This window comes from Anopheles coustani, chromosome 2, assembly GCF_943734705.1.
Source record: "Anopheles coustani chromosome 2, idAnoCousDA_361_x.2, whole genome shotgun sequence".
Lineage (NCBI taxonomy): Eukaryota > Metazoa > Arthropoda > Insecta > Diptera > Culicidae > Anopheles > Anopheles coustani.
Genome location: NC_071289.1, coordinates 46,365,045 through 46,437,133, shown reverse-complemented (window position 1 = coordinate 46,437,133; position 72,089 = coordinate 46,365,045). Strand labels below are relative to the sequence as shown.

The 72,089-nt window shown below is 39.9% G+C and overlaps 3 protein-coding genes across 5 annotated transcripts in view; all 3 read right to left on the bottom strand.

Moving 5' to 3' along the window:
- LOC131264455 (uncharacterized) overlaps positions 1-2,171 on the bottom strand; it is a 3,931-nt gene extending 1,760 nt beyond the window's left edge. Inside the window, exon 1 of the mRNA XM_058266756.1 lies at positions 254-2,171. Within this exon, the coding sequence (XP_058122739.1) occupies positions 254-2,171 (1,918 nt within the window). The remainder of the gene's footprint in view (positions 1-253) is intronic.
- Positions 2,172-35,370: 33,199 nt separating this feature from the next.
- On the bottom strand, positions 35,371-59,928 carry LOC131262508 (SLIT-ROBO Rho GTPase-activating protein 1-like). Of its 3 annotated transcripts, none has more exons than XM_058264528.1 (14): positions 59,912-59,928; positions 59,194-59,315; positions 44,440-44,623; positions 44,202-44,367; positions 43,786-44,136; positions 43,233-43,721; positions 42,901-43,168; positions 42,618-42,830; positions 42,444-42,549; positions 41,656-41,880; positions 41,396-41,567; positions 41,253-41,332; positions 40,608-41,163; positions 35,371-37,196 (listed from the first exon to the last, which is right to left on the bottom strand). In XM_058264528.1, the coding sequence occupies exons 2-14, from the start codon at positions 59,285-59,287 to the stop codon at positions 35,979-35,981; spliced, it is 4,122 nt and encodes a 1,373-aa protein (XP_058120511.1). In that variant the 5' UTR covers positions 59,288-59,315; positions 59,912-59,928; the 3' UTR covers positions 35,371-35,978. The 3 variants fall into 3 exon arrangements, with proteins under 3 accessions (XP_058120511.1, XP_058120510.1, XP_058120513.1); XM_058264527.1 differs by lacking the exon at positions 59,912-59,928 and adding an exon at positions 59,888-59,910; XM_058264530.1 differs by lacking the exons at positions 59,194-59,315; positions 59,912-59,928 and adding an exon at positions 55,911-56,052.
- A 6,140-nt stretch (positions 59,929-66,068) lies between these two features.
- On the bottom strand, positions 66,069-68,227 carry LOC131264454 (intraflagellar transport protein 74 homolog). The gene is made up of 5 exons (XM_058266755.1): positions 68,103-68,227; positions 67,909-68,023; positions 66,848-67,823; positions 66,239-66,768; positions 66,069-66,176 (listed from the first exon to the last, which is right to left on the bottom strand). The coding sequence occupies exons 1-5, from the start codon at positions 68,225-68,227 to the stop codon at positions 66,069-66,071; spliced, it is 1,854 nt and encodes a 617-aa protein (XP_058122738.1).
- Positions 68,228-72,089: the final 3,862 nt, after the last annotated feature.

Here is a 72,089-nt window from a genome sequence, read left to right as displayed (position 1 = left end):
CACGACGATTTTTCTTCTCGAAGCCATGACGGACCATATTTCCATACTTCGCTATGGACAAATATGTCGGCGGGAATTCCACGGGATATTAAATCGGCAGGGTTTTGCTTTCCGGACACGTGATGCCAGCAGGAAGCGTGGGTTGCACTCTGAATCTCAGGATTTTGTGGTAAACGTTTTTCGAGCGGATGGAAACGCCGAATAATAGTTGGCTTGGATTCACCTAAGAGTTGTTCAGAATGTTTCGGCATACGGATGTATCGACCCGATGGGTCACGGGAGATGGTCTGCTGGTAATACCTTTCGCATTTGTTTTGGATTTCCGTCGGTATGGTGATGTCTTGCAGTTCTTCGATGTCCCAAAATCGTGGTAGCAGCTCATCGACGGTAGGAGCGAAAGCTGCGGTGTGACATCTAACAGTCACCGGTGGATTAATATTCGGCATTGATCCTGTTACAATCCAGCCGAAGACACTTTCCACTAACACATTTCCTACTTCCGGAAGAGGATGGCGTCCTTCCATTAACAGGGAGTAGAAATGCTCCGCGCCAATAATGATGTCGATCTGGCCGGATTTGCTAAACTCTGGGTCCGCGAGAGCATAGCCTGGTGGTATGTGCCAATGGTGAATTGGGATGGTGGTAGTTGGTGTTTCACTGGCTACTTTCCTAAGTACCAGGAAAGTTATACTGCGCTTGTAGTTAGTTGTGCGGGACTGGATTTCAGCAGTAACCAGATGTTTGGCAGTTGTAGTGGTTTTATCAATGCCGGTAATGGCAATATTCGTTTTTTGCCTTGGAAGCCGCAGTAGTTGACACAACCGTTCACTGATGGCATTCGGTTGGGAGCCATTGTCCAACAATGCTCTTGCCATGTGAGGTTGGCCATACGCATCTCGTATTTGAATTACCACTGTAGATAGAAGAATATTTTTGGTAATACTTCCTTGCGCAGCGGTAGCCATCATTGTCGTTGATACACTTTCTGAAGATGGATTTGCTTCACTGTCGGGATGTAGCATAGAGTGATGCCTTTTTCCGCACTGCCGGCAGCTGTACTTCGATGTGCAATCACGGGTATAGTGAGCAGCTCCGAAACAGTTAAAACACAGTTTGTTTTCCTTAATGACTTCGTTCCGGGCGATCGAGTTAAGGTTGGCAAAGCGCGGACAACGAATTAGCTGATGGTGCTGGTTTGTACATACAGGGCATTTTGGTGGTTCCTTTGTAGCAGACACAGCCGGATGTGCACTCATCTTTGGTAGTATGGGTTTTTTACTTGTCTTTGGATCTGAACCTTTGGACATGGCGATCGTTTCTAGCACACGGGCTCGGCGTTGCAGAAAGACAAGCATGCCTGCAAATGTAGGTTCGCGGTCGCCTTGTGCTTCTTCCCATGCGGCTAACGAAGCTTCATCTAGCTTGGATCCTAGGAGCTCAACTAGGAACATGGAGCAGTTCTGTTGCACATTTTCTCCCAATTGTTCAAGAAGTTGGGTGTGACGCTGGAAAGCGTCCACGGTGGTTTGTTTCGCCTCTACACTGCTGTTCGGCATTTTTGGGAAAGTAAGCAGCTCTCTTACGTGCTTCTTTTTCAACAGAGGTTTGTTGGAGTAGCGTCCCAACAAAGTATTCCAGGCTACCTTATAATTGGCTGCGGTAAGCGCTATCGGTTGAATAAGGCTAGCCGGTTCGCCTTTTAAAGATGCCCTCAGGTAGTGGAATTTTTGCACTTCGGAAATATCAGCCGACTGGTGGATCATAGACAAGAAGGTGTCATGGTATGTGATCCAGTCGCTATAGTTTCCGGTGAATTCCGGCAAGGAAATGGTAGGAAGCTTTATACGTGGATTTGAAGTTTCATCCTTGACTTCTTTTTTGGGGGCTATAGGCAACAATAGCTGTAGTTCGGCTATCAGCTGTAGGTATAGCTCCTCAGCTGATCCTCGAAGCTTGCGGTTCTCGGCATCTTGCTCAGGAGTTTCTGATAGCTCCTCCAAGGCATCTTGTGCTGTTTCAAAAACCAGCCAGGTTTTCTCCAAACGGTCTAGTCTCGGTTCGACTAGATGCTGTTGCTCTTCGTTGTAGTTGGTGACGAAGGCACGGGTTCTCTCTATATAGTCGAGGGCATTCTGCCGCTTCAACTCTCGGGCACGCTGGGTTGGTGCCATGCTTTTTACTGCTCTCTGCACCTTTTGGAAGGTTTGCTGGGATGAGTCACTCACTGGACAGGATGTTTCACAGGTGCTATCGTTCCGGTGGTGAGAAGATCACGGTCCGGATCAACTCGGAAACAGGTTCAGGTTGGAACGATAACGGAAGCGGGTCGGCGTGTGAGTGGCTCTGGTTGGTATCGGGTATCCTGGTCACGGCACCAAATGTTCCGTCAGGGTACGGACTCTTGGTGCGCCCCTACGTTGTGTTTTTATTTTTCCTCTTCTTCTTCTTCTTGTTCTTCACTTTTTCTTCACTTCTTCTTCACTTCTCCTTCTTTTTCTTCTTCTGCTTCTTCTGCTACTTCTTCGTGTCGGCCCGTTGTAGGATATAGCTGGTACAGCAGCGCCCTCCGTGGTCGGTTGCGGCACCACAAGATGCTAGGAAGAAGCTCCCTCCAACGTCTTCCTTGGAGCGGTGAAGGACTTTCCCCTCGCTGGTTACGCTTCTCTCTCTCACTCGCTTACTTACGGTGGGTCCCGCTCTGCTCCCGTTGCTGCTTGCAAGGATGCTGCACGTGTCGCAAAAGCCGAATCACAGGTGGCGACGTGATTCGGGTAAACGAATGTTTAGTTCTGAAAAGAACTGTTGCTTAGGGTCTGCTGGTTGCTATGGTCTTCCTTCCTTCTAGGTTCAGGTGGTCTTCCTTCCTTCTAGGTTGGTGGTTCAGGTGCAAGAGAGCGATTTCGCGGAAATCCACTCCTTTTATAGTCGCGGGCGGTGGTTAATTCGCGGGTAATAAAAAGCGCGGTTGATCCGGGTATAAAAAGGCGATTTCATACGTAGTGAGTGTCAGTTGGAGATGGCGATTCAATGAGAACGCACTAATTCGCCCTTTCGACCAAATGATAGTAGTTGGTCGAACAATGTACCCTACACTAACATTTTGTTCTGTTTGTACCCTTACCTATAAAAGTTGAAGTTAATCTTCATGAGTTGGTGAATCACACTGCATGTAGAATAATTGAAAAGCAAAAAGCAGAAATCTTGCGGCACCTTTCATCTTCTTTGTGTGATTCACTAAGCGTCGTATTATTGCGTTCGTGGGGCATTGACGGATCTAATGGACACAGCATTTACAATCAACTGATTCATGGTTCCGGAGAAAATACTGCATCAGACAGTGATTGACTATCATCGGCATTAACTCCGTCTTTCGTTCATTAGTGACAATTCAGATATCATCTGGATCATGTATATATGGTGCAAAACCAACCCCTCACATTTCGTACAGAATTGAATTTAAAAAACGGAAGGTTACTAAAAATTATAAAAACATGTACAATGATCGAAAAAAAAATTGTATTGGGAAAGATGTACAAGGAATTTGGTGTTAAAGTAGATGAACCAAGGTAAATGGGTGGAAATAGTACGACGGGAAATGTTTGTCGTCGGTCTTTTTCAAACATAAAAAATTGAGCGATATTTTGCAAATAGAAACAGAACTTATAGAAAGGTTTCGAAATATTTTTATAGCCATTAACTGTTCACAGCCTTTAAATTTAAAACTACCGTAGAAGCACCATACTTGGCGCGGGTCCAAACTTGGCGCACTTTCTCATATTTTCTTCGATATTAGACTATTTCCAAATCATTTCAGCCTAAAATATGCAGTCAAATATTTGTTTATGTTTGTACAATACATCCGCATCAAAACATGTTATTGGCTTTTAGTTATTGAATGTATATATAATTAAATGAAAAATTCCATCTCACAAGTGCGCCATTTTTTACCCGCGTTAGCAACGCTACTAAGGAATGGGTTCAACTGTTTCCAATAATTAATACGCAAAGGAAAAATTATTAGGGATTTTATTTATCAGAAACTGTTAAAAAGTAAGTATTTTCAATGAAGCATGGTTAGATTCGGCGTTTTTTGAGATTTTTATGCTATTTTTGAAGCGAACAATTTTGCGCCAAGTTTGGCTCACAGTGTTTCTAATTATTCACCGTGGAAAATATGCCTGTTTCGCTGCTAGATATTTTTGAATCATAGAAGGCTTTGATGAATGAGATTATAAAAGTTAGCGATGAGATAGTTTTATTTCCACGAGAGAAGCCAAAGTCCGCAGCAAAAAAAGCTAAATTGTTTTTTGAATTTCTGTTGAAAAGTGATTCTATTGTTTTAAGTTGACATTTGAATATAGCTATTGAATTCAATGAACTACATACATACATGAACTAGGAACACATCGCGCCAAGTAAGGAACATTGCAAAAACCATGCGCCAAGTTAGGAACATAATATGCCACACAAAGAGTTTCTGAAACTTGAAGAAATAACAATTTAAGAGTTTCTCACTTATTTTTCTTATATTCTATGGTAGTTAGGCTAGCACTGTGCAAAAAATGGTATGATTTGACCGAACATTGATTTTGTAATTCAACTTGTTATGCAGAATTTCCTTAACTGCGCCAAATATGGTACATCTACGGTATTAGTCTATATTGCAAAGACACAAACATGTTTTACATACATCATTACAATTGGCACAAAATGCCTTCTACTGTCCATAAAGTCTTGCGCATGTAGGTGAAATCATTGTAAATGCCCCAGCACCATTGGGATCCTTAGGAGAGGAAGCAGCAGAAGGTATAAAAGGAAATAAAATATAAAGAAGGGATAGAAGAGAACACGTCCGCGAAATGTAACGAGAATTCAATATTAAAGACATGTTTATGAGAGCATTACAATCATCCGATCCATACATTTCAACAATATCTCTGGCTAAATTGTTAAAAAATTAAAAACAAATCCCATACCCAGACGCAGTAAAACCCTTTTTCGTACATTACAGCTCCTCAAATAGTAATAGTCCCTTGCCAATTCAAAACCAAGAAGATAATGGTACAAGTTCAGAATATTCAGATATTAGCTCTTCGTTAGGAGACGTTATGTCCGCGTTAGATGCTTTAAATATCAATTATTTTTCTGATGACAATATTTTGAATGAAATTTTGTAGTAAATTTAATTTGTTTTATATCAAACTGAAAAAAAATCTTTAAGTTAATATAAAACAAAGATTGAAAAAATAATGCACCCATAGAAAAATCCAAAATATGTTGTTTTAGCAGCGCCACCTGGCGGGATTGTCCAGAAACACCATAATTTCGTGTTTTATAATAGTATTACACGATATTACAATGAAAAAACTGCAAAACATTTGAATACGATTTTTATCCCGACAATTTGCTCTTATTTGCCATAGTGCAGTGAGGGTATTTTGGGCCATGTATGTAATTTTCGCCCCCTAGAAAGGAGATGAATTATTACACTGATTTCAAATAATGATGCGCCCCAACTTTTTTATAGAGTTAATATCAATTTATTCTACTTGTATACCAAACAAGCTGACCCATCGAACTTTGCCTCGTCCAATAATAATAATACACTAATATTAAAAAAAAAGCATTACAATTCAACGGAAGCCCCATTGATTTGGTGTCTGAAGATATCGACTCATAACAATAACCGATTCACGGCTTCTTTTTCATTTTCAATACGATTAATCAATTTATATGAGCGCAATGGTCCAGCTGGAGTCATTAGCATAGATTTTTTAAGCAGCAAAAATTGTACGTGCACTCAACCAATCTTAGTTTCGATACTATGGGGCATTCACATAAACATATGTGATAAATCATTTTTAGTTGAAGCGAATTGGCAAATAGCGGGTTGCAAGCCCACGATACTATTCACCATGGTCTAATGTAATACTCTGGTCTGATCGTCTAGAGCATTTTGACAAATCGTCGAAAGAAAAATAAAAGAAATTTTTGACAGTCCAGTACTTTTGTTTACTTTTTGAACGGCCGTGTGTTGTGTGGAGTGCTATTCCGGGTGGTAATTGCATCGATTGTATGTTAAGTTTTGAGTAATTTTACAGCAAAAGAGGTGAGTGAATATAATTCCTTGCTTCGTATCAGTGCTAGACAGCATTGTATGTAACATAACGTTAGAACCCTGTGCTCTTGAAACTGATTTAGAATCATGGAAAGAAATATGTGTGCTGCTTCGGGGTGCCGGATTTCGCGAAAGAAGGCGAAAGTTCAAAACCACGGCATCGTATTCCATAGCTTTCCTCCGGATCCTGCATATCGAACTAAATGGGCTAAATTTTGTGACCGAAGTAATTGGTCACCAACTGATAATAGTCGCATTTGTTCGCAACATTTTGCCCCAGATTGCTATCAAATGAAGCATTTGATCAATGATGCGAATCGAAAAGTTTTGAATTCATTAAAAAAGCTTCAAGCTAATGGTAAGTCATACATTACATAGTTTCATTATTGGAAATACTTTAATCAAACATTATTTTTAGCGATTCCTACGATTCGAACACCCGGACATGATAACATTGACGCAGGGAACAACACCTTATCATGTTGTAAGACATTCCTAATTGTCCTTCATTATTATTCCAAATATTTCAATGAAGCCTTCTTTTCCGATTAAGCTATTCCTGCGGTTGAAATCGACGAACCAGCCCCTATTGACGTGAACAATAATAGTCCGATAAGCGGTAAGATATGATTAGATGAGTGGTAAGCTCATTGTCTTATGTGATTCAATTTCCATTTTCACTTTATTAGAGATCGCATCTGAACAGGTAAGTATAAACTTAGTATGTACAAAGTGTGAGTTATTAGTTAAGAAGTGTGCAATGTTAGAGTTTAAGTATAATAAAATATGTAGTCAAAAGCAACAGATCATTAATGTCATCATGTACGGATGGCACATCTTCAATACTCATCATGTACGGATACTTTTTTGTCATCGATTTTGAGCCTTTTTGAGGTTTCGTTAGAGCAAAGTGACCTACAAGTAACTTTTTTGAAATGTTAAGACCTTATTGGATAGAATAGAAGTTTATCTACGAGATGTCGTTTAAATAATTGTCCTAGGTCACGTAGTCGCTGAGATAACTAGGCTTAAAGTTGAAATTGATGACTGTACGGATACTTTCTTGTCAGACTGTATATACGAGGGCTGACAATAAAGTAAGGTCTCCAACTTACTGATGGGCTCTCTCTCTCTCTTCTGCCTTCTATACTATCATGCCTCGAAGCACACAGCGGGATTCGAACCCAACCTCTCCAACTCCGGTCTGTGTACGCTAACCACTAGACCGACGCTCTTGGTTGAGAAAGGCGCGCTAAAGGTATAATATATATCTAGCAGTACACGTTTGTATGGACTACATGAACATGGATCGTTAGCGATCGCTAGCGCAGCAAAACATGCGCTCAACCAAATGCCAAAGCAGGCTTTGCCGCGCAGTCTAATTTTCTAACTGGTGCAGTCTGTGAACTTACAGTTCGGTCGTGCGTTTTAAACATTAAAAATTGTGATTTTGTGTTGGTGGAAAAAACAGAAGTGTTGTTGTTTTACGCCAGAAGCAACTAGCAAAAACACAGCTAAATGTGCATTTTCAAATATGTTTTTGTTATCCGATTGAATAAACGGATAAAAATTCAAAACAAAAAGCATCCTTTTATTTTTTTTTGTCTACTGGCATACCCAAAATAACGAAAGAAACGACCGCACGAAGCGCGAACCGGTAGAAAGAGCGTAAGTAAGCGAGAGAGTATTTCCAGAGTGCACGCTGTAAAAGCTCACTCTAGCCCGAAAAAGTAGTACTTTCGTAAGTTGGAACAGAAAGAGCACTTTCTCTCTCGTTTTTTTGCAAGCCGGGCGAATAATTGTATTAAGCGTATTGCGCACTCTGAGAGTTTCACACCTCCCAGTCTCCCGAACACGTGCTTTTTCGATAATACAATTACAACTAGCAAAAAGATAACAAATTAGAGCAAAACCTAAATGATGGACATCCAGAGGGGCATGAAGAATAGAAAATAACATACGCTTATGGACGCGGTGCGTGGGGACGCAGCGTGTGTGTGTGTGTGTGGCGCGGTGCAAGTTCTACGCGTTGAAACGCACACGCTCTCAGTTCGCCGTGCACCGCACACACTCTCATCGCGTGTTGTCTACCCACGTACGAGTGGAAGCAAGAGCGAATGCGAGATTAGAGCGAGAGATCGGAGCCAGTGGCCGAAAATTTTAGGCTGGGCTGTTTGTATCCACGCAGGCTCTCTTTTCATACAAGTTTCGCTCACTCTTCATAAGGGGTGTGCACACGTCGTCTGCGCGTTCTTCGGGCGCGGCTAACGCGCAGACGAAGTGTGCGGATTAGCTTCGGCAAAATCCGAAAAAACTCCTGCAGCGAGAGTGAGCAGCAATATACTGCTTTCTTTTGCAACCGTACAGGAAGCAAGGTAAATTTGGGATGTTTACGCATACTACCTTACAAGTAACGCACATCCCTAGATGCGCATCTTTGGTTTTTCGGTAAAATAGTAAATGAGGCCCCGGGCTAGATTCTCCTCTTCCTGCTGGTTCACATTTAGCGCCTGAAGCTATGCAAAGCGCGACACATGCATTCGTTTCGAATTTTTGAACGCTAACGGTTCGCTTAAAAGACCATAACGGTTTAAACTAATCACGCAGTGGAGGTTGAATGCGGGTTAATATACTTTTACATGTTAAGCTACTAGTAAGTAAACTATACCTCACATGATGGATAGCATGAAACAATGAGTTTAGCCGAAGAAATGATTTGGAAACGGCGGCGCGCCCGCAGCGAGCGAAGCGAGCGGACTGCGCTAGGTCTACCGAAAAAGAGAGTTTGTTATAGTTTTGAGAAATTAACGGTACACACTACGGTTCAAATACTCGTAGGTTGAATTTAACGAATTAATGTATTACCAATTGCATACATTCAGTTTAAACGTCCACAAGAGGTGTAGCCACGATCAAAAACATGGCGGCCGGGGCCTCATTTACTCTTTTACCGGTTTTTCTATAATTGTTTTACCATGAAGGAAATTTAATCATTTTGGTTGCTGTTTTCTCATGAAAAACTACAATGTCGGACACAAGTTGTACACGACATCCATTGCTCATTTTTGAGCATCTGAATATCCCTTTGAACGGCTACATCGTGCATATCTCATCAAATTTCGTCAAAGCCGCTTAGCTAAAAGTAAAGGTCCTACACCCTAACCCGTGAGGCAGTCCCAGATCACGATATACAAACTGTGCCGACGGATGGGTAGCTCGAATCTTGGATCATATAGCTTGTTCCGGAGCTTCCTCACATATGTCAAACCTTGAGTTCATCACTGAACAGCACATTTCGCCAATGGGCTACACATTAGTGAGCAAATTCAAGCCGAGCCTGGCAATGCTGCACGCTGCTTGATCCGGTAACCTCTGACCGATGTTCTCAGTGACGGACAACTGCAGTTCCATTATGACTCGCGCAGCCGAGGTATATGGTTCCGTTTTATGATCAATGCTGTCTTCTGAGTATTATAAGCGACACTGCGTAGGGGTTCAAGAAATATAAATTTTATGTCATTTTATTATGTTTGTCCAAAACTGTTGCAGACCTTAGAACAGACGTTTTGTAGATAGGACATTTTAAAGAGCTAACGAAAGCAGGCGCTCGTATAAAATCATAGCATCAAAATATAAAAAAATAGCCGCGGTGCTATTACACAGCGGTTCCAACACACCACGTACCAGCTGCAAGGTCGCACTTCGCATTAAGACCCCTTGGTGTACGAAAGGCCGACTACAGTATCTTTCTAAGGATCTAAGGAAGGGATAATCTAGGAGACCCATAATTTAGCGACATATCAGAAGAAACAATTATAATACTCTTTCTTTTCCGGCTCCCCCAACAGTAACAGAAAAACTGCCTGCAGCAAGAATGGGCCCTAGTAGCAATTTTGAGTGGCAAATGTATTTCCGTCTCACTCCAGCTCACGGTCGAGCCTACAGCGCTACCTACTGTCGCTACCGCGACTCGTCTCCCTCGTCCATCAGTTGACCCGAACTCTGAAAAGTTCTTGCCCCTCTACGTTTCCTTCCTATCCCGCGCCTATCAATGAGATTGGCGTCGGCTGTTCGTCGTCGATTCACCTTCGCCCCACCCAATCAACAAAAACCACAAAATCAGCCCTAGTCTGAGAAGTCTGATAGACTTCTCGGATTGTGGAGTTAGGAAGTTATTATCAGAACTTTTCCGAACGCTTTTCGCGCGCTCGCGAGCCTCTCGTGAGCACACCTCGGTTCGCTGCAGCGAAAACAAGAACTAAAAAAGCGGGGACACATTGAAAAAGCAAAGACGCATTAAACCGATTCGCAAAACATTCAAAACAATTCTGTTTTAAACTCCTCTTCCTAATTTGTCCATGCTATTTGTAGTTCCCTCTATCGTCATGTTCATTCCCTCTATTGGGTCTTGCTGTTTTTATTTCACTCTGTCGATATTTCTTTCAACTATTATTTTTCTGGATGTTGGTCTTGTGGTGTCAATCTGTCTTAGTCGTGTGTGTGTATTAATGTGCACTGTTGGAGAATCAATGTTGGATGCGCAGTTGAAGGAAACACACACCAATTGGAGCAGCCTGTGAAAAGTTGAGAAATTGTAAGTTCCGTATATATGTGATAGTGTACATACCTTCTTTGGAGTTGATCAGTGGTTTTCTGCGTTCTTTGTCAGGATGCATCGCGTTGAACCGCGGCGGGTTATAAATAGCACCGTGCAACAGTGCAATATAAACTAGCGGGTTTCTCTTTTTAGGATTCTGAAAAAATGTTTCCTCGGATTCTACCGCAAAGCCCGTGGTTCAAACAAGTGTATCGAAGCGTTGTTTGATTACACATCATAAAACCGTTAAAGTGTCCAAATCAACGCCATCACCGTTAATTTGGCTGGCTCCAAATCCTCCACCACAAGCATTTAAAGAAAATGACGTGTCGGCACTACATTGGCAAAATTAGACCACTTGCTGGATACAAGTATTTCGCGAGCATCACTTCGCGTTCGATCGTCTTTTGAATTTAAGCCCCTGGAAAATGTGCAGGAGTTGGAACAGTTTTATGCTGCTCTAGGGAACCGCGAGGAGTATGCGCGTCAGATGGAAACCTGGCTGCTCAGTGTAAATAGTGAAGTTGACTGTCGCGTTCGGCTCAATAGTGCCGTAGAATCACTGTTTGAGAAAAACTGCCTAGCCCAGCTAGCACCAAAAACAAGCAAGCGGCCATGGAAAGCTTTAAAAATGTTTTAATATTATTAGAAAAAGTAGCTAGACTGCATCATAACGACATAAGAATTCCTATTGCTCGCCGTTTGAGGGAGTAAGTTCGGTGTAGATATGTATATTTATATAGTTAATAAAATTGTTTATTCAATGTAATTATTCTGTACATAGTTTTGCAATATTTGAAAGGATTCATGTATATATTAAACTTTATTTTTCTATCACGAAATAAAACTACTCGTTTCATTTAATAATTCAATGTTTTCTTTCAATAACAATAAACCAAAAAGTGTGCTAATATAACAAATAAACAAAAATGCTGCTATCTCTGCTGTCCCATTAACAACTTGTTCTAAGCTCTTCTATCCTGATCGGGGCTTGCGTTTCAACGTTTGCATGTAGCTTTCAAACCGATAGGATAAAATGGTTTCAAGGTTGCCAAACTTTAAAACGTCATTGACTACATGCAACAGTTGATGAACATTGCTTGATATATGGCCAGGTCCGTACACGGTATCAAACTCAACCACAAATCGCTCAAGTAATGTTCCCGCAAGCCGCCAATGTTGACTATAAACGTTTGACGAGAACAGAATAATAGCACAAAAGTACAGCATAAAGTGGTCATACGCTTTATGATCTAAATTGTCCCTCAATATTCCTACCCTTGAATAGTGCATGAAGTTTTGGAATTCTGTTTCTTTCCAATACCCTAAACATTCCAAGGATCAATAACGAATCTCGATGGTAACTTTATCTGATCTGAATTTTTTGTTGATCGCTTCTTTCTGCGGTGGAGCCCAGCGATGCTCAGAGCCATGTCGTCCATTATACCATCCCATCAGAAGTTGTTTCATGATGCCGTGATCCAGCAGATTTAGCCTGTCTTCTATGATTATGTCCTCTATCATATTCAGGTTTTTTATGTCTAGCACCGTATTTCTTCACAGATTTCCATTACAAATTCTTCATACTATCAAACTCGTCGACTTCGTCATCTGAAAGGATGGACGGCAAAGTATTCCCCGTAGATTCGATGATTGATTATTGTCGACAGTTTTCCTACGTTTAATTATATGTACACGTATCATTTCACTCGTGTTAAACTCTGCTTCTGTTTTGATGCATCCAAACACCGGATAAACAAAACAAGACTCCACGAGCTGACAACTATAGAAATCGAAGGAGGAAAAATATGGCGCCACCTTGGATTTAAAAATAATGCATCAGTTGCGTACTGTTAATGCGTTATTTTATAGTTATAAATTAAATTTATCGCTACATCTATATCTATAAAATTCTTGTGTCACGGTGTTAGTGTTCAAACTCCTCCTAAACGACTGAACCATTTAAACTCAAACTTTGCACACACGTTCCTTAGGTATGAGAATAGGTTTTTAACTATATCTCATATCTGAAAAATTTATACTTTTTTAATTAATTACAATTTTCTATCGTCATACATTGGTTTGTATGTTTTGTTTACATTCAACAATGACACATAAAGTGAACTACAACAAGTATAAACGGACACACCAACATGCCTTTTGACAAACTGTGGTGGTGAGTTTAATACGTAGGTGGTGAGTTTAATTCAAACAAGTCGTTTCATATAAGTGACGATAGTAAAATCTTTGTTAATTTTTGGTAATAATAACTAATGTTGTTAATTGGTGGTAATAGAATATGTGTGCAAATTATTGATGCTTAGAGCAGTGAGAAAACCTTCTCATTTACCAGTGTTGTGAAAACGAATTCCAGTATAGCTACTACAGCGAGGCTATGACCTCGCGAATAGGGACGAGCATGCTTATTCGTCACGTTTACATGCAATCCAACGTGGCGTAAGTTTTACTGTTACCAGGACAAAATGCGGCGCATAGTCATGATATAACAAAACGTGTGTTCAAACATTAATGTCGCTAATAAACTCTATTACAAAACTACATGTATTTAGTCCAACACGCTATGATTAGTATCGAGGATCTTTGCATGGTAATTGAACATTTGCCGTTAAGTTATTATTATGTTTTAAGTTCGCCGAATCGAAGTGCATCTAATTTGATGGACACTGAAATAAGTCGTGAACTGCAGCATAATATTGCAGTCATGTTGGATATCGTTTCTCACAACGTATCAATGTTGACTGATGAACAAGCATATGTTTACGAACGCATTATCATGGCAGTATCAACGGGACAAAGTGGTATCTTTTTTTGGATGCCCCAGTCCGAACTGGCAAAACATTTCTCATATCGCTCTTGCTTTCCAAAATACGAGCAAACAATGACATTGCAATACCAGTTGCTTCATCTGGAATTGTAGCTGGAAATGGAGGTAGAACGACGCATTCATCATTTAGGCTACTTCTAAACATCAATAGGAACCCAAAAGCCGTATGAAACATCAAAAATCAATCACTCATGGCCTAGGTCATGGAACAGTGAAAAATAATTATCTGGGAAGAATGCACCATGGCAAAGAAGCATTCTCTTGAGGCGCTGTACAGAACACTCTAACGTGAAGTGTAATAAAGATTGTTCCAGTAATACAGTAGGTCCTTGCAGTACGCTATTCTCGATATACGCGAATTCGCAATACGCGATTTTTTACAACTGACAGCTCATAGGGTTGCTCGACTTCTGATTACTCAATTTTACTTTGTTTTGGTAGAATGAAGTTTTTAATATGCTCTTTTTAACAGAGATATAATGATACAATAGAAAAAATGGAACACTTATTAGTGATTTGGATTGAAGATATGTTAAATAAGCGGTTCCCTCTCAGTGTCAACTCTTCAATAAGAAGTATGTATAAACGATATGGCAGAGGAAATCCGCAATACGCGAAAATTCGCGTACTGCGGAGACCAACTGTACTGTGTTTCCCCTCTCAGGTGATTTCAGGCAAACTCTTCCCGTAGTGCCACGATCCACCTATGCTGATAAGATCACCTGAACTTGCCTTACTCATCGGTGTTGTGGAGCAATATTGAAAAACTTTAACTAAGCATAAACAGGCACGTCCAAATGCTACAGGATCCATCAGCTTTTACTTTCTCCAAACAGTTATTAGACATCGGCAATACACCTTAGCAGATTCTTAAAAAGCTCTAATAGAAACCCAATTTAGAAAACTAATATGTACGTCATACATGGCTTACCAGGCGTACATAAAACATCGTTCATTCAATTGGTCTGCTTGATTAATAACAAAATAAGGATGATAATCATTACCAGCCTCACTATAAGCTTTTTACGACGTAAAAAGTGTAAATACAACGAAATTAATGTACTTAAGAAATATAATGTGACCGTTAAACCAATTTTTAACAACATCAAACGGGTCAGCTAGTTATCGTAATAAATTTAATCATGTAATAGAAATGCGATATTTTCTCCAGCAAAGCTTGATATTTTCTCATTTGTCATTGGAAATGTTAAATCGTTTTTTCAATCCTGACGAAATTGGCATAGTTCATACTGAAGACCACCAGATGACGCTACTGTTGGGACAAAATCCAGCAACTCCAACAACAACACCATACAAAACTTCGGGATAGTTCTAAAACCGGTTCAGTTTGCTGTCTGGGTCGCGCTGGGTCTTCGAAGACCCGATCGCGCAGGGCATTTAAACTTCGTATCGTATTGCAATGCGCATGCGCACTTGATGACCCAATCAACAAAAACCACAAAATCAGCTCTAGTCTGAGAAGTCTGATAGACTTCTCGGATTGTGGAGTTAGGAAGTTATTATCAGAACTTTTCCGAAGGCTTTTCGCGTGCTCGCGAGCCTCTCGTGAGAACACCTCGGTTCGCTGCAGCGAGGACAAGAACTAAAAAAGCGTGGACACATTGAAAAAGCAAAGACACTCTTGTACCGATTCGCAAAACATTAAAAAAAAACTCTGTTCTAAACTCCTCTGCCTAATTTGTCCTTGTTATTTGTAGCTCCCTCTATGGTCATGTTTATTCCCTCTATTGGGTCTTGCTGTTTTTATTTCACTCTGTCGATATTTCTTTCAACTATTATTTTTCTGGACGTTGGTCATGTGGTGTCAATCTGTCTTAGTCGTGTGAGTGTGGGTGGTGTGCGTGTATTAATGTGCACTGTTGGAGAATCAGTGTTGGATGCGCAGTTGAAGGAAACACACATCAATTGGAGCGCCTGTGAAAAGTTGAGAAATGGTAAGTTTCGTATATATGTGATAGTGTACATACCTTCTTTGGAGTTGATCAGTGGTTTTCTGCGTTCTTCGTCAGGATGCATCGCGTTGAACCACGGCTGGTTATAAAAAGCACCGTGCAACATTGCAATATAAACTAACGGGTTTCTCTTTTTAGGATTCTGAAAAAAATGTTTCGTCGGATTCTACCGCACAGCCCGTGATTAAAAAAAGTGTATTGATGCGTCATTCGAGTCAGAAAACCGTTAAAGTGTCCAAATCAACACCACCACCGTTGATTTGGTTGGTTCCAAATCCTCCACCACCAGCTTTTAAAGAAAATGTCCCGCCAGCATCAAAACCTACAACCTCATAGAAAAAACCAGTTCGTCCGAAACCCCAACCGACTATACAGCAGCTTGATTTTGAAGAGGAATCTTTGCCGCCCGCTATGTGGTCGGAGGAATACGAAATAGTACCGTACCCAACAGCACCCTCACCTACCACCGAACAAACATCACCACCTCCGTTGAATCCATTTGAAGCAATAGCCACCACCGAGCCTCCGAATCCACCATCACCACCTCTGACAGTGAGATCTGCAACTCCACTATGCTCCCAATGCCTGCGTCCAACGTCACCATCTCCTGCAGTCTGCTCAACAACCCCTGCTGCTTCCAAACCGCCATCAGTGTCTAACGCGTTTGAGGCCGAAATGCGTACACGGATGGACAGGCTGGAGCGACGTGTCGGCACTGCATTGGCCAAATTATACCGCTTGCTGGATGCAAGTATTCCGCGAGCATCACTTCGCGTTCGGTCGTCATTCGAATTTAAGCCCTTGGAAAATGTGAAGGAGCTGGAGCAGTTTAATGCTGCTCTAGGGGACCGCGAGGAGTATGCGCGGCAGATGGAAACCTGGCTGCTCAGTATAAATATTGAAGGTGACTGTCGCGTTCGGCTCAATAATGCCGTAGAATCTTTGTTCGAGAAAAGCTGCCTAGCCCAGCTTAGCTGGACAGGAGCCGGGAAAAATAAGCAAGCGGCCATGGAAAGTTTTAACAATGTCTTAATATTATTAGAAAAAGTAGCTAGTAACAATAGTTTAAGTGTAAATAGGTCATTTATCGCTACTTATTTTAAATCTAAATTTAAAAACGCACCGGCCAGACTGCATTATAACGACAGTAGAAATCCTGTTGCTCGCCGTTTGAGGGAGTAAGTTAGGTGTAGATATGTGTATTTATATAGTTAATAAGTTTTTTTTTCAATGAAATTATCCTGTACATAGTTGTGAAATATTTTAAAGGATTCATGTATATATTTTACTTTATTTTCTATCATGAAATAAAACAATTCGTTTCAATTAATTATTCAATGTTTTCTTTCAACAACAATAATAACAAAAAGTGTTTTCAACCCCATTTGATTTCTACTCGATTAAAGTGTGTAAGAGAGGTAAAAAATCTAACAGACCCTCGTTACGTTCAATTGCTACCAATTTACATTTAACGTGTGACAGTTGAATTGTATACGTACTACTTGACTAAATCTGATAGCCTACCTACATACATATGCATTATCTCTGAGTTAATAACGGGTCCCTGAAACATTATCGCCTTTCTAGTAAGCCTCGTGCCTACTATTTTTATTGTAGGTTCCTGATCACTTACTCCCTTGTATTGTAAGATGCTCTTATCCTTAGCCATAAACCATTCGTTACCAATGCCTTCTCTAAGAATAAATCCTTGTCTTACATACAATACTATTTGGTTACCTATCTGCTTTGTCCTTGGAAATTTAGCCTTTAAACGTATCTTGTTAAAATCAAATGCTGCTATCTCTGCTGTCCTATTAACAACTTGTTCTAAGCTCTTGTATCCTGATCGGAGCTTGCGTTTCAACGTTTGCATATAGCTTTCAAACCGATAGGATGAAATGGTTTCAAGGTTGCCAAACTTTAAAACGTCATTGACTACATGCAACAGTTGATGGCTTGATGGGGTGCTTGATATATGGCCAGGTCCGTACACGGTATCAAACTCAACCACAAATCGTTCAAGTAATGTTCCCGCAAGCCGCCAATGTTGACTATAAGCGTTTGACGAGAACAAGGTAATAGCACAAAAGTACAGCATAAAGTGGTCGTACGCTTTATGATCTAAATTGTCCCTCAATATTCCTACACTTGAATAGTGCATGAAGTTTCGGAATTCTGTACCTTTCCAATACCCTAAACATTCCAAGGACCGTGGCGAATCTCGATTCACTTCGGATGGTAACTTTATCTGATCTAATTTTTTGTTGATCGCTTCTTTCTGCGGTGGAGTCCAGCGATGCTCAGAGCCAAGTCGTCCATTATACCATCCCATCAGAAGTTTTTTCATGATGCCGTGATCCAGCAGATGTAGTCTGTCTGCTATGATTATGTCCTCTATCATATCCAGGTTTTTGATGTCTAGTAGCGGTGTTCTAACCTGATGATGGTTACCATATCCTGCAGCCCTGAATACCTGGTCTGTTCTTGGTGATGCCGCAATCGGAGGAAAAACAACTTTTCTCGATTCGGTGTGGAATGTACCTACACATGAGCACTTTAGGCAACCATTTTTGGCATTAAAAGAAGCCACTCCTAAAATATACAACGAGTCATGTAGGGTTGAAATAATGTCGTGACATGGCTTGATTTTATGATGTAGAATGTTACCTTTTACGAAGGCACGGGCCGGTGAATCCGCAATTATCGCGCGCAATCGAAGCTGGAACTGTTTCCCTCCTATAAATATTCCACTCTCCTGGATTATATTAATTTCCTCAACCAACGGGCGCAAAAATTCTTCTAAGCTACCAGGTTTCGAATTGCCACAAAATAGTCCAACTGTCATCACGGGGGCTTCAGGCAGCTCAAAAACATCGATCAATATTGGCCAGAACTGGGCGGGACCGCTGTCGTGTAGTGGAAGCCCATCAATGGATACATTTATATGCACCGTGTCCACAGCAGGGGGCTTAACAGTACTGTCAAGGAAAAAGGAATGAAATAAATACAGCGTAAACATTACAAAAAGAATCATTATCATCATCATAGAATACTAACCTCAACTCGTTGAGAAAGCAGGCTTGGATACCTTGGTACCAAAACTTTCCACCAGCTACAACCGAAACTGTTCGGTTTGTTTTTCTTTTGTACGTCTCCAAAAACGTACGAGCATCTTTTGGAAACTTCTCATTAGTGTATTTACGAAGAATTCCTAGCAGACGATTCCCATGAATGAGGGCCAAACCTGATATTAACATAAAATACCGTATTTCTTCAATGAATCCCATCACAAATTCTTCATCACTATCAAACTCGTCCACCTCGTCAGCTGAAAGGGTGGACGGCAACATATTCCCCGTCTCCGGAAGCTCTGGTGGCGCTAAAACAACATTAAGCAAAATAAAGTTATTCACTGTTTACTAACATTGATATCTCACAACGTTTAATGTTTACTTGTAGGCCGCACACTTTTACTAGCTTCTGGTTGATCAGCACGGTCTTCACTTTCCATTTGTGCACTAGGGTAAAAGTACCCATTTTGGCCCACTTAGGGAAGGGTCACCACAAAATAAATCGTTGCATTAATTGTACCGATCATATCACGACAAACTGGGTATGATAATGTAGAGTAGCTATCTAAGCATGCATTAAAATTCATATTTTTTAGTTTATTTGATGTTTTCACTGAAAAATTATCAATTTCTGAACACACTTTTTGTCGCTATTTTGGCCCGCTATGCTTCTATTTTGGCCCACCTGTGTACCAGTTTTGGCCCACCTGAAAAATGCCTTTTTTATGTGTTTTATGGTTTTAATCATCTTTATAATAATTTAGATTGTGCTATTAACTCTTACTTTTGTTAAAAAAGTAAGATAAAATGTTTAATTCGATATTTTAATTTCCACTTTTTTCCAAGATCATCGGATTTTCGTTTAGACAATTTCTGACAACCAGCTGTCAGTGTCAGAATGCATACAAATTTCGTTTCAATCGAAACCAGATTTCCTTGCATCTATTTTGGCCCACTTTTGCATCGAAATTAAAATTATTTCTTGTGCTCTAAAAATTCAAGTAATGTTTTGATAATTCCTAAAAACACTCAAAGCTTTAGAAAAACATTACTTCAGAATTTTTTACGCAGTGGTTGCTTATATCTCAAGGTGGGCGAACTATCTGCCTACGGCATGTTTTTTTGAAAAAGAGACAGCTTCGTAGTTTTAAGCGATTTTCTCGAAAAATATTGATGCAATCGCCTCCAAATTTGGTATTAAACAAGAATACATTGACCTCAACACTAAAAAAAATGTTAGGGGGCATTTTTATTTGAAATCATTGAAATAATTGATCTACTTTCTAAGTGGGCCAAAATTACATACGTGGGCCAAAATACCCTCACTCAGCCTATTACATTCTGGCATCTTTGCACGATCTTTGTACAAAGAGCCGGTTTGTTTGATGCGTTGCGAAAACTGCGGTTTTTTTCCTCGGGGCATTTTTAAACTGTTGGGAATGAAAAGCAGATTCGTTGCTTGATTATTGCCGATAGTTTTCCAACGTTTAACTATATTCACACGTATTATTTCACTCGCGTTAAACTCTGCTTCTGTTTTGATGAATCGAAACACCGGGTAAACAAAACAAGGCTCCAAGAGCTGACAGCTATAGAAATCGAAGGAGGGAAAATATGGCGCCACCTTGGATTTAAAAATAATTCACCAGTTGCGTACTGTTGATGCATAATAAAATAGTTATAAATTAAATTTATCGCTAAATTGTCGTAATAAATTTAATTATGTAATAGAAATGCTATATTTTCTCCACCAAAGCATGATATTTTCTCATTTGTGATTGGAAATGTTAAATCGTTTATTCAATCCTGATGAAATTGGCATAGTTCATACTGAAGACCGCCAGATGACGCTACTGTTGGCACAAAATCCAGCAACTCCAACAACAACACCATACAAAACTTCGGGATAGTTCTAAAACCGGTTCAGTTTGCTGTCTGGGGACTTCACACATGAGGGTTCGGCTAGCCAATCACAAACCTCGATTTTTCAGTTCGGATCGGCTGCCGCGGCAGCAGATGGGCGCGGTAAGGAGAGATTTCTGGCGGTGGCGGGACGGGGGAATTTCTGCGTTGGTGTAAAAGAGACAAGGATAACGCCATCTCACTCTTGCCCATTATTTTCCAGCCTCAACCCGAAGCTAGTGATGGTAGGGTCCAGGGGAGGCAATGGATAACACGAAGGTTGCCGAAACCGGCCCGAAAGGTTCCGAGCAATTTTTTTCACTACCACTGCTTTGATTTGTGTACGTACACGAAATGCCGAAATCGTTACTTCACTATCCGCAAACCGCACTATCCGCAAACCGAGCGTTTTTGGGGGCAGAATAGCGGTCGTGCACTACTGCTCGAAGAAGGTATTCTTGCAGACGAAAAATACCGTCTTCGGGCGCGGCACATTCTGTCGCGAGAACGTTTTGAGCTCGTTTGGAGCAGCGGTTTGATGAGCGAAAAAAAAAGTGTGGTCGCGTTTCTTACTCACGCTCTTTTGCACCACGCCACGCTTTGGAGAGAGACTCAGAGGAGGAAGCTATGTAGGGTTCTGTTTTTCTACGGGTTCTAGATGTAGAGTTCTGTGATTCTATATTTAGACATGGTACTTCAGGTTTGTGAAAAGTTTCTAGCGGTAGCCGTTCTACCAGTAAGGCTACGGAACAGTTGCATGCGGCGCGCTCTAAGTTGTTTATAAAAGCAGTGGATCGTGCAATCACACTTTTTTCCTCAGCTTGTTTACATTTCTCTCACATTTCTATATTGCTCCATTTTTCCTCTCATAGCGTTTGGCGTAGCTTTCGGCAATTGTTTAAATCTTGAAAGCATGCATTTCGGCTCTAAGCGTGCGCGTGGATTCAAATATTTAATTACTCAGGGAATGTAAATTCATACAAAATTATAATATCGTAAAATGTTCAGTAATTTAGAATACTGTTTCAAAAATATTTGTTACCGGTTAAAATTTTTTTTATAATTTACCGTATGCGTGAAAATGTTTGCACGATCTTACTTATATAGTTCCTGTTTTCTCTGGGCATACACATCATTGGCTTTCTTAGCATCAACTTAATCCTTAACTCGTACCTAAATAGGTTGTGAACGAAAAACCACGTTTTACTTAGTTAAGGACTTGCATCATGACCAAGTAGCAGTGTATTCGCGATTTGTCTCATGCGCAACTATCTCAAAAACATATTGCCATAGGAATATCCCGGTGGATCGTGGAAAAGGTCTTGGACAGGGATAAGGTTAGATAACTTTCCACGAGGCTCCGCCCTATCCCTCGAAACGCACCCAAAACTAGAGGCCGGTACAGCTAATGTTCTGGTCGAAACATATATGGCCCCCATGCTGGATTCCGGGTTAGTCACAATGGCGTTTTATGAAGGTCAAGGCTTACTCTAAACGCCGCCCAAGTATGACTAGCCTCCGGTAAACCATAGCCTGCATTTTAAGGAACTGCAGTGTATTCCGCAAGCGCATGGAGAATGGTTTTTTCTAAATGGTGCAAACATTATCACGCATGCGGTATTTGTTTGATTATATCCAACTAATTTTGTTTGATTAAATCCCCAAATGCAGTTTAAGTTTTTGTTCCAAATGGTTTAAGCCCAGGGGCAGAATGCACCACGTTAATTATTGTTCAATTTGCTGTTCATTGTTCCAGGAATATGCAATTGATGAAAGTTATTTTATTTTCAATAGTTTTTAAGAATCTAATATGATGATACACAGTTGGCTTTTTACTTCCGCTCACGCCTTCGCGCCTCCTCTCCTTTCATTTTCGGGTAGGAGATGTTTCGGGCTACAATATTAATCAAAGTATTGAAAGCACATATAACAAGTAACTGATTTTAAGTTGGGGTTTGCAAAGAGCATTGATAAATATTCTTCTCAAAACAACGTAGAATCACGCTCGTGCAAGAAGTTCAATGCATCGAGTGATAGTTCTACAAAAGGACCACCAGATGACGCTACTGTTATGGCAAAATCAGGCAAATTCCAACAACAACGCTTCGTGTCCCATACAAAACTTCGGGAAACGTTCTCAAACGGTTCGGTTTGCGGATAGTGCGAATATTGTTTTGGTCAAAACAGCAGGCTGAAAATACTGCTAAAAGAAGGTATTCTTGCAGTCGAAAAATACGGTCTTCGGGCGCAGCACATTCTGTCGCGAGAACGTTTTGAGCTCGTTTTGAGCAGCGGTTTGGTGAGCGAAAAAAAAAGCGTGGTCGCGCTTACTCACGCTCTTTCGCACCGCACGCACCACGCTGTGGAGAGAGACTCAGAGGAGGAAGCTATGTAGGGTTCTGTTTTTCTACGGGTTCTAGATGTAGAGTTCTGTGATTCTATTTTTAGACATGGTACTTCAGGTTTGTGAAAAGTTTCTAGTGGTAGCCGTTCTACCAGTAAGGCTACGGAACAGTTGCATGTGGCGCGCTCTAAGTTGTTCATAAAAACACTGGATCGTGCAATCACACTTTTTTCCTCAGCTTGTTTACATTTCTCTCACATTTCTATATTGCTCCATTTTTTCTCTCATAGCGTTTGGCGTAGCTTTCGGCAATTGTTTAAACCATGAAAGCATGCATTTCGGATCTAAGCGCCCGTGCGCGTGGATTCAAATATTTAATTACTACCGCGTGAAGAGAGCAACCTAGCTTTGAATTTTACTTCGAATTATCGAGTGTACCAAATCGTATTGTTTTTATTCGAAATAGTGAGAGTTTTCCAAGGGACTACTGATATACTTCGAATTATCGAGAGTTTCGAATTATCGAACGTTTGAATTATCGAGAGTCGACTGTACATGAAAATACCCTGGTAACACAAAATGAACTTTTCTCGATACAAAATGGAAGCCGGTTGTCTGTCCGGTTCTCTGCACGGTCTTCCAGTAAAAACGACTAAATTCATTCGATCCGCGTTACCGATTACACCGTGTTGCATACTTATAGGAGCTGAGAAACCCGGGTTTTGTCCCGGGTAATTGGGTCGGTATGCAAAAGGCACGCACAAAACGGCAAAAAAAAGATCCCACGCTTTCCCCATATCGGTTATTAATAACTAACTCTTGCCTTGCTAACTCTTCTCTTTCGTTCCGCTGGTGTGTGCGCGTACGCCCACACTCAGCGGTCGGAGTCGGGTCGGTCAGTCGGCAGTTGATGCTCCTGCTGAATGGACGTGTACTCGGGGTGTTGGCTCTTGCCGCACATGTGTTTCCGTCTCGTTCGCTCTTGTATCGTCGTCGTGTATGTAGCGCTATTGACGTCTCGAACCCTTGAAATTTACATGATTGAATCTGAAAGAAATACTGGAAACAAGGTAGGCTATTGCCAACCTGAAATCCAACACGTTGTGTACCCAATATATATCAACGAGTTTGAGACATGAGGTTCACACACCAAACGGACGAAATAAAAAAAAAACAAGCAAGATAAACTATCTTGGGTATGGAGACGCCCGGTCGGTGATGTAGTCAAGAGGCAATCAGGGACGTATTGAATTGATGGTCGTCATTTTTTATTCGAAAAATATAAATATTTTTGGTATAATCCCAAATGAAGCCCCCCCGTCACCGCATCGTCGTCATTTTTTCCACGTGTGCGCCTGATAGTATGCAATAGGTGGCACATCAATTCAGTTTGAATATTTGAACAATTGAATTTCCGTTAGAAGCTGTAATGACTTGAACTAATCGGTTAAACTGAGCAAAATGTAGATCATAAACCAATGAGTTGGACTGAAGAAATGAGTTTGAAACGGCGGCGCGCCCGCAGCGAGCGCAGCGAGCGGACTGCGCTAGGTCTACCGAAAAAGGGAGTTTGTTATAAATTTGTGAAATAAGGGGGGCCCGTGGGCCCCCCTCATACCGCACCCTTAGGTTGATGGCGTAGCCGAATTTTCATACACTCATGTAAGTAATGCATGAGGGAGTTTATGTTGTACATCCTTTCCAGTATAATCATCATCTTTAATTTAACGAGAATTCAATTCAAACGGTTCACACAACGGCATTTGTTTCACCAATTGCATACCTTTAAGGTACATCCGCTCACAAATGGTGTAGCCACAACAGCGATTTCAGCTGGGGGGGCTTCATTTGGGATTTTACCATATTTTTTGACCAAAAATTTTTGTTCAAGAAATCGAATGCGCGTCATCTCATTGTGTACTGATGTCAATGACTTTTGTAGGATTCAATGGGAACATGTTTTTTGGCACTTGCGCCCAAACGGTGGTAGATAGCGGCTTGCGGTCTTAGACAAACTTCAAGTCCTTTTTAAAACACAACTTTTAAAGTTCCACGAAGATTCCCTCAGACCCTTCCTTCTGCCCGTAAATACAACCCAAATGTATAAATAGGTGCCCTTGCAAAACTTGTCACAAACCATTCAAAACCAAATTCCTCACTCGTTTTACCACTCGGTCGGTCACACCACTGTGATGTGAAGGCAAACACACACTATAAAAATTTAAATCATCCACTCGGAATCTTCTAGTGTTGTTGGAGTAAAATTGATGCAAAACGATGCAAAGGTGGTTATAATGTAACAAGTTCTGTTTATTATGAAAAAAAAGGAAAACGAGAATACCATGTACCAGCGGATATGATGCAATGCAAGATAACGATTTTCAAAGCTATGATTTTTCCAGAAGAAACTTTTATTCATACTTAGCTTCCAAAATTGAACAGACCGGATAGATCGGGTAATGATAACGATATTTACAAGATATTTCACAGCATTTCCTTTTCTCCTGCCACCCAGCACCCCCATGTTGCCATGTGTTCAATGCAGAAATCGGCTTCGGATCGGAGTTTTCTGAGTTTGAGGAAATCAGAGCGTTTACGCTAGTTTTGATCCCAACATGACTTTTCACTCACACGGTTTCCTCTCCAAACGTTAGCAATTTGCAACATATCTATATTGTTATTTTTTACTGTATTGTGATGGCTTCAAGCTGGTGATGCCAATCTTATGGCCTTATCACACTGGTCACCAATGGTGGCATGGAAAAAGCACTGGATTGTCAAACGACCATCGAAAACGAATGACATTGGAGTGGCTGGGGGTCCGTTGGTGAATGAGCTTGCCCGTATCACCGAGCTGTCACTGTGTGGAGTTTGGTGTATCTGGCATGTTAAGCTTGATTTGAAAGTGATTCATGTTTTTTACTTTTATTAAAAATCAATTATAAGCATAATAAGATTATAAAATTTCGGTATTTTAATCTTAAACTGCCGAAAACCGCATGAACCGAAAGTGAATTATATAAACTCCCACTCCCAGGTGGCCTGCCTTATCACACTACCAAGACGCACCAGTATGTCAAACTGGATGCCAAAACCAAATTTTGACAGTTCGGTGGCTTTGCAAAGCCACCATTGGTGACCAGTGTGATAAGGCCATTAAAGAGAAAAGATTTCGTCAAGCTAATGTAATCTATATCTATAAAATTCTTGTGTCACGGTGTTAGTGTTCAAACTCCTCCTAAACGACTGAACCATTTAAACTCAAACTTTGCACACACGTTCCTTAGGTATGAGAATAGGTTTTTAACTATATCTCATATCTGAAAAATTTATACTTTTTTAATTAATTACAATTTTCTATCGTCATACATTGGTTTGTATGTTTTGTTTACATTCAACAATGACACATAAAGTGAACTACAACAAGTATAAACGGACACACCAACATGCCTTTTGACAAACTGTGGTGGTGAGTTTAATACGTAGGTGGTGAGTTTAATTCAAACAAGTCGTTTCATATAAGTGACGATAGTAAAATCTTTGTTAATTTTTGGTAATAATAACTAATGTTGTTAATTGGTGGTAATAGAATATGTGTGCAAATTATTGATGCTTAGAGCAGTGAGAAAACCTTCTCATTTACCAGTGTTGTGAAAACGAATTCCAGTATAGCTACTACAGCGAGGCTATGACCTCGCGAATAGGGACGAGCATGCTTATTCGTCACGTTTACATGCAATCCAACGTGGCGTAAGTTTTACTGTTACCAGGACAAAATGCGGCGCATAGTCATGATATAACAAAACGTGTGTTCAAACATTAATGTCGCTAATAAACTCTATTACAAAACTACATGTATTTAGTCCAACACGCTATGATTAGTATCGAGGATCTTTGCATGGTAATTGAACATTTGCCGTTAAGTTATTATTATGTTTTAAGTTCGCCGAATCGAAGTGCATCTAATTTGATGGACACTGAAATAAGTCGTGAACTGCAGCATAATATTGCAGTCATGTTGGATATCGTTTCTCACAACGTATCAATGTTGACTGATGAACAAGCATATGTCTACGAACGCATTATCATGGCAGTATCAACGGGACAAAGTGGTATCTTTTTTTGGATGCCCCAGTCCGAACTGGCAAAACATTTCTCATATCGCTCTTGCTTTCCAAAATACGAGCAAACAATGACATTGCAATACCAGTTGCTTCATCTGGAATTGTAGCTGGAAATGGAGGTAGAACGACGCATTCATCATTTAGGCTACTTCTAAACATCAATAGGAACCCAAAAGCCGTATGAAACATCAAAAATCAATCACTCATGGCCTAGGTCATGGAACAGTGAAAAATAATTATCTGGGAAGAATGCACCATGGCAAAGAAGCATTCTCTTGAGGCGCTGTACAGAACACTCTAACGTGAAGTGTAATAAAGATTGTTCCAGTAATACAGTAGGTCCTTGCAGTACGCTATTCTCGATATACGCGAATTCGCAATACGCGATTTTTTACAACTGACAGCTCATAGGGTTGCTCGACTTCTGATTACTCAATTTTACTTTGTTTTGGTAGAATGAAGTTTTTAATATGCTCTTTTTAACAGAGATATAATGATACAATAGAAAAAATGGAACACTTATTAGTGATTTGGATTGAAGATATGTTAAATAAGCGGTTCCCTCTCAGTGTCAACTCTTCAATAAGAAGTATGTATAAACGATATGGCAGAGGAAATCCGCAATACGCGAAAATTCGCGTACTGCGGAGACCAACTGTACTGTGTTTCCCCTCTCAGGTGATTTCAGGCAAACTCTTCCCGTAGTGCCACGATCCACCTATGCTGATAAGATCACCTGAACTTGCCTTACTCATCGGTGTTGTGGAGCAATATTGAAAAACTTTAACTAAGCATAAACAGGCACGTCCAAATGCTACAGGATCCATCAGCTTTTACTTTCTCCAAACAGTTATTAGACATCGGCAATACACCTTAGCAGATTCTTAAAAAGCTCTAATAGAAACCCAATTTAGAAAACTAATATGTACGTCATACATGGCTTACCAGGCGTACATAAAACATCGTTCATTCAATTGGTCTGCTTGATTAATAACAAAATAAGGATGATAATCATTACCAGCCTCACTATAAGCTTTTTACGACGTAAAAAGTGTAAATACAACGAAATTAATGTACTTAAGAAATATAATGTGACCGTTAAACCAATTTTTAACAACATCAAACGGGTCAGCTAGTTTTATTTATAAAAATATATTTCAAAATATTATTGTTCAATTGCATTTGTTTACTCGGCGTGGGTAATGCTGTTGCAAAACATACGCTTGTATTGCTGTAGCAACTGCACGCGCCGATAGAAAAAAGATCACTACCGGACAAATTATCATTACTTTGTAAGTTTCCTAGGAACACAAATGCTTGGGTTTCGAAATTACATGGCCTTATTGTAATATTGGAGTTCGTCTAGTGATGCGATTGTATTATGAAAATCGATCGAGTGGATTATTGAAAACATAAAGTCTTTGGACAAAACGTTGGCATGCATTCAATTATTCAGTGTTGGTGACACTGTTGCAAAACATACTGCAATATCTGATGTAGCATCTACGCGAGAGGAGTGATCGAGGCCGGAAAAATAATACCGTTATACCGTACCTTTCCTTTAAGCACAGGAAATGCACATAGTTTGATTGCGCATTCATAAAAGGTGCTTTGAGCCTGGCACTACTTGAGCCTAGTGCAATGGAAAAGTTGTGATTTGTTTGTTTGTTGATTGAAAACGAGGTTGGATGCGTGGTTGGATTGAAAATGCAACGCGGTCGTCGGAATTTTAAATGCATCAACATTACTTTCATGCTAACTTGTAAATATTATAAATGACTCGATTGTGTATTTGTTGAACCTTGCTCTTGTTACAAATGCTTATGTTTTACACCACGGCGTAAGCGCTTGTTATTTTCATTGATGTTGAACTGTGATCGATTTTTTCAAACAACTTGTCAAACGCGTGGTATCTCCCCGCAGCTACCATATTTGTCCAAGAAGACATCTTTCTACCAGTTGTTGTTTGGTAGGAAACATATGGAAATGTTGAAAATGCATTCAAAATCATTGATCTTTGATCGTTCAAAACTCCATCAGTTGTAAAGCGATTTAGTAGTTATGACCTGAGTTGAAAAGATCCTTTTCAGGTTAACATTATGTCTTCGGATTGTGTTTAGCTACGAAAAACCCCAAAAGAGATATTTTGGAATTTATATCATGCATTTTTGAAACTTCGTGTATACACGAAAGAAAGACAGAAATCTAGTTTTCTTTCCGACTCTTCGCCGCATCGAATGGTAGAACGGAACATAAACAAAACAAATGTATGAAAAAAACGTGCGGCGTACGCGCGAACACAACGAACATGCATACATTTTACGTTCTTCATTCTTCGCTCTCACATACAATTCGAATCGGTGATACCGTTTCCCATACGATTTCCATACAGAGTCCCTGCAGGTATGCAATTTTTGCGAGCGCTTGGTACAAAATCGAATCGGTTACATCTTTTCCCAACCGGAAATTTTGAACGCCGGCGGTGCGAGTGCGACGGCAAATTCGACTGGTGTATGCGTCACTCTCTGATCCACGGTGGAGGCGTGACCGGTTCGCGATCGAAACGGTTCTTGCTGGTAGGGAAAGCTGTGGCGATCCAACCTGCAGTTCCAGTTATGTAGGTCAGCCGTTCCGGGCTCATACAAAAAGTCCTCTGAAAGTGATATGAAAACAGGGCATTTGAGAAGATTGGTTGCACGATTGTCTGAAGGCCTCAACCTCTCGGTTACCACGTGATGTATTGTCCTCCAAAAATAATGTCATGAGCCTAATGATTTTTATTTTATTGCAATGAACTCATGACAGCGCTTATGTTTTTCGATAACGCTTTCAAATGCCCTTTTCATAAAATGTTTTTCATTAATATATTGACTCTACAAGAGACAACAGTTACCAAAATAAATAAAATTCCTCCATGGCCAACCCACTAGAGGAAAACCAAAGCTGCGCATCTAGGGATGTAAGGCGTTTTTAAGATTGTGTGCGTAAATATCCTGAAATCCGGAGTGCAGCTCAGATTTTACGTTGCTTCCTGTACGGTTGCAAAGGAAAGTAGTATAGTGCCGCTCACTCTCGCTGCAGGAGTTTCTTTCGGGGAGGAGTTTTGCTAACACGCGCACGTCGTCTGCACCCCGGAATACAATTAATGCTCGCGGGCGAGTCGAAAATTGTCGGCCCTGCAGCGCGAATGCGACAGAGCATCAGTCAGTCGCTGCGTCCCACTCCGATACACGGGGGCAGGCCTGAGTTCATTCAACCTGTCTGTTGGGCGATGTCATGGGATAGAGAAAAATCGAAAAGGGTTGCTTAAACAAAATGCGATGTTTTGCAAACTATTGAATGTTAGTTCAAATCTTGATCGCTGGTATGATTACCGGAAAAAAAGGGTTAACATGACATTTAGTTTACTTTATCTGTTTTGCTATTGAGATACTATGTTCTATACTAAAAATCCCCAAACTCTGCATTTATGTATTTAAATGTACAGTCGATATCCGACTTACGCGGATAATGGGGACCAGAGAAATCCGCGTATCTAGAATATTGCTTGACACATAGCCTATACTAGGAGTTAAGAGATCGAGTTCTTGTGTACAAGTCATAGAATATTCAAAATTTTACTTTGTTCATTAATATGAATGCCATGCAAGCGTATTCAAACAACATAAGTTATGCAATGCATGCATGATTTACATGTTTATTCGCGTGGTACATTTCAGGAATTTAAATCGATGTAATAAATCAAATCTACTGTCAAATTTTGAAAACCGCGTATCTCCGAATCCGCGTATGTCGAGTACCGCGTATGTCGGATATCTACTGTATATTCAAGGGCTCAAACATTTATTTTCCTCGATTTATTTTCCTCGTGTAGTAGGGGAAGGTGGGGCAAGACGCCCTGGTAGGGTAAGATGCCCCGGCCTGTTTTAAGCTGAATTAAGCCATTTAAAAATAATTTAAGTAATAGAATATGTTCATCAACGTATCTAATACAGCCTATGTAAATTTCACTGCACGAAATAACCATTTAAAAAAAACGAGAAAAAAGCAAATTGACTCTAAATGATCTAATATTTTGTCACTTTTATGTAAGGTATGGCATGCTTTGATATTATAGTTTTTAAACACCCAGGCCTTTTTTTACTACCTGATAATGGTATTTAACGAATACCGAAGAGAAACTGTTTTAAAATTCTCAAAATTTTACATAAATTACATAAAACGGGTGGGGGTGCCCATGGCGCAGCGGTAGCGCGAGGAAACACCACGCCACAGGTGTGGGATCGAATCTCGAGTCTGGCACCCCCCGGTATTACGAACGGCTGACCACCGATCTATAATATACCGTCTTTGGGTCATCAAAAACTCTCTTCGGAGAGAGGTCTTGTGTCCCACTTGGGGATGTCGTACCACATAAAACGGACGATCCTCAGGGTGGGGCAAGATGCACCGGCCGAGGTGGGGTAAGACGCCCTAGCATTCCAAATGTAAACAATGGGGCAGGACGCACCATTAAAACAAGAGCAAGTGGCACGGTGCCTCCATTATCCACGCATTGTTGATTTAAATAAGTCTTATATTAAACATGTCATGTGAGTTTCATAGAAACGAATAGTTTATAGTTCTTCATATGAAATTTGTGTTAATTTTTTATTATGTTCAACCGTGCTTTCAAACCACAGATCATCCACTACCAGCACCGCACCGGTAGCAAAACGAGTGGTATTTCATGACACCGTGATATCACAATGATGGGATTTTCGGTACATAAAGTTTGTGGTACCCGCTAGGCAGCTCGAAATATCGTTCTCAAAACGTCCTCCGCGCGAACAAACGTCCTCCTTTTTTGTATGGGAATGAAACAAAAGGAGGACGTTTTTCGAGCAATCGCCCTCCTCGTCCTACTCTCCATACAAAACTGCTCGATGTTTGTGTCATGGAGGACGTTTTTGAGGACGATTTGCTCGAAATTGCCTAGCGGGTAATGAGCGTTTTGTGAGTGTGGTAAGGAAGCATTTTACGAGCATCGGGCTGTCAAAACGATGGCAGTTGCGGCATCTACCTTGAACCATCATAACTATGAAATGGAAAAAAATAATTTAAAATTTAAATTCGTAAATGTCAGATTTATTTGTGTGGTTTTCTGCATATTCATATGCTTTTTGTGATTTTGCCATTTCTACACCTGATACTTCCGTGTGTTCGCGAGCGGCCGATTTTCTTGCTTCGTATTTCTGTGGGAGAGAGAGAGACAGTTTGGTTAGGTCAGTACTTTTCCATTCAATTACCTTTTGGTACGGCCGATGAGCTGTTTTGAACCCGGGTGTGTTGTGATCGTTGAAGTTCGCGATGCACGATAATTGCGTTGAACCGTTGGTGCCGTTGTAACTGGAGATGATACTATGCCTATATATATAGAGCAAAAATGTTTTAACAAATTCACCCAGTGCAATTTCATAACATGTCTTCAATTTGTTTTTAGTTTCCAGCGATGGATATTGCATCAAATGACATGTTAGGACCGGCCAAGAAGCGTCGGATTTTGGAAGAGTTGGTCCTCACAGAGGAAGATATAGTTGAAGTTAAACATAAATATAACAATGCTTTAGTTGCGTTTTCATACAAAAATAGCTTCATTAACAGGTCCACCAGCACCAAAACAGCTTTTTCTAAAGCATATTTCTAATTCCGTTACGCCTGGTGAGTTTAGAAAATCTTTCGTAGTTTTGTATTTATATATTCGTGCAAACAGATGGAGTCTAGTCAACTAATATCAGACAACACACCACTGACTGCAGGAGTCGGCTTTTTTAATTCATAAGTTAAGATACGCATGTTATAACTTTAAAGGATTGCATGAACGCAATGAAAATACAATACCGTAAAACTACAATTGTGCATTTATGTGTGCATTTATTTGACAAGAGTACGTAGTAAAGGAAAGAATATCTTTTCTCCTTCCTCTTCTCCGATGATTTTCACTAGTTTACATTTTATATCTTTAAATTCTAATTCGATGGATTCCTCTGGAAGATCTATGATCCGCTTTGTTCGTAGAACAGTCCTCGGATCTTTTAGGATGTTCATATCCGTTTTTGCACGAAGCATATCCAGCATTCGTCCAACGGTTGCAAGCGACTCGTTCCCAGTTAACGCCCTGTATCGCACACACTCTGCATCTGACATCTTGGCATAATCGGGACCATCTTCTTCATCATCTGCGGAATTTTCCTCGTCGTCCATCGCATTCTCTTCATCACTACTCTCTTCATCGTCCGTAACAAAGTCCGTTTCGTATACCTGAGTGTCAGAGAAAAGCGGATTCAACTGTTCAGTTGGTTCCTCATCCGGCAAATCGATAGAAGGCAGCAATAATTGGTCCGACGAAGCCGAAACTAAAATGAAATCAAAGCGATGGTATACATCAGTTTTGCTCGATTCCCGATACAAATGAAACTAAATTATTACATTACACATAATAATCTACATTACCTACATAAGATTATTTACCCGACAATTCGGTTGGTGCTACAACATTCACAAAACTATCCGTTGTCTCGAATTTCGGCATCAATCTTGCAACGCGCTTGTAAAAGGCACCGGACCTGCGTTGTGCTTGCAAAATGCGATTTTTTCTGCACAATGCGCAACAACTGAAGGATACGGTCCTCGATTACTCATGGTTAACACTGAATCACAAAAATAATAGCCAAAACACACGAAACAAGATAAATAGCCAAACAGATACTGAACTGACGCTGATCAAAACAAACCATTTCGGCGGCTTTTTTGGTTGAGTACATCTATTCCATCAGGTAGAAAGAGACAGAAAACCAATTGACTGCTTGCACAGTAGCGCCGCCCTGCGAGTGAACGTTGTAAGCTTGCAAATTCAATATGGCTTCCCACAAGGTTACCCAAACGCGGCAGATTTCCTTCAGCCACAGGCATAGCTTCGCAAAAGTAACCTTGAAATGGCTCACAAATCTAGCCTCGGTGCTTGTAGTGTCGTACCCATCGTCTGTCAAACATACCTCGAGATATCCCGAATATCTCGAGGGATGTTGGAAAGAGCTAAGGAAAAGCTGTAGACGTCAAACATCTGTACAGATTAATATGTGACGTCTACGGGCTGCTTCAGGATTACAAAACGTCAAATTTTGACTCTGTCAGAAGTGCTACCTGCAAGGTTGATGTAATTGTAAAGGTTGTACTAAGGCAAGGTGTATAAATTAGAAGGTGAAGTCGTCCAGTGTAAAATGACATTTCATGACTTGACATAACACTTCTGTGGTATTCATATTGGTTTTGAGGGGGGGTATCGAAAAGGATTGGGTTTTTGACATAAGTCTTCTCAAATATGGCACCCCTTCCAAAGCGACATAAAGTCACCTTCTATATTTATACACCTTGGTACTAAGGCGGTTTCTATAAAAGATCAAAAACAGATCCGTGAAAATATTCAATAATTGTTCAGTATTCAGCAACGAATTTATACCCAAACTGTGTTTCGAATGCTAAACCACAAAATTCAATCCAATGTGGGTTACATGGGCTCAATATCGGACTGTTTACTCGTGCCTCTGCATAGACTAACCTTTCAACAAGCAACCTTGGTCCATCTTCTGCTTGTTTTGGGTCGTCTTGCCCCATGTTTACGTAGTGGTGCGTCCTACCCCACCGTTTGGGCCATCTTGGCCCACTATTGTCAACGGAGCAAAAACTGAAAGGCCCTCCGAAAATCTTATCTAATATGAAATTGATTAGTTTGATATAGTGTTTAATATTTTTCATATATAAACAAGATGTTCATTTATCTAACTATGAAAGTAAGAGACTTTTTAATGAAAGGAATAGAAGAAAATAATGTTTTTTGCTCAAGGGGGGCGTCCTGCCCCACTTTACCTTACTTGACAGATCTCATTTCGGTAGATTATGGTCATATTAGGCTTATCAATCATCGTTTGAGAAACATTGTTGCTGCCGATTACCATGGCTGTTTATTACGTGACTATTTTGGTTACATCCTTGGAGTCTCTTTGCAAATATTAACACTAACTTGTTTGGTAGGGAGCATTTTGATCGTTTTGCATTGTTGAACTTCGATTGCTGCAAAACGGTAAGAAATAGTTTAAAAAAAACTTAAATTAATGAGAATCCTCCCACCGTTTCTTGATTTTTTCTACCCACATATATCCAGGAAGAAAGCATCTACTTCTGCCGCGTGGGAAAGATTCGAAAGTAGGAAAAAGGTAAGACTAATGCCAATAGAAATAATCCTATTAGTAGATTGTTTCTATTAGTTTAATCTATTTCTAGAGTCCTTCAAAAGAATTGTACAAATTGCAACACTTGTTTCACAATATTTTATATTGAACGAACTAAATCGGGTCATGTAATGGCTGCCATTGCCTAATTTATTCTTCATTATTTAAACTGTAACTTTTGTTTATCAAAAGAAATTTGGGGTGGAAACTTCTTACCATCATGCCCCCACGGTTGAATTCTGAACGAAAGTAGTGTAAATTCCAGTGGTAATGGTAAGTTTAATAGAATATTACATGAACATTTGTGCCAAGTTTAATCAAAATCATACCAGGGAGTGAGTGGCACTCAAAGGAGTTTAAAAAATGTATGGCCGTTAGTGTTAATATTGTTCCGACTCAGTCTTAGCATTTAATTTTTTTTTGCAATTGTAAGTACATATGCACTGCAAATATTGGTGTTTTAAACTTGTTTGTTTAGCATGCGTTTCACAGAGCACCACCTCATTAATTTTTTTATTGTTATTGTTAAAGTCATATATAAGTATACGCTTTCTTTTCATAATATGGTCATATTTGCTCCCCTCGATCAAGCCGAGAATCGATCGTAATTTTCAGTATTATTAAATTCGTAAAGTATGCTTCAATGTGCATCGTTTACTCCATGAGCACGGGCGCCAGTGTATCGTTCGTGTCGAGCACATACGTACATGTGACCCCACCGGCTTTGCAGTCACATATTACATGTTTGGATTGCGGCGCTGCATTTCTGGTGTTTGCGGTGGCAGAACTTGCGGCTTTTTAAGAATCTGAGGTTTAACCTTTACTTGCGGTTTAAATGAGCTGAGGCTCTTTGCCTGTTGTTCTTGCGTAAGGGCGCTTGCGCCTGTGGTGCCTTCTAAAGATTTCACTAGACAGCCTCCGGTCAAGTGCAGGTCGGCAAATTGGGACACAAATTTCTGCGTATTATGCGTCGGAATAGGACTCTTACAAACATCCTTATGCGTATGCGTGACGGGGTTGGGTGCCTCTGCTACAGGACTGTCTTCTTCAACTTCTACAGTTATTGGCACTGCTGCTAAAGACGTATTTCCGCATTCTATCATTGATACTTCTTTAATTTCGTGTGCTTCGTCAGTTTTCGGAACCTCGGTACTATGCAACACCGCTGCACTGCTGGTGGAATTACTAGTGGATTTAATATTAAATTCCTGTGGTTTCACTTCTGCCTTAGGTTTATCGACAGCCACAGCACTACTCGCGTCCAGCTTCACCTCCTTTTTCACGGTATTATTTTCGTACACGGGGGATTCGTTCGAAAATCTCTCATTCTTTTTCAGTGTGCATTGGTTTTGTGCAGCGAATCGTTCAGCTGAGGTCATATCCTCCAGCTCGTTGTCAAGTGATTCGCGCGATGCATGCACAGTACCCTCCTTGCTAATGGCGGACGGAGGAAGGTCCATAACCAGATCCGGAGCTATTCTGTTGCGGGTGAGAATGCGCGATGTTGCCAGGTTTTGATACGAGCTCTGTGTAGCACGCTTTTGCCAGAGGTCTCGGTTCTGCTGGAATACGTTGAATGTACCAGCAGCTGTAGCGCTACCAACACTTCCCATTAGCGCTAGCTTGTTTTCAGACAGACTAAAGCTTTTAGAGTGATACTTTCTGACCGATTTGGATCGGTCCGATTGGTCATCGCCCGACATCGCTTTCGGAAGCTCGTCGTCTGCTGAAGTTGTAGACGAAATCATCGATTCACTGCGCCGATTCAATACTAACGTTGACTTGCTGTGCTCGGGTGGTTCACCGATTCCACCAAGAAGGGACGCGCGAAGCTCTACATTATCCGATTCTTCCTCATTGCTAGTGCTGCTTGTTCCACTATCCGTAGCGTGTGATTTTTCGCGGTTCACTGAAACTTTCGTAGGTTCAGCATAGATTGGTTCGGTGTTTTGGGCCTAAGAGATACAATGGTAAAACAGGTATTAGATCGACCCGTTCAAACAGAAATCAGTAGATGATCATGTGACGAGCTAGAGATTTAATAGAGATGAATTTTGCTAATGGCATATGAATGCACAGATAGAGCAACATGTGATTCCAAAACATATTTAAAACAATAAAAACGGATATAACAACAATTAATATAAAAAACCAAAAGTAGATAAAATGGATGCAAGACTTGAATATGCCTTAGTTAATTTATAAACACAGAGCCCTAAAATAAAGCAAATTTTATTATTAGATCCAACACGTTGAATTTTAACCCAACACTACGCCCTACGTTTCTACGTTAGTTTTATATAAATGAATCAGTTTCTGAATTTTGAATTAGTGAATTCAAAAAAGTTTAAAGGAATTTTTAGATTTAGCTTCTGTGGGAAAATAATCAGCAGGCGCTCACCTCTCGCATAGTCGTTTGCTTCACAATCGAGGGTAGAACAGGATAGGCATACACCAACAACGTCATAACATTTCATAAACAGCACATAACAAACGAAAATTATCGGAACGTACGCCACACACATAGCTTTCCCAACCAAATGACGTAACATTATTAGCTATTAATAGTACGTAAGATACGACTATTAATAGCACATAGGCAAACAAATGTGTGATTGGCATGTGAAACCGCTACAATTTTTAGTAATGTAACTTAGGAAATGCAGTTCCTTCTATCAATAATCACCTTGATCATAAGCAATATTCGCTATACTCCATATTTTTTTAGATACTCGACATTTTTGTGAGGCGGATAGCATTTGCCAATTGTCCGATTAGTGGCGATTGTTCAAGTTTCTTTGCGAACATAACACACCCGTTCCGTGCCAGTTCCTTCGGCCATTCTGATGGTGATTCGTTGTTTGAGCAAACTTGCTCAGCTGTTGCTCCGATCGCCTCGTCTTATTCACAACTTTTCCCAGTAACAAACAAGATCGGCATAAAAGTTGAGTGAGTTGGCTCAAACAACAAATCAGGGGTTCTATAGCCAATAATGGCGCGAACGACGGTGTAACTTAAATAATTGGATTGTAACGAACGAGCCAAACGACATTTATGCACTTAATGCATGCACCATGCATAAAAGGACATAATTGTTAATCGTATATAATACATGCATTAAAACTAATTTACTTTGCGAAAACCTCATGAAATACAGTTTGTTAATGGTTTGACAAATTTAGTGATATTCGTTCGTTTGTGTTATTCGTTGTTGAACTTGTAATATTTTAAAGAAAACAATAATGAAGGTAATGAAGATATTCAGAACCACTTACTGGCTAAGTTATGGCGTACGCATCGCACTCCCGTAACTATTCCCTCTAGAATGCTTGCTCGTTCACCTCTATAATGCTTATTAACTAGAGTGAATTGACGTAATACATTTTGCAGCTCCTACATACATGAAATACCTTATATAATTATCACTTGCCTAGCCAGTTTGCACAATTTAAACCCAGATTTTATACACATTGTACATGTAACAAGCGGGTAAACAGAATAAGGGTCGCAAATCAAACTATTCCTTAAATTGCAGTATCGAGATAATTCTAAAAGATAAATTAAGATCACACCGAAAACATTAATTGGCAGATAAGGCTTACAGATACTATAACGATCTGCTCTAATAGCGCGAATAGTTCACGGTATACAGAAGGTTCATAATTTACGTGTACATACTTTTATAATATGATAATTTTTGAGAAAAGCTTTTTAACTTGTGTGGACTCATAATTGCTAAAAATTGCTAATACAATAAAATAAAAACTCTTGAGATAGCAATGATAAAAAGAAATTGAATATTTAGTATTCTACTTAATTAACCATGATATATCATTTTTAGTTTATCAAAATAAGCCAATAAAGGAAGCTGGGCCATTCTGCATCAGGTACTTAAAAAACTGATGGATAGCAAAACAAAGTTAGCAATTTTAATGTTAGAAGGTATTGAAACTTTTTTAAATTCTGAACAATTAGGATTAATTTTTTATTTATGTTGTTTTTTAAGGAAAATTGGCAAACCATTTATTTTAATCCTTTCACAGTTTTGCCCGAGCCTGACTAGGACAAGCGGATGGAATTTGTACTGCTTTGCCCGGCCTGGCTCGGGCAGTTTTTGTCACACGTTTTATTTCTACTTTCGTTGCTCGTCGTTTATTTCGAGTGCACCTGCTGCGAAAGCACATTTGTAAACTTTTATTCATATATTTGACACTAATTGATGCAATCGAATCCAAGTTTTTCTCATAATCAGCAAATTATTGCTGATCGCAACTACAAATAATACATATACAAACTGACCATCATTTAATCAGTGCACTGCAAAATCCTAAAATTGGTAGGAAAACATATTTTTTTCTTCGGTTCTAGACCAAAAACTATACAAATAGGTAAAAATACAATGTGACAATTTTTTGAGCCATTTTCCCAACTTTCCAGGACTGTGAAGGGTTTAACATTCCTCATAGCATCACTTTATCAGTTTATCAATGGATTTCAAACCTGTTGTTTTGTGATAAGCACCATAAAATAAAGTTTTGCAAAAAAGCCAGTGCAGTTGGTTTCAGGATCTATCGAACAAATAACACAAAGATAACAATTGCTTTGATTGAAGTTGGACATTTCATTTCATGACATTTTCACTTAAAAACAAAATATTGTCATTTCAATAAAATTGTCACTTTCCTTTAATTTATTTCCCTAACTTTCATTTCAAATTATTGAAAAAAAAATATTGCTCCCAACGATAACAAATTTTGGCTGACATCAACAAATGTTTATTCACTCAGTGAGAAGCATGAATGATCATTGGTAGAAATCAATTTTTAAAGGTTGTAGTAAGCTATGGCTAAACTAATGCACGTAAGATATTCTTATGTATATGTATGTACTATATATATATATATAATAAATATATATATATATATATATAGTACATACATATACATAAGAATATTTTACGTACATATATATATATATATATATATATATATATATATATATATATATATATATATATATATATAGTACATACATATACATAAGAATATTTTACGTACATATATATATATATATATATATATATATATATATATATATATATATATATATATATATATATATATATATATATATATAAATATATATAATAATAATAGTTCACTAGCATTTAAAATGACGACTTGATCTTCTGCCAAATGCTTTAATTATTGTTTGTTGTAAGCATGACTGACAATGTACGGATATGACTCAAACTCTTAAAACAATGATGATACAAGCACATAAGCAAAATACACAAAACACAAAATTAAATGGATACGAAAAAAGCCAACAGAAATATGTAAAAATTACACAGTTGTCTCCAATACCTCGTATGTGAAGTGTGCCATGTCCTCGACAAACTCGAACGAATTTTCAAACGAATGTGGTTCGTCATGATAGCTGTACGGCGACGCTTTAAGGTGATCGACGCTATCGTAATGCATGTAATCTGGATCTTTTGGATCGCTTTCTAGCTTCTGTCCCGTCACTATTGTCGAATGCTGAACTGACGCTATCGGGGGAAGATGCCCATGCTGCACAAAAGCATACTGTCCGGAAGCCTGTGACTGTGACGGGATCTGCCCGGATTGAGAATATTCCGGAGATGTCAACATTGTTCCAACAGAACCAGCTGCAACACTGCCACCAGAGGATCCATTACTGCAACCTCCTTCTCCATTACTTGTCCCGGTTAATTTACTGACTCCCGCTGTGGCACTGATTGTGGATGTTGTGTATTCGCTTCCACATGTTATATTCGAGTTCTGGGTACATATAGAAAGTTGACTGTTAAGTGAAATATTACCACTGGGGCGACGTTTTCGAACAGATTCTTCCGAGCTGGATGACTTCAAATGTTCACTTTTATCGCGTTCTTCATCCCTGAAGAAAGAAACACAATCGAAACAGACGATTCAATTCAATAATAACGGAATTTATGCGAAGAGCATCAAAAATATAAAAATACCTACTTAATTTTCAACGATATATACTTATCAGGAATGAGACCGGTTTTGTTATTCACTGCTCCTTTCCACCAATCATTGGACACCTGAAATATGAAGAATATAAATACGAGTGCACATAATGGCTCATAACGTTAGGTTCATCTTACCTGATTGTATAGTATCACAGTTTCTCCTTTGCGCAGTGAAAGTTCGCGATCAGATCGCGCATTGAAGTCAAACTGAACAATTGCTTCAAACGTGTCAGATTCATCTTCCGATGGATACACTTCTGAGTCTGGATCCTCAGAAACTTGCTCCGTGGGCGAATCACCAATGTCACTTAGTAAAAATAGTCATCGATTTAGCATAAACATAAACACTGATGCTGTACTTTTGAATGCAAACAAAAATTACTCAGTCTACTTACATATCCTCGAACGTTTCTGATGTGATGAACTTCTCATACTGCATCCCACCCAAATCCTTTTGGAAGAGATCCGCATGATGAACGATGATATTTTTTATCAACTCATTCACTTGGTTTTGATATTGAACCTGATCTTTATCTTCCGGCGCAGGCATCAACGTTGGACCGAAGCAAATAGCGAGGTTGTATGCGTCCATCATATTTTCCTCCGAATATTCTGATAGGCTAAACAATAATATAATAGGATTAAAACCTGATCCTTTTTTCTGACGAACACGAGATGAAAAATCGTCAAATCTTTCATTGGCTTACTGAAGTCGTTTTTACTAGTACACGCATTACGGCTCCATATCCGCATCCGAGCATGATCTTCGGTCATTCGTCGTGTGCTGGTTATCCGTTGAGCAAACTCGCTCAGTTGTTGCTCCGATTGCCTCGTCTTATTCGCAACGTGTCCCAAAAACGAAAAAACGAAACAAAAGGAACAAAAACTGACTGAGTTGGCTCAAACATCAAATCTTGGGCACAATAGCCGAAGATCATGGCACGGACGTCGGTGCAATCTATAAATTACTGCAATCTATAAACACTTATTCATTTCTTCTAATTTAATGAATTAACACATACAAGTTCATACAATCCTTTTTTTATTGATTGATTATACAATCTTTCCTTCTAATTTCTGGTTACTTGAACTTGAGCTTGGTTTGAATTCAAATGATGAAAATATATATGGAAATAAAAAAGCATTCCGTTGAATATTAAAATGACAAATATGCAATACTTACTGATTCAAAAAGGCAAACAAATACCGGATAACTACCACCACTGTCTTTGGTAAACTATGGAAGAATTTACGTATACCAGAAACAATCTCTTGTTTGGATTCTAGTTCTAAAATAGAAAATAAAATATCTCATTTATTTTAGCAGCGTAGACAGACTCATCACCTCAACACTCACGTGCCAGTTGTATAAAATGATCAAAGTAAATTAGTGGGAACAGAGGCTCCCGTAGTTCTCGCAAGTAGAGTTTTAATACTCCTGCAACGGAGTTAATATCGGATGCATCGGTCATCTCGGCTAAAGGATCATCGCCACGTTCAAAGGCTTCTTTAAAATTACTTATTTCTACTTGAGATCCTGACACACGGAATATGCCTTGGTGATGTAATCCTGCAATGAAATAGATGAGCAATAACAAATCAAATCTTTCGAATGAACTGTAATGGCGTTTTGTATATACCATATAAATTTATGACTCGTATGCAGCTTCGAAGAATAAGAGGAATTTCTTCACCGGATACCTCAAGATACTCTTCCAGTGATCCACCAAAAAGCTTAGGTCGGCCTGATTTGTTTATCCGGCCTATCCGTTTTCTTTTCGGGACATTGGGTTTTGTGAGCGTGTCGGTTTTGCAGGCGGAGTCTTTTGTCAGAGCATTGCGCAGGTATTCTGCTTTGGAGTCCAAACGGGCTATCCTTGACGTTGCGAGAATATATTCGCGAATTTTCTATATAGAAAAAGAATGACGAGCTTCATTTTAGAACTTTATACTTTAATTCTAGCATTCTTACCGTTATGTAAAACTCTTCGATTTCATTTTTATCCGATCGCAATTTTAAGGATATGCTTTCTGACTTCTGGACAGCGATAGCACCATCACCGAATGCACTCGTGCAATCATAATCTTTTGTATTGAGTATATCCAAAAGATTTATCTCTGCCGTTTCCAGTGTTTTCCAGATTTCTTCGGATTCCATGCGGAGGTTATTAACCCGTTGCTCTAGTTGTAGCAATCTAGACTCCATTTCCTGGTGCAGAGCTTTCTGCAGTTCTGGTTCAACTTCTTCTTCCTGGCCTTGAAACTCAAGCCGTTTGGGAATACGAAATGCTGCACTGTGCTGCTCGAGAAATTTCTGTTTATCTGCCCGGCTGTCCATCATATTGACAATGTGCGACAAAGCTTCGGCATTGTGCAACACCGCACGGCATCTTCCTTGGTCGGCGGATACATGCATAAGGAGTGCGCGAGAAACAACCGAGTGAAAACCAAGATCCATGCACTAAAAACGGTAATAGATTATAAATTAAGCCATATAGGGATCGGCTAGACTACCTATAGCTTACATCGATCAAATCGCTCAAATCCTCGACGAAATATTTATGGATCGTCGTGTTGGAAGCCTCGAGACACAGTTGGTACTCGTTTTTTGCCTTTAGCGCTCTCAATCTTGCGTCGGTGTATTTATTTTTTCGTTTTAGTACCTCTTTCTCAATCAAACGATATTTTTTACTGCGCTCTAGCTTCTCTTTCGGTACACTTTGCTGTAGTTTATTCCTTTGATTTTCCGCTGCACGCAGTTTCTTATCAGCTTCTTTCGCCTCGGTCTGCAGCGTATGGTATGTTTTCATGTTCGTATGCAGTTCCTGCAGAATTCTCAAAATCTCAACGTGTGTTTCAAATCCTATTTCACGACACTAAAATATAACAAACTATTAAATTAAACTAAACAAAGACAAAAGCAGTTGCATCAATATTATACCTTTCTGTAGATACGCTGCACATCGTCCCAAACTGTTTGTAAACGAGCCACCAAATGAGTGGAATATATCTCCGACATTGCAGCATGATCCCTGGAGAGTGACTTGGTTTGGTTGACAAGCTGCTGCCAGCAGGAATATGAAGAAAACATTGGCCATTGTTCTCGTCTAAAAAAAGAGAAAACTAGTATGATATTCAACATTTTCACCTACATATCCACTTTTGGATTTGATCCTTACTTTTGACGATGCTCTTTGTGGCGAAGCTGCAAACTTTTGGCCAGTTTGTCTAAGCTTTTACTGTAGTCTAATTCTACTTCACCACGTCGCCGGAAGAAATCTTGTAACTCCTGCACCAGTGCAATCTGTGCCTCCATTCGAACATCCAGGAATTTAAGCTGATCATTGAGCTGCTGTCGAATATCTGCAACAAAACGAGATCAATTTGTTAGAAAATAGCATTAAAAAAATATTTGCTCTTCTACTATCAAGAGCACCTGGCAGACAGAAGGTCTTTGATACAACATAAAAATCTTAAGTCAATTATTTAATGAATCACTAATTCACTAATTCAATTATGTAGTCTAATTTTACGACCAATGACTTCGGCAACTCAATCATTCCAACTGTTGAAAGACTATTTCAACAGAAAAAAGTAGACACTTGATTTTAAGAGCACTTGCACGAGTGGGCTAAAACTTTCGCGCTTCTTTATTCTCTATCAAAACAATAACAATCGTCGCGCCGTTTATCTACCATACCGGTCTAGATAGTTTTTTCAGGTTGTGCTGTTACTCGGGGTCCACATTGCAGCGCGACGTCCCGTTTCAAAAGTAGCCCAGTTTCGGCAGAACAATCGAGCAAGCCAAGCGCGACAGAGGTAGGAGAGTATGTGGAAATATGTATCACATTGAATTTTTTATTGAATTTTGAGGTAGTAATGCATGATATTTGTTTAGCTACGTATTTTGTGCACCCTGAGTGAGTTTGGCGCTTCTACATTTGAAATTCACTGAGAAAACAAACTGAAACAAACAACGACGATATTTTGGCCCGCCGTAGGAAGTATATATTTCCACATCATCTCCTTCTTGTTGAAGAGCAGTTTGTTTACGTTTCGGCACCCGAAAAAACTTTGGTAAAAATATCAATCAAAACGGAGTTTGAAAACTGAATTACATTTGTGAAGCCTAATAATAAGTTTTTTTTTTTTTTTTAATGGCACGACATCCCCTAGTGGGACAAGGCCTCTCTCCGAAGAGAGTTTGTGTGACCGAAAGACGGTATATTATAGATCGGTGGTCAGCCGTTCGTAATACCGGAGGGTGCCAGACTCGAGATTCGATCCCACACCTGTGGTGTGGTGTTTCCTCGCGCTACCGCTGCGCCATGGGCACCCCCCTAATAATAAGTAGTTCAATGAAAAATCCGAAGTTTCGTGAAGAATATTGCTCGTTTTGTTCGCGTTTGTGTTTCGGTTTGTTTACGTTTTGTCCAGCTGTCGGTTTGTTTTCGTTTCGAATTGACATTTGACAAGAGCTAGCGCGACGTCGCGTTTTTCGCTGTTTCTACACTAGCGCGAATGGTGCGACATTTTTTTTGTATGGAGTTCGGCCGCCTGTCAGGCGACGTCGCGGTTCGTGACGGGACGTCGCGCTGTAGTGTGGATCCCGAGTTAGTTTCGGCGACACTTACGTTTTGACGGCAGCTGTCATGCCGTTGCTTTGTTTTGCAACATTCTCCCCCCAGTGGATCATCACGATGCTCCACTAACTATGTGTTGCTGCCGTCTATCTAACTTCGTGCGAGCTTCAATCTACTTCGCTATCCAGATTCAGTGTCGGGTCGTTCACAATACTCTTGCCTCCGTCATCCCTCAGCTTCTCTACGTAACTTCCCGATAAGACATCCAACCTTGTTAACTTTCATACTGGTTGTTGTAGAGTCCCGCTCCTGTCTTGCTCCGTCTTCATAATAACCTTTCGCTTTGACCATCTCAATGAAACGTCCCTCCGGACAGTGGTTTCGGGGCAAAGCCCTATTTACGACTAGCACTACGCCTTGCAGGGGCTCCACTGTTTGAAACCTCTTCGTGCGTCTTGTCAAGGTAGCTAAATATTCTGCCACCCACTTTTCCCAGAACATGCTTGCGTTCCTTTGTGTTGCTTTCCGGGACGATCGTATTGCGGCCGGCGAGTCATCGAAGGGTACCAGCGGTTCCTATACTACGCGGACCAGGCGCTCTCAACAACCGCCGAAGTGGGGTGCAGTTGTTGAGTTGAAGGTCCACCTTCCCGCGCTGCTACATGAAACGTGAAAGGATGAATAGCGCTGGGGTGCAATGTTGAGTGGCAAAAGGAATTTTACCTCCTCGCACCACGCGGGGTTGGCACCGTGATGTAGAATCGGACAGGACACTCGCGAGACTAGCATCTCTTGACTAAGACGACCATACATACAGTCACTGGACTTTTTCTCAGCCGTAGCACAATCACGTAGCTCCACAGTAACGGCTATGTTGCGTGTTCGTGAGAAGACCTTTTTGCTAAGGCAATTCAAGTGAAGTGGATACGCAAACACATGGTTACTAAATAACTGGACATTCGGGTGGAAGCGTCGCTCAGTGTTGCTGGGAAACTCTGTCGCTCCTAGCATCGGTTCAGTTGCTGGTGGTATCAGAGATGGGTTAAGCAGCACCAAACTATTCCAGAGGCAGCTCTTGAAAAATACGTTCAAGGACGCGGTGTAAACCTTCAGTGTGCCAGGCATTACAGTCAGCTCGCCAAACCTGTCCGGTCTGCGATCCTCTGCCAGCAGCTTCAGCAAATCGTCGTCCCTCAGTTTCGCTTCCTTCTGACGGTAAATTGCTGGAAACTCGTACGACGTATCGAGATCGTTGCTGTACAGCTGAAACAGAGGACGCGGAGCCCCTGTGATCGGCATCCGATAGTAGCCACACCTCAGTGCGCACTGTTCGATCATTGTCCGACACTTGCTCAACGCCTTCGGGTCCTTGATCGCTTTAAGGCACGGTGCATCCGATGGACTTATGGCGCCTTGGAGGATCCTGTCGATACGGAGAACCATGAAAGTGCACGCCTGTGGCACGTCTACGCTAAAGATAGCCTTCCGGGATCGCGTCAGCCACTCCCTGGGGACTGCATCGGTGTGCGACAGCTTATCCTTTGTGTCGCACTTTGTGCGGCCGGGCCTCAACGTATCGTTGCCCATCTGGTCAGACCTGTTCGATGTATTTTGGGAGATGCAGAGGGACCGCTCCGATCTGCACGGGCTGGATAAGAGGGCGGACCCATGGTCCCTGTTTAGATCGAAGTAGATGTTTTCGGTCAATTTCCGGCTAGCCCGCGCGTCGTACAGTGTCACGCTGCCAAGATACGGTTCGATCTGACCGTGTGGTGCTTCTGAATCTGTCGGGGCCGCCCCATTGACACCATCGATCGAACCCAGCAGCCGGAGGCGCGAGGAATCGCACTTGATCAGCATCCGCTGGCCAAGCCGTGCCCGGTAAAGTTCGATCGCCGCCTCGGCAGATTCGCCTATCTGCGCCACCATTGCTTCCGTCGCTCCCGGCGCTGTGCTACATTCGCCGGCCGACTGTAAAAAGAGCATCTGCTGCCCGCTGAAGGGTCGCTCCCGGGTATCACGTCACGCCTGCGCAATCGATGGATCCGTCTCCGGATCACACGGGTTCAACTGCGAATTCATACTCTGTTCCAGACCCTTCAGCGTGCCATGCTTTCTCGTGCTGGGGCTGGTTGGGTGTGGAGGTGCACTCGTGCACTCCAGCAAAGCCAGTCGCTTGGTCTCCTGCAGCTGGCTCTGTTCGAACACGGACGCTTCCGCTGCAACCAGTCCTTCATTGCCGCCTCGTTGTCCGCGACAAGCGCAACCGACCGCGGTGGGCCGTCGTTCAGCTTCAGCTTCATTTTTTCGGCGAGTATGTTTGGCGCCCTAACTTCGTCCTTTGACCACAGCGTTCTCACGGACGGTGGGAATCCCATCGGCTCGAACCTGTGGGACTGTCTGAGGGTAGAATCTAGGGCGTCATTGCTAGCTACATTGCACGTGCGGATATAGAAGCTGGCCATACCTCCGCGACGCGTGGCAATAGTTTTGATGCATGGCCCGTAAACCATGGCTAAGCGCGTTTTGGCAGCGGTGGGCTCATCCTTCTTTCCTTCGTAGGATTTTAATGGTTGACCCAACCGACAATTGTCGATCCCAATTAAAACTCGAGGAGTTACGCCTTTGTATGGCTCTATTGGTAACCCTCTGAGATGCGCGTACGTGGCAAATAGTCGCTCCGTTGACACTGTTTGTTCCGGTAAGGCCAGCTCTTTCATCGAGTGGACTTTAGGCAGCTCGTACACCGTCCCCGACTCATGTCCACTAGAGATACGCAGCGCCACTTGTACTGATCCTTTCTCTTCGCGAGTTGTCGCTCCCGTCCATTTTAGGCGAAGCGGATGCGGCGTTCCTTGCAGCCCTAGCTCCTGAATCAGTCCGTGTTCTACAAAGGTCGACGTAGACCCCTCGTCGAAGAAGGCGAAAGTCTTTAGACTCCCTTTGGGCCCGTGTAGTGTCACTGGAATGTAGCGGAATAGGACGGTCGTGTCACCCCCGGTGTTTGTGCTACACTGTGTGAGCTACAGTGTATCACCGAAGAAGATTGAGAATGTTTTAGAGAACCTGAAAATCAAGTTTACAGTCAAACATTCAGCAGGGGTTATAGATTTTGAAACATTTTCGCCCAATTACTTGAAAATGCCTCCAGCATTTCTTAAAGCTGGATTAAAATGTGATACCATGGTTAATATGAACATTTTGCAGGACCACGTTCTACGATGGACGAAAGCCAATTTTGGAGCACAAAACACGTCATTTTCCAATCAGGATGTTTGAGGTACTCAACCATGGCTGAAGAATAATATGGAATTTTAGGCTACTAAAATTACAATTTTGTCAAATCATTTAGTATGAAAAAAAAAATTGTCTAAGGTACCGATTTTCGCGTTCAACAACTACAATGATTTTTGGGCACGATTTATTGTGGCCAGGTATGTCCAAACAACTGGATCGTACGCTTTATGAAGTTATTTGATAAAGTTGCTTAATTCCGGAAGGCATTGCACACTTCACACGTCCCCACACGCCGGAACTCTTGACAGAAAGAACAGCGACTGTGGGTGAAGCCTTCTCACTGATTTTCAGCCACGAGATGTTTTATGGGAGTTTAGGGATTCCAAAACATTTAAAATATACTGTAACATGCTTAAAAGGGACATACCTAGAAATTTCAAGTACCAAGTTGTTTTTACTACTCGTCGCCGTCTATTTGTAAATAAGGATGTCAAGTTGTCGCGATTTTCTGAAAACATATTTGCCAGGAGCTCAGACCACGGTCCATGGCCGGACCAAGGCTTAAAAAAGATCCTTTAACCTTTCTCCACAAATGACTAAATAGTCGAAAATCCAAATCTGTTGAGTTTGTTTGACAGGAAATGTCTCACAACATCAAACAAGTTCGTTCCGCGATAAAGTTAGAAGTTCCAACATTAAATGTTTTGATTAAAGCGTGATTGGAGATTCAATTTAAATGATAAAGTTTGTCTATTTTTTTTATTGAAAACGCTAAGGTGAGCGAGTAACCATGACTCCTATAAAAATGTACTGTGAATATACTGTTATGCTGGTGTTACTTATGGTGTCATATGGGACCTAGAAAAAGAAGGATGTTCTCTTGTACTCCAGCGATGAAGAAAATAATACTCTCTTTACAATCAATCAAAAATACATAGGTTTGAGTTTACATTTTATTATGACTAATAACAGCCACAAAACATGTTCAATAACAGCAGAATAAAACACTTAGAGTTGAAATTGCACAGTGAGACACTCACAATTTTTAATTGTTTGTTTTATATGTAATGTGTAAAAAAATTCGAAATTAATCACATACCGTAGAAGCACCATAGTTGGCGCGGGTCCAAACTTGGCGCACTTTCTAATATTTTCTTCGATATTAGACTATTTCCAAAACATTTCAGCCTAAACTATGCAATCAAATATTGGTTTATGTTTGTACAATACATCCACATCAAAACATGTTATTGGTTTTTAGTTATTGAATGTATATATAATTAAATGAAAAATTCCATCCCACAAGTGCGCCATTTTTTACCCGCGTTAGCAACGCTGCTAAGGAGTGGGTTCAACTGTTTCCAATAATTTAAACGCAAAGTAAAAATTATTAGGGATTTTTTTATCAGAAACTGTTAAAACGTAAGTATTTTAAATGAATCGTGGTTAGATTCGACGTTTTTTGAATTTTTTATGCTACTTTTTAAGCTAAAATATTTCGCGCCAAATTTGGCTCACAGTGTTCCTAATTATTCACCGTGGAAAATATGACTGTTTGCGCTGCTAGATATTTTTGAATCATAGAAGGCTTTGATGAATGAGATTATAAAAGTTAGCGATGAGATAGTTTTATTTCCACGAGAGAAGCCAAAGTCCGCTGCAAAAAAAGCAAAATTGTTTTTTGAATTTCTGTTGAAAAGTGTTTCTATTGTTTTGAGTTAACTTTTGAATAAAGCTGTTGAATTCAATGAACTACACCAACTTTGTTTTAAGTGCGCCAAGTTAGAAACACATCGCGCCAAGTAAGGAACATTGCAAAAACCATGCGTCAAGTTAGGAGCATAATGTCCCACACAAAGAGTTTAGGAAACTTGAAGAAATATCAATTTAAGAATTTCTCACTTATTTTTCTTATATTCTATGGTAGTTAGGCCAGCACTGTGCAAAAACTGGTATGATTTGACTGAACATTGATTTTGTTATTCAACTTTTTATGCAGAATTTCCTTAACTGCGCCAAATATGGTACATCTACGGTACATATAATTAAATGAAAAAATCGATCCCACAAGTGCGCCATTTTTTACCCGCATTAGCAACGCTGCTAAGGAGTGGGTTCAGCTTTTTCCAATAATTTAAAGGCAAACAAATATTATTAATGTTTTTTAACCGAAACTGTTAGAATGTAAGTATTTCCAATGAATCGTGGTTAGATTCGGCGCTTTTTGAGATATTTATGCTAATTTGAAGCGAAAATATTTTGCGCCAAGTTTGGCTCACAGTGTTCCTAATTATTCACCGTGGAGACAATGAATGTTTGAGCTGCTAGATATTTTTGAATCATAGAAGGTTTTGATGAATGAGATTATAAAAGTTTGCGATGAGATAGTTTTATTTCCACGAGAGAAGCCAAAATCCCGCTGCAAAAAAAGCTAAATTGTTTTTTTAATTGCTGTTGAAAAGTGTTCTATTGTTTTAGGTTGACTTTTGAATAAAACTGTTGAATTTCATGAACTACATCCAATTTTTTTTAAGTGCGCCAAGTAAGAAACACTGCAAAAACCATGCGCCAACTTAGGAACATAATGTGCCACACAAAGCGTTGCTGAAACTTGAAGAAATATTAATTTAAGAGTTTCTCGCTCATTATTTTTATATTCTATGGTAGTTAGGCTGTGGCACTGTGCAAAAAATGGTATGATTTGACCGAACATTGGTTTTGTTATTAAACTGTTTATGCAGAATTTCCTTAACTGCGCCAAATATGGTACATCTACGGTATACATTTTTCGTTGTTATTTTTTTCCCTTGTAAAACATCCCATTTCAGCGTTGTCGTGCAGTAGAATGGCCTTGTCATGCCTCTTCGCGTATTGTGGTCATCTAAACGCATGCAGACGCTTAGAAATAGCTTGGCGGGTAGCTGTTAATTCTGAACTAAGCTCTTCTTGTGTTTGGCTTGCGTCCTCGTCGATCAATGCCACCAATTGATTGTCGCTGAAGCTTGGAGATCTTCCTTGACGCGCACGGTCGTTGACATCGAAATCGCCGTTTTTAAAGCACCCAAACCAACCACGGCACGTAGTTTTACTGAGACTATAGTCTCCGTTCGGGGGCCCGCGACAGTCGAGCGGGAGCGCCGGTTAGAAAATCGGCCCATGAGCGCCGGGGCTCACCATCTTGGTTCGAATCCCAACCGAGACCGGACCCTCCCCTGTACGAGAGGACTGACGTAATCCCTTAACGGGCCGGCATGACTAAGAGGTCGTTACGCCAAAAAGAAGAAGATCGTCTCCGTAAACTTGTTGCAGCTCCCGAAATGCTGCAACAGCTGTTTTCTTCGAATTGAAGAAGAAAAAAAGAACTTCCCGCAAATGGTGATATTTCGGCTCAGAATTCGACATTTCCCAGATAATATAACTATATTATGCAACAAAGAAATCACCAATCTGATGATACAGTTTGTTTACTATATGTCTAACAACGGCGATTTACACGATTTGCACTGTACTCTTTTTCACGTAATGTTTCGTTCAATCTTGACTACAACACTCGATGTTTACTGCTTGGACTTGAGCCTCTCGACCACAGGCGCATAGTAGCTCAGTGTGTGTTTGTTTCAAAGCTTCTAGTTGGCGAAATCGACGCCCCAGATTTACTGGCAAGACTTAATATTTATACACCATCAAGGGTTCTTAGACAACGTGAGTTTTTCGCACCGCAGCTACGTCGGCAACAATATAGTTATAACGACCCGATCCTAGTCTTAATGCGCAAGTTTAATGAAGTGTACCATCTCTTTGACTTCAACTCGTCCACTTCTGAATTTAAAAAGAAACTGCGTCTCATGTTCAATACTGTTAGACCCTAATTAAGTTAATACTGTGTTTAGGCCTGCTGTTTGGCCATACTAAATGTCTAAGCTAAAATTATGACGATTCAAAAGCGTCAAAATCGCGCCACAGTCCACAGCCCCGGTGACAAAATCAGCATGCTTTCTCATTCTGTCCAATTGACAATTGATACCACCAGAACGAGAAAGCATGATGATTTTGCCACCAGGGAGTAGCCCCATAGATTTCAAAACGGCCGTTATTTATTTGCGGACCTAATATTATTGTAGTTTTCGTTGAAATATAAGTCATACAACTTTTCTGGAACGAAACATCATCGCTTTTCAACATAGAGATGGAAAAAATATTCAAAACATATGCAATTGGAGTTATGTAAGGAAATTAACAGTTTCAGACATTGCATCGTATCGTACATTGTGACGTCCGGGTACACTCATAGATGTAATGGCTCCGTATCAATTTGCATCCGATCACATCATTTTGGTGTGCTGTCAATGGTGTCTCCTGACACGCACCACAGACTACTGGATGTAAACGAATATCAAATGGACAGTAAACAAATTTCACAGGGCGCGTTGCTATTCGTACGTAAATTCGAATAAAGATTGATAAAGAAAGATCAAACAGGGCGGTAAGATACGGAGGAACTAGTGCAAACGCGCCGGTCGTAAAGCGTTGCGACACCGTCCGGAGACCCCTTACGGGATCCAAAAGTCGTATCGGTTTTCAACCGATCACATCATTTTGATGTATTGTCAACGCTGCCACTAGACACGCGCCACATCCTACAGGATATAAAAAACCTATTTTCGGAGGGACGGAATGTCGTGGAACATTAAAAAAGAACACCAACAAATAAGACCACCATACCAGCCCCACCGCTAGACCGAGTTAACCCAGGATATAATTAGGGGTGGCTGGGGTAATACGCACCCCTGAGGCAATACGCACCCTTTCCCATTTCCATTGAGAAACGAGTTTTCAACGCGTAAAAAGTAGTCATCCTGCAAGATCAACCTGAATTATGGTCACCGTGTGAGTTTGATAGCTCTACATCAACAGAAACGCGAAATAAACGCAAAACAAAATGATTCTCAGCTTAGACAGTTTTTGTTATAATGTGACTTAGGCTGGTGTCATTGCTTTACCGCACGATCTTTTGACAGGCGAAAATGTATGGGATTTGACAGCTGCAAGGTTCGCACGATTTCTCCGCACGACAAAATCAAAATCATTTGATTTTATCGGATGGACGCATCCGATTTTATCTGTCAACAAAGTTGGACTTTATAAACTCGGAGTTGTGCCTTTCATCTAAGAAAAATAATAAAATTCATTTAATCGTCTTGTAATTTAAAAAATAACAGAAAAATTGGCGGACCTGTCGTCCGACAAAACATCGTGCGGTAAAGCAATGACACCAGCCTTACCATTCCGCTAAGGAATATTAAGTGCAAAAACCGATATTTACCCACGAGGAATACGAAATTTAGTGAATTGAGAAACTTTTCCATAATATAATTAGTTATCGATGTAAATCTATCTGAAATATCGGTGTGTCGTGAGACTTCTACAGGACAAATAAAATTCGACTTGCCATTTGAAACTACTTTTCAATCGTATACTCAAAAAACTCCATAAATTGTATATTACGTGGCATCCCATTCTTTAATTAACTCCATTTTGTGCATGATATTTTAAAAAATATTCTTATCACCGGCCATTTTTTATACATCGCGTTTTAATTAACTCGATAGCAAAATATATGTGAGTTTCAGTGTGGACAATGTAATGTATTGGGCACTACCATGCAAAATTTATTTTTTTATTTTGCATATTCCTTTATTCTTCGTATTCCTTTATTTTGCGTCCATGATTCCGCCGTGAAGACGGTCATTATAACAACGACGGCGTGGGTTCAAATCCCTACTGACTGACGAATCCATGTACAAAGAGAGAAAAGTCTAGGCCAGGGATCGGTACACGTTTTCCAAAAAGGGCCAGATGATTAAAGAGAAACCGAAGGCGCAGGCCGGATACTTTAAACGATGCTTCAATGTTTTCAAAGTAATACCCTTTGTAATGGAGAGTGGAGGTTTGTGAATAGCAAAGTTGCATAAAAAGTGGTAAAAGATAAAATATTTGAAATGTTATCGATGAACAACAATAACACCTCGTTAAACAATTAACATCTTTGGGAAGAAAATAAACCTGACATCCTGAACAAATCCGATAAAAATTGGGTTTTTAGTATGAAGCACTAAAATATATTTACGGGCCGGATAAAATCCTTTGGCGGGCCGGATTCGGCCCGCGGGCCGCACTTTGCCGACCCCTGGTCTAGGCCAATCCCGCAAAAAGGAAGAATGCAACAATATTTAACAAAACAAACAGGTTAAGAAATGTCACTATACGAACAAAATAAATACACTATACAAGTTTCTCCAGGGGGTCCGCGACAACCGAGCGGTAGCGTCGGTTAGAAAATCGGCCCATGAGCGCCGGGGCTTCACCACCTCGGCGCCGTGGGTTGGAAACCCAACCGAGACCGGAACCTCCCCGGAACAAGATAACTGATTATCCAAGTACATAAAGAGAAAAAAAAACCCTCATGGGCTTACCAAAGCCGGTCGTTACGCCAAGAAAAAGATTTTTAGTTTCTATAAGAGCCACTCTAACTAAAGTAAGAAAATGTATTTTTTAAACTATCATTGGGTAGTAGAGAAAGTTAAGGTAGCAGATAAAGTATTTTCAATTGAGCTAGAAAATGGATAACACGCACTAGTATTCTATAGACCCAGTAGTGTTTTGAACATTTTTCATTTAAATTTCAGGGAACACGGACGGATGATTAAGGGGATGAGTTTTTATAGAGGCGAAATATGGTAAAATAAAAGCTTAACATAAAACAAACGAATTGTATAGTTCAACCAGCAACTTTTTGTTTTTTTTTAGATACAGCTGAATATATTAATTACCTGGATATATGTCACGAAACTCTGGACTAGGCTGATGAATCCATCCATTTCGTTGCTGTATTATACATTGGAACATTTTGTTCAATAACAAATTTTGTTGGACTCTTTTTCACTTAATAGCTTCCTATTTCCCACCACTTAACGTCGCAGCAAATTATGCTTTTATACGAAGAAAATAAAACTAATATGCTTACACATTTGTATACAAATTCAATATGATCACTGTTATTCCGTTTTTTTTTTCAGAAAACAACAAAATACATTTTGCTCACTTCCTCTCCCATACCTGACAAAACAAATGCTTTAGCTACTTCACACTTGAAGCTTGCCTTCTCTGCAACTTCTGTTACTAGTTATTAGAAAAAAAAATGTTATAAGAACGGTTAAAGTTTTATGGATATAAAATAAAATAAATTTTTAAATTGCGAGTGTCTTATAAGCCTGTTATCTGTGAACTTGTCAACAAAGCGAAACTATGCTCTTACTAAACATTACAACGGGGTGGAGGGACCAAATAATAGTCGGTCCTTTACCACTGCTAACAAAGACATTATTATGTATGGTGGCTATGAGATTGTCGATTGATGAACAAAAACTGTGTCTGATGCAAGATGAAGTTATTTTTTTATTTTTTCATATCACTGCAATTTACTGAGCGAAAAAAACTTCAAGTAACAGAAAAAAGGTTGATATATCAGAGCACGTCCACGAAATTCGAATCAAGTTTCCTTGAAATCTTTTAGTTACCTAGTATGAACGTAAAATTGTTCCCACTGAACACTTTTTTATGAAGCAGGACAGCATTTGAGTTTGCTTTTGCTTGCTTTTTCGACGTTGATCCTTTTGCCTGAATATTTCATTGTGAAATGGCTATGCTATATTGTATTCCACGTTCGGAACAATGCAGAACAAAATCAAATTCCATATTCATGAAACAGATTGTAAACAGGACGTGTTATTTTCATGACGTAGAAACTTTGTCCTTAAATTTATTTCTCATGTTCCAGATTGTATGCAAACTAATTTGCTCATTTAAAATAGACTATACCTGAGACGATATATCGTGTAATATAAATATACCCTCCTAATGTAACACTCCATGTATGGAATCCTCTCTCTCAAACTGTACAAAACCGTAGAAAAATTGTTCAGTTTTCTGATGCTGCAGCATAAACGGCATTATTATACCATGAATTGATTGTACTCTATACAGCTGTTACTTTTCATTGAAACTGAAACATATGTAACAAGAAGGCATGAAAATAAGACCAACCACGAGAATTGAGAAAACACCAGTGCTCATAAACGCCAAGGAAGATTTGAGACGCAAAACAAAGAGGTTCTTCTGAAAAATCTCATGATGTCTGCAGGGTACCTTCTTACCAAGCCACACTAATACATAGCCATAACAGGCCAATGGGGAAAGTTAAAGCTGCTGGAAACATTCACGAAAATATTTTCAGAAATGGGGCTTGATCATGTGAATTCTGCTTGTGTTCCCTGATGGTTTACAGATGTGAATGTTTATTTTGATTATATTATGGTTAACCGAATGGAATTCAACACCAACGCGTTCAGATTTCTACTCCCTCCTAGGTTTGTTTAAACGGTCGAGTGCTCCGCGATGGAAATAGAATATAGAGTAGTTTATTGTAAATCTCACTGGTTTGCACAGTTAAACGAACGACGTTTTTCGTTTCTTCCCTTGATTGGATACACTAACTGCATACGACTATATAGACACAAGCATTAATCAAGCTCACTTTAAACTAAACCAGCTAGTCACTTCAAACATCAAGTAGTTACTAAGGGTCAGACGAAGCGAAACATCTTCATCACTGGACCATCAACCAAAGGACCAACATAGGAATACGCACACATTCGATTGCATTCGACACCCGAAGCAGAAATTTTCATTTGTGTGTATTGTGTTTCGAAAGATTTTTCTATCGCACATAGCCAATACACAAACACATGCAAAAGCTCATTTTCTCTCTTCCTGTCTTTCTCTCTCAACCATAAGGGAAAATCGTTTTCATTATACTTGAATAACATACAAAGTCAGTTAACAACAGTTTTTAGAAATATGCCTTGCAAAGATATACATTTTTTTATAAAACTGGAACTGTAATATTTTTTACTGTGTTGATGACAATGTGTAAATATAAGATTGTTTATACATGAGCAGCCGGCAAGCTTCACTACATATAAACGTTTGCTAAAAATGGCTCAATGTAGTGTTCGTTACCCCTTGGATGCTGCACCCAGTATAAGACTTCAGTATTGGTTCAGCATGGCTGTGTTACTTTACCTCGCATATAATCGAGACGGCATTTTGGAACGAGCATTTTAATTTCGTAAGAAGATTATGGAACGTTACAATATGATTAACTTGCTTCGGTAAACCATACATTTTGTAAAAAATCGGAATCATTGTTGTTTCCATTTGATTTTAACCCTTTGCGTTTGGTCTCAATTTGGATTGTCCTGTATATAATATAATTACCAGAGATGTAGTTATTAGTAGATTTTCGTTCAACGAAAAATACCAATACAATTTCAATTAAATAAATAAATTTCCATACCACTTTCATCCACATTATTAGTAATTATGCATATTATGGCACGATAAATACCCACACCTTACACATTTTGCATCTCTTCAAAACAAACTATTTCATGCAATTGTCTTCTTCTTCTTGGCGTAAACGACCTTGTTGGTCATGCCTGCCCGTTAAGGGCTTACAAGACTTCCCTTTGTGTACGTGGATAGTCAGTTCTCTCGTACAGGGAAGGGTCCGGTCTCGGTTGGGATTCGAACCCACGCCGTCGAGGTGGTGAGCCACGGCGCTCGTGGGCCGATTTTCTAACCGGCGCTACCGCTCGGCTGTCGCCAAACCCCGCAATTGTAAACTTATAAATTAAATCTTTCATGAATACATTCGTAATTTGATAATTAACAAAAATATGCTAGTAGAGTTTGTCATTCTCTCCCCTAATTATTGATACCAAATAGTTGCATCCATTCATAGTTACTTAAATAATACGAGAATGACAAGAATAGATTCCCAGCAGGCAAACGACAAATTTGGTTGAGACGAGTTGCACTTATATTAGTTGGACACTAAAACGAACACTAACAAATTAGGAAGAAAACCAATAAAGTAAATCTTAGCACTTGAAGGTTGATAATAAGTAACCCCAAAATAAATAATAATAAAGATGTTTTATTTTATCCAAGAATGATATGAGATATTAATTTTCATCTAAACGTTATACTCACTGTTGAATAGATTCAATTTTCTCGTCGATCCAAGTCTTCGAATTGGGCTTTTGATCTCTTCATCATTTTCATCCATCATTGTCACTCCATTCATGATGTTGTATTAGACCGGAACACGATCCCTTGCGATGTTACAAAAATCGTTAACCACACGTAACGAGGAAGGTTAAATCACAATTTTGTCTTCAAACACAAGTACACATTAGCACACTCACAAACACCAGTTTATCTTAAAAACCAATTTTTAATGTTCTTTCTATCCAAGCCAAACAGTATTGACAAATGCATAAAGTGAAGAAAAAGAAATTTCATTAAACATTACAGTTCTATGCTAAACACGGTCGCAAGTAGGACCTTCAGCGTCGCACCATTCTCTTTAAACATGGCAATGCTTGGGTCCATAATGTACTTCACTCCATCCATTTCAAGAAACGCAACCAGACCCCGCGCATAGGAAGTACCTATGAAATCGGCCAATATAAAATGACGTAATTACTTTGCGGACGTTGGTAACTAAGCTAAGTCTGCTCAGTAGAATTTAAAGCAAAAGAGACAGAAGTAAACAACGGCATCGTTATGATTCACAAGATTACTACATATGATTAACGTGAATTTCGTATTTTCGTAGTCCGATGAAATGCCAAATTCTTGTAGCATATTTCTATGCTTATTCGACTTGAAGCAGAATTATTACCATACGAAACCGAAAGTTACACACCGGATGAAGAACCTCACACGACTGAACGATCACAGTAATTTGTTGGTGGTAAATTGCGTCGTTGCTATGACACCCGCGATATATGTGTTCTTTATCATATTTGCCTGCGTACGTTTGTGTTTGTGAAATATGATCACCCTTTTTGTAAGAAGTTGTTACACACATCGTAGAAAAAAGTGCTCACGCGATCGCATATGCGTTGTAGAGGAAAGTAGGGCAAGATGCTCCGGTGGGTTAAGATGCTCAGGAGGGTTAAGATGCACCGGTATGTATGTGTAAGCTGAATAAAGCAATTTCAAAATAAATTTAGTTAAGAAATGTGTTTGTTAATAAATATCTAGTACAGTTGGTCCCCGCAGTACGCTATACTCGATATACGCGAATTCGTAATACGCGATTTTTTACAACTGACAGCTCATAGCGTTGCTTGAGTTCTGACTAGTCAATTTTACTTTGTATTGGTAGAATGAAGTTTTAATATGCACTTTTTAACAAAGATTTAATGATACAATAGAAAAAATTGAACACTTATTAGTGATTTGGATAGAAGATATGTTAAATAAGCGGTTCCCTCTCAGTGTCAACTCTTCAATATGAGGTATAAACGAAATGGCAGAGGAAATCCGCAACACGCGAAAATTCGACACACTATTGTGTTCGGTCCCAAACATTCGCGTACTGCGGTAAACGAGAAACTGAAACTGCCCGAGTAACAAAAATAGTCATGTACATGACTTTCATATATGAAAAGGGTACCCGACAAACAAAATTGCGCGACGGCGGGTTTAGGTGCAACTTTTTCCATACAAAACGCCCGGGCGATGAAAGTGCTACCCCAGTGCTCCTCTCCGCGAGTCTATACTTGCAAGCGGTAGCACAACATCGCGAACAAAACACCGCGATGAAGCGATGCATCAGGAGGAATATCCCCATCCCACCCCTGATGGACCCATACTTGCAGATAGAACTGCAACACTTTTTTAACTGTCAGTATTTGCTATGTATTGCTGTGTTAAACGCAGTAAGGGACTTTCTCTCGCGCTTCTCATGCGAAATCAAACTTCGCAGGAAGTTCTTGGACTGGTTGCTGCAGCGAATATATTCGATCAATAGGTTGAAAATTAGCACTGCACTTGTTTTATCTTGAGCAGTCCCTGGCGGCCAAATTGTACTGTTTAGCCAGTTGTCAAAACGAACAGCCTTTATTTCCCGTGTGAGGATATGTGCACCACACCGAGTGTGTATGTCTGCTGAAGCTCGAAGAAACTGCACGGAATTTGCATTTTCGTCTAGCTGTTGGTTTTGTGATAAACAAAGTAAAATATAGTTGGAAACTTGTTCAGTACAAAGTTCTTAGACCAAATATGTACGGTGCGTGTTAAGGAAAGTTTAGGTTTATTGGGAAGTGTACAATTGGAACGCAATACGTCCAGTGCAGCATCGACGAAGAAGTTTCATCGTCTCTGTACAAAATATCATCTTCAGCTTATGGAAACTATAGTATGAAAGTACGTATTAATCATTTAAAACGATTTGTTTGTTAACCTAAACTTCTTCAAATCATGTATCTAATTGTCTATTCATTCTTTTCCGCAGTGCTAATTAGAAATAACATCAAACGGACCAGCCCCGGATCCAAGCAGGAAGAGCTGGATGGGTGAAATATTTCCTCCCAACGCATACCCGAAGACTGATCCCGTACGAAGTTAAACTCTTCGAAGCATCTTGATGTAGTTGCAGATAAAAAATGGGACCCAAAAACACTAAAAGTATGTACAGGCAAAAACTTGTAATAAAATCATCGTGGTAAAAATAAACTCCTGTATTTATCTTTATGAGTTGTATAAACCTTGAAAATAAAATAAATAAAAGGGAAAGGCCTTTTGTAGAGCTCCTCGCGAAACCTTCGTATAGGTCTTCTTAACAGAAGCCCTAACAGTACACCTTGCAATTGTTCTAAGCGGTGCACTTTTAACGATTTTGCGCCGCCGGGGGTTGCTCTATCGATAACTTAACGCTACTACCCAACTGGCGAATTTTGTCTCGTTATCATATCGTTACCATCTCGTTTGTTAATTTTCGATCTCCATAACGAGACAAAGTGTTGCACCAAAAAAGGGGGTGGGGTGCAACATTCAATCGGTTATTTTGTGGTGGTGTTAGTGCCAAACAGAGGTTACGAATGTGTGCGTGCTATTTCACCATAATGGCACGCACACAACTATATAATCCATTTCGGATGTCAAATGAGACGGAGAAGACGGTGTTGTATTCTGCTCGAGCCGCCAACGCGGAAATTTTTATTTTTCGTAGAATTCCTCCGCTTCTTCAACATTCTGCTCTCCCAAGGGCGGTTTCTTCCTCCGGTGTTATTTCTGTTGAACGAAACAAACTAAGGAATAGAATTAGTGAATCGCTGTTATAAATGGTTATGATTTTGCACTAGCACTTTGTTTACTTACCGATTCTAAGATCCGGCCAACGCATTCGTGGACGATCGAACTCCCCATCCGTTTCCCCGACCAGATCGCACATGAGCTGACACTATTCCCGACTTGTTGATGGATCCTATTAGTTTCCGTCTAGGCGCCATGAACATTGAAAATTCAACACACTCTTACGGAAGGAACAACACTTTTCACTTTTTCACTCGACTGTTATAGCGCTGGATGTTTCGAAGACTGAAAACTTCATCGCGTCGCGATTGACAGTTGGTGCATGATGGCATTCATACAGACGACCTTTTTTATTCTCTACATGATTGACCGACATAAAGTGCACCACCCTGCTGGCAGCGGTAACTCAAAATTCCGTGTCACGTCTACGTCTCTCCCGTCTCCACCCGTTTCCACCCCTCATTGGCCCACACTTTTCAAACGATGTGCAACATCGTCAACGGTCAATTGCTACAATCAGCAGGCCATCCTACTCCCACCTTCGACCCCGAATTTTCGTACTCGCTCTTTTGGGACTTAGTCAATTTTTCAAACCGTTTTCATTTTTGCAAAACTTAAATAAATAACGTCGATTTGATTAATGATCAACAAATTTGTCAAATTCCAAACGTATTTGTACTTTTGTACGTAACTATACAGAATAAAAAAGTTAAAAAGCATGTCCATAATGCACTTCAAATGATTTCAGCACATTTTACAACAGAAATAAACATAGAAAAGAAATTATGCGTTCGATTCCATCATTTTCAATATGATTTACGTCCATGTATTTGAAAATAACAATGAAAATCAAATTCACACTTCGACCAGATTTTCAATCACTCAATGCCAAGCGAAACCGCCTACATTATTGTGGGATTTGGTTGTCCTGTGGACAAAGTTTATTGCGGGTGGATAAATTATTTTTATCACCGATTTTTCATGCAATTGTTGAATAGGCGAAACCTCAACCATGTACAAAAAAATATTATCAAATTTAAAAAAATTTAGGACAGGTAAACTTTCGTCACACGCGATTTTTGTTCAACGATCACACTTATTTTTGGCCACCATAGTCTCAAACCCACGCTCACAGTCAAGCTGTCAAGGGAGCGTTCAGTGATGGCAGCCGCCGGGACCGGCTTGGAGTGCGTCGAGCGCAGTGAAAATAAAGTGGGTAAATTAGTGGTGTTTTCTGTGTTTTTTAGTGATCTTTATGGATAAGAGTGAAGAAATTGTGTGTGGGCTTGCTTTGCTGCTCATATTCAGCCCGAAAACGACATATTTAATCGATAGATAGTGTTGTTTACATCGCTACTCTTCCGCACGGAGAGGTACTGCTGCTGCTGGCGTCCGATCCGTTCTCGCAGAATTCATCGATAAAAAACAAAAAAAGATGAGTATTCCATCATTGATTGTGTATAAACATCAATAGTAATTTCCTATCTATTTTCATTTCTAGAGCATCTTTCGTCGGAAGCTTGTTTTGGATTCCGCTGCTCGGATGCGAATCCGAAGATATTCTCTAGTGTACAAGTGTTGTGTGTAGTGCAGTGATATGTAGTGAAATTTATGACTAAGAATAGTCTTAAGCGGTGTAGGTAATTAAAAATAAACCGAAATAAATATATATTTTGATAAAAATATTACGGAACTGGCGGACTTATGTTTGCATGATGACCATCACTATACAGGGTACTCGGGGGCCGCCATTTCTGATCCATGCGCATGCGCAAAATCGCCCACGAGGGTAACTCAGACCCGCGCAATTAGCTGTTACATTGCGCGCCAATTGCGCGCTAATTGCGCGGGGTATACAACATTTTTATGTCACGCGTGACATTTTCTGCCTCCGGGGCAACACACATTCGGGTTGCTGTGCAGTGTGGGAATGCTACACGATCGGCTCCGCCATTGTAATGTGTCAGACTGAAAGGGAAGATGTGAAAGGGCAGATGTGACTTCTCCCCTAGCACACCGGTTCATCATTAGAATGAGAAGGAAGACAAAGTGTGCAAGAGAAAGCTGACAGTTCTGGTTTCGCGGGGGTAGGAATCTGTGGAAACGGGGCAATGTTGCATGTCGCCGTCAGTTGGGTATGTTCTCTGCGTACGGGTGGTCAAAATTATTGTTTATTGATTGCAGCGAATGCGAAAATCAAAACAATCGCTACGTCTCTCATACCATGATTCATCATGATTCATAATGTAAAGAAACAAAATATTATGTCAAAAAGATGGGTCTTCTATCGAGCTATTACTTTCAGTCGTAGAAGTGTAATGGAGAATTAAAAACCACTTTTTTAAGTGACTGAAAGCGAAATAAGTGAACCAGATCCAAATATTGTGCAAAATAGAATCAATGTGTTCAGTTTGATATCAATCATCACTTCAAACACTGCTCATAATTACCAAGCGATGAAGAAAAAATAAAAAATTATTTTACAATCATTTATGAATTTGAACCAAATGTCAACAAGACAACGTAAACCAACCTACAGCTCTATAAGCCTTGGGCAGTTTTGCCTGCTGTCAGCAGAGTTGTTTTGATCTTGCCACCGCTTGCAGAGTGAAATTGCTGTTCACCAAAAAGGTGAAGAAAATAGTAATATAGCAGCAGTTTTCGTTAGTATTCGGTAAGTAAACGTTATTGAGATAAATAATAAACAGAAAGAATCCAAAACTGTGCTATTTTTTGTGCATTTTCTCTTCCAAAGTTCAACGCAAGCAGCAGCGGCACCAGAAGCCCACCCGCGGTGTCATCACGCGGTGGAATGTAAGTTGGGTGCTGGCTGATTTTTGCAGTAAAGGCGGCTCCAAGTGAATAAGCGGTTTGTAAAGTGATGTATAAATTTATTAAATAAAAAAACGCTCTCTTATTATAAAATTACGGCTCGGGAATTTTCCTTTGTATGTGATGACAAGATGTTGAAAACATCGCCTCCATTAAAACACCGCGTATTGTATAAAAAACATCGCGTCAAACGCAACCAACATATTTCGCGGGTTCCATCAGGACCCTGATAATACCATGAAAAGCACCCTTTTCATAGCGCAACATGACTATTTTTGTTACTCGGGCTAAGTAGTCATTGTATACTAAAAAATATTTGTGTATTTTTAGAAAAAAATTATTTTCTCGGTATTTGCCCTGCATAGAAAAAACTAGGTGAGGCTATCATTTTGGGGCGCAGTGTAGTTTAACTTCGATAGAGTTCGTTAATATGAAAAAACAGTGACGTTTTGTTTTGTTCGACTATAAAGAGCTTTATTCTGGAATATATATTTTTTGTTAACAAATAAGTATAAACAAACATGAGAAGAACTTGAAAATGGTTGATTAAAACATGTCTATCGACTGACCTAAGTGCGGCAGAGTAAGGCGGTTTGAAAACACAAAACAAACAATGTTGTACTATTCATGTTGTGTTTGAAAGATTTTTTGGGTTGATGTTGTGAAGTGTTTTAAAGCACCAAGGTGCCCACGATAGAAGTGATTTTGTATTAGATAGCTGTCAAGTCTAAGCCATATTATTCATTTAATTTTACAACCTTGCCTTAAGTCCTCATCTTTGAAAAAGCTTTGATACACTTACATACATCGATCAATATCGGTCCGGCAACACACGCGTACGGCTCATGAGCGCTGGCTCACACTCCATAAGTTTTCAGTCAGTTCTATAGATCGAAATTTTAGCAATAAGTACTATTTTAGCAATAAGGCTAAAATAAATTATTCATGCAATATGTATCTGTTTCTGAACAGAGTAGTGTGTTATATTCGTTGACCATGGCATTTACTTCCTCACGTATTGGTGAATAATCATTCTCCTAGGTGAAAAAAAATTTGTTAAACTTGAACATATAAAAAAATATATAAAGTAGTTCAGTACCTGCTGTAGCTGATCAAAAGTGCTCTGTAGTGATTTGTTTTCTTTGAGAATATCGATCAGCTTTTCTTCGAGGTGGGATAATTGACGATAAGTCTCATTGCTTTTTAGTTTTATTTTTAAATCTTGATGTCGACTTCGTGCTTCCTCAACCACATTGTCAGTCACACGCTTTTTATCGTCTAACTCCTGCAGCGCTGAAGAGAGATCGTTCATTTTAGCGATGGCGGTGGATCGAGGTATTTCCAAATTCATGTATTTTTTAATCAATTTCATTGTATCCGTTTCTTCTTGCCGTAAAGTGTTTACTTGCTGCCTAGTTCGGTTTTCAAGAATTTGAAGTTGTTTGAGTAGAATACTGAGTTTTTTATACTCTTTTATGAGACCAGCATGAGAGTTAAGATCGTTCTTGGATATAATTTCGTCATTATCTAGTTTATCTGATTTATCCTCTCTCAAACCTTTCATGTTAATTCCTTGTAGCGTGATTTGTTCAATTGCGAAAGTTATTTGATTTTTCAGCAATTCTATTCCTGAAACGAATGTGAAACGGTAAATAAGTGGCCATTCGTTACATCAAATGTTAAATGCTCTTGAACGAATGATACTTACTTTGCTTTTCTTGATCCATAGTTTTTTTGAAACCGTTCAAGAAAGACGACATGACTTCATCGCGTTTTTTAAGTTCCTTATACTTGATGTGTCTTTCTGAGTTCCCCTCTTCAAGATCGTGCTGAATTTGTTGCCATAATTCCTTTTTCTCATTCAGCTGATCTTCGATTATTTTCAACTGTCTTCCAATTCCACTGAGAGCTTTGTTGTTAGAACGAACTTCGATGATCAGTTTCTCGCGTTCTTGCGCCGGAGTGAGTCGATTATTAGCTTCATCGTACATCGAGTTCCTTTTAGCAGATAACTCTTTTAGTTTCAATTTGAGGCGGTGTGCTTCAGCCCTACTTTGCGAATTTGTTATTGTTGAAAGAAGCCGCTCCTTTTGTTTTTCCATTTCACTTATTCGCGTATGAAATACAGTGTTTTGTTTTTGTAGATTTTCGGAAACAAACTGAAGATCTCGATATTTGCGCTGTTCCTCATCGGTTAAAGAGTTTATCATCTCTTTGCTTATATTCTTTTCCTTAGCGGTTTCATTTTCTAAGCCCCGATTTTCGGTGTCTTTGAGTTGACGTTGCTTAAATATGACTTCCAACTGCTCCTGAATATGTTCGTTTTGCTCTCGTAGAGCTACAGTTTCATTAAGGAGATGTTGTCTAGTCATACCCGAACTGCAGTTGTCCAATGCCAAATTCATTGATGTGAGAGTTGACTGTAAGTTTGTCAAATCTTTGGCGGCATCCTTTACACGCTTTTCGTACAACTTACGAGCTGATCGTTCGCGGTCGAGGAATTTTTTATCATTTGAAAGTTTGCTAGTCTCATAGCTGATTTCATGTATTTTACTTTGTAATAATGCTTGCCAATATCGCTTATCTTTAATTTGACGATTCCCACTGGCGGTTGCACCTGGGCGACTATACGATGTCGATAGACCGCTTATCCCATGCTGAGTTATGGGTCTTTCACTCATCTTCTGTTTATCCAAATCGGTAATGAAAACATTTAACTTTCACAATATAAAACATATGATGATACATGTATTTTAAATCCTCACTTACGTTTCCTGCGTTTCCAAGCGCAGAGCCAATACGTTGCGTGGCAATTGAGCTTTTGGTATTAATATTGTTTGCTGCCAGTCTACTTGCAGTACCACTACGTAATGCCGAAGGAGGCCTTACAAAAATAATTTGAGAAACAATATAGCTTGTTACTTATCTTAACAAATATTCATAGTTTATTGTACAATACTTACTTAATAGTCGTCCCAGGCCTCATAGTAGCCGTTTGGCTCGGTGTTGACGAATCGTTCATTGCAAAGTACGCCATTCCTCGGTGCGATGCTGGCTGTATCGATGAGTTATTATTATTATCCGCCATTGATAAAATTACGGACGATTTGGTACAATAAATGTCACACTAACCCTTTCTAGTTCTTCCTCAAATAAATTCCTTTTCGATGAAAGTTTGCAGTACCGGTTGCCTGGGTTACCAACGTATTGGCCAAGGTGAATGCTATGAATTTTGACAGTATATTGGACTCACGAGAGTCAAGATTACTGTACTGCTGGATCGCCACAGCTATTCATGTCTCTTTACCTTGAATGTTGAATCGCAAAATCGTTAAAAGTACACCGCTTAGCAAGGTGTATAAATATAGAAGGTGACTTTATGTCGCTTTAGAAGGGGTGCCATATTTGAGAAGAGTTATGTCAAAAGCCCAATCCTTTTCCGATACCCCCCTCAAAATCCATATGAATACCCCAGAAGTGTTAAGGTTCATCCAGACGACAGCAATGTTTCTCGGCAATGTTGACGTTTATCGTATTCGTACACGACTTCGTTGACTGTATGTGTGTGCCAAGTAACATTGACGAACGAATTGACGAGCTATCCATGGGTCGATGGATAAGCTAGAAACATTGACGAGCAATGTTGACAGCGATCCGTTTGGCATTCAACAAGGTAACGAAGCTAAGCTATATCCTGTACGAACCTTAAGTAAATTATTAATTAGAACGAGTCAGTTTCATTTGGGCAAGTGTTGGTTCACTTTTTCTATCATGCCACTAATTAAATTCACTTTTGTGATGTTAACTAGTTACCATTTGTTGTTATTATCTATTAATACATATTTCACCAAGATAACTACATGCCATGAAAAATGTCTAGAAACCTTGAACATTGTTGGAAACATTGATGAACATTGATTGCCATCGTATGGACAGAATCCGCCATTTTTGCACATGGCTGACAACCATGTTTGAATGTGTGCGATAGATTGACGAAAAGATTGCCATCGTCTGGATGAACCTTTATGTCAAGTCATGAAATGTCATTTTACACTGGACGACTTCACCTTCTAATTTATACACCTTGACCGCTTAGGACAAATACAAGGTGTACGGTTAGGGCTTCTCCTCGGCGGCCAAAGTGTACTGTTTAGCCCAGGGATTGGCACACGTTTTTCAAAAAGGGCCAGATGATTAAAGAGAAACCGAAGGCGCGGGCCGGATACTTTAAACGATGCTTCAATGTTTTCAAAGTAAAACCCTTTGTAATGGAGAGTGGAACTTTCTAAAAAGTAAAGTTGCATAAAAAGTGGTAAAAGATAAAACATTTAAAATGTTATCGATAAACATATAACAGGAACACCTGGTTAAACAATTATCATCTTCATTTTTAGGAAGAAAATAAACCTGACATCGTGAACAAATCCTATAAAAATTTGGAATGGGTTTTTAGTATGTAGCACCTAAATATTCTTACGGGCCGGATAAAATCATTTGGCGGGCCGGATTTGGCCCGCGGGCCGCACTTTGCCGACCCCTGGTTTAGCCAGTTGTCAAAACGAACAGCCTATGTTTCCCGTGTGTGGATATGTGCGTCACACCGAGTGTATGTGTCAAGAAGCTTGGAATCTGATGTTTCCCATGTGTGGTTTTGTGCCTAGCGTTGTGTTGTTTTGTTATTGCACGGAGGCGCGAAATCCGAAGACATTTGATTCATTCTTGCTAGTTTGTTACCAGCAGTGCTTGTGCTTAGCATATTCTCTTTTAAAATGAAACGAAACTGTTCACATTTCTGTAAGCTTCGTGCTACGGGGCAACTATATAAAATGTCTGCTCGGTGGGTAGCCCTTGAGAGCCTTGCAGAGCATCCTGCATCGGAAAATGCTGAATCTGTTTGGGAAACCCAACATTTTCCTATGTGTAAGAACTTATATGATTAGTAGAAACTTTCTCATTTCCGCGTGTAAAATGATATTTGTGATTACTTGGCTTTCTATTTATTGGTTGAAACAGTTAGTCCAAGCGAAGGAGGTCCGACTGTTGAATCGCAGGAAGGTGATGATTACCATTGCGAAGAAGTATCTGATGTCGAAGACGAAGAAAATGAACGACTGAACATGGACGAAGATGCTTCTAATCCGGCCGAGAGTCCCAGTTTCGGAACATGGAGCTAAAAGAAGCTCTTCAATATTGGGCGGTCACAATGCTACAATCGCGTGCATCAGTAAACATGATCCTGGAAATCTTTCATGAGCTGACAATTTACAAACATTTACCAAAAGATGCACGAGCAGTATTGCAGACGCCAAGAAAGCCTTTAAATATCATAAATATTGAAGGAGGCCGATGTTTCTACAATGGAGTTAAAAAGTGCTTGATAAATCGCCTCGAGTGAGTATTTTATGGAAATAGTTTTTATGTAATGAAACTTAGTATATTGCTGACACGTATCAATTCTACTCTTTTGCAGACATGTGGTAGTTCCAGAAATTACAAACATCAATGTGTTAATTGATGGATTGCCACTTTATAAAGGATCTCCTTCTTCCTTTTGGCCGATACTAGTGAACGTTCATGAAATTTCGATATATCGACCTGGGTGTGATGAGACGATTGCTACGAGGCTGGTTGTATGGAGCACATGGGGCAGCTAAGTGGTCAACAACTCAGTCCAGTCGGATATCAAGAGCATTGGAAAATATGGAATTGCCCTCGGAAATTCATCGACCCATGCGTAGTCTGCAACATTTAAAATATTGGAAAGGGACTGAATATGGCAGTTTTCTCCATTACGCTAGCCTTGCCGTACTAAAAGATAACATTAGTAAGCAAGCTTACAAACATGTTTTACTTCTGTTCAGTGCAATAACAAAAGCAAAGTTGCGCAAAGCTGTGACCAGGGGTTAAGGGACATCGAGACGGATGGGTTCTTACTAAAAATTTTGAAGTAGTACAATATTCGACAGCATGCGGTATAGAGTCTTCCATCAAAATAAAAGGAAAACCCTTAAAAGAAACAAATAATTACTTTGATAATGAATTCCAGTCTACTGGAACAAATATTTGTACCGCCAATTTAAGTACACTAGACAGTGAGGATAAAGAATACGATCCAAACGATATAAAATATAAATATGTTAATTTAAAGCTGTTGGAATAAGGACAAATGCCATTTGTTCCTCTGATGCATACTTTGAAGCATGATTCAAATAAATAATAGGAATAAAAGCTTGTAGCATAGTTATACTGGTACGTAAATATCTTTAACAATATTTGAATAAACAACTAGATGTGTAAATGAAAATCGTTTTATTTATTCATGTCGTCATTTTTGTCAACCAATACTCGGTTAATTTTGGGTTTATGAATTTGCTCATTTGAAAACACCTGGTTTGACCGTTTCATTTTGGATGAAGCACGTATCTAAAAATCAAATAATCATCAATTGATCGATAGGAGCGGTGGCTTCATGCAGAGAAAGTACCTACTCTACCTCCAACGACTACGGTTCGAAATCACACAACGCAAACCACCTCTGGTAAGTAAAAATATGATTGATATTGTTCTTCTTCTCTCTTCCACAAATCCACAGGTAACATCGAAAGCACAGGTGCAAGAGCAGGGCAACCGTGTGAAGCAAGCCCGACCGACGAAGACTGCTTAGATAGATGCAAACAGCAAAGAAAAAAACAACTAAACTCGAGATGCGCACAACATAGATGAGAACCAAATTGACATAAGGTGTATAGAACCTTAGCTTCGTTTTTTTTTTAATTTAAAGCCTGACCATAACTAAATTGAACCAAGGAAAGTGCGCTACTGTGGCGCCTCTAGGGGCGTCTGCCAGAAACTAATAGTTTTAGTAGTATTAGTACATAGTAACAATGAAGTTGTGAAAGTTTCAGACCTGTACTATTGTTTTTCGCGAAATGGCGTATAATGGAAATTGA

Coding starts and splice junctions, on each gene's coding strand:
- LOC131262508 (XM_058264528.1), bottom strand. CDS start 59,287: ATGAATGGAGTGACAATGATGGATGAAAATGATGAAGAGATCAAAAGC. Junction 41,333..41,395: donor CTGTGATACTATACAATCAG/GTAAGATGAACC, acceptor TTCATATTTCAG/GTGTCCAATGATTGGTGGAA. Junction 41,164..41,252: donor TATATATCGTTGAAAATTAA/GTAGGTATTTTT, acceptor TTCTTTCTTCAG/GGATGAAGAACGCGATAAAA.
- LOC131264454 (XM_058266755.1), bottom strand. CDS start 68,227: ATGGCGGATAATAATAATAACTCATCGATACAGCCAGCATCGCACCGA. Junction 68,024..68,102: donor AGGCCTGGGACGACTATTAA/GTAAGTATTGTA, acceptor TATTTTTGTAAG/GCCTCCTTCGGCATTACGTA. Junction 67,824..67,908: donor CGCTTGGAAACGCAGGAAAC/GTAAGTGAGGAT, acceptor TTGGATAAACAG/AAGATGAGTGAAAGACCCAT.